This window comes from Sesamum indicum, linkage group LG8 (genome assembly GCF_026168435.1).
Source record: "Sesamum indicum cultivar Baizhima isolate 11 linkage group LG8, ASM2616843v1, whole genome shotgun sequence".
Lineage (NCBI taxonomy): Eukaryota > Viridiplantae > Streptophyta > Magnoliopsida > Lamiales > Pedaliaceae > Sesamum > Sesamum indicum.
The window spans coordinates 24,937,533-25,007,577 of record NC_142664.1 but is presented as its reverse complement, the minus strand read 5'-3'; the positions used below and the strand labels follow the sequence as shown (position 1 = coordinate 25,007,577).

The 70,045-nt window shown below is 57.6% G+C and overlaps 2 protein-coding genes across 3 annotated transcripts; both read right to left on the bottom strand.

Moving 5' to 3' along the window:
* Positions 1-59,345: 59,345 nt before the first annotated feature.
* On the bottom strand, positions 59,346-62,377 carry LOC105168831 (Protein kinase superfamily protein). The gene has a single exon (XM_011088987.3). The coding sequence runs from the start codon at positions 62,170-62,172 to the stop codon at positions 59,545-59,547; it is 2,628 nt and encodes an 875-aa protein (XP_011087289.1). The 5' UTR covers positions 62,173-62,377; the 3' UTR covers positions 59,346-59,544.
* Positions 62,378-64,418: 2,041 nt separating this feature from the next.
* Positions 64,419-67,855, bottom strand: LOC105168810 (putative xyloglucan 6-xylosyltransferase 5). Of its 2 annotated transcripts, none has more exons than XM_011088966.3 (2): positions 66,178-67,855; positions 64,419-64,905 (listed from the first exon to the last, which is right to left on the bottom strand). In XM_011088966.3, the coding sequence occupies exon 1, from the start codon at positions 67,575-67,577 to the stop codon at positions 66,216-66,218; it is 1,362 nt and encodes a 453-aa protein (XP_011087268.1). In that variant the 5' UTR covers positions 67,578-67,855; the 3' UTR covers positions 64,419-64,905; positions 66,178-66,215. The 2 variants fall into 2 exon arrangements, with proteins under 2 accessions (XP_011087268.1, XP_011087267.1); XM_011088965.3 differs by having other exon boundaries at positions 66,182-67,854.
* Positions 67,856-70,045: the final 2,190 nt, after the last annotated feature.

The window sequence follows — 70,045 nt, the reverse complement described above, 5'->3', positions numbered from 1 at the left end:
CGGCGTCCGCGCAAGCGTTTTTTTTTTTTTTTTTTTTAATAATTAAAATAATTAAATAAAAATTTTCATAACTCAAAAATAAATTATTTCAACAAAAATGAATTAATCATGTGATTTTGAGGTGACGCGACGCCGGAGGCGCGCGCGCGCGCACGTCGGCAGTGCCCGCACAGGCGCGCGTGCGGCCGTCGGCACTGTCCGTACAGGCGCGCGCGCGCACGTCGGCAGTGGCTGCCTGCGCGCGGCCGTCGGCAGTGGCTGCTGAGCGCGCACGTCGGCATTGGCTGCCTGCGCGCGCACGTCGGCAGTGTCCGCGCGAACGTGAACTCTCCAGTTTTTTTCTCAATTATTTTTCAAACATTTGGGACGCACAATATAACTGAATATAATAAAATAAATATTTCGCGATACAAATACGATGCGTAAAAAATTAAAATATTATTCTATTGTGTCTTCATATTTTTCCCATTTTTTTCCTTTTATTTATTATTTTTTTAATAATTAAAATAATTAAATAAAAATTTTCACACCTCAAAAATTAATTATTTCAACAAAAATGAATTAATCATGTCATTTTGAGGTGACGTGCAAATTTTCATGCAGTGGTCGGCCAAGGCGCGCGCGCGCGCGCGTCGGCACGGGCTGCCTGCGCGCGCGCGCAGGCCGGTACTGGCCGCGCAGGCGCGCGCGCGCATGCCGGCACGGGCCGCGCAGGCGCGCGCGCGCAGGCCAACACAGGCCGCGCAGGCGCGCGCGCGCATGCCGGCACAGGCCGCGCAGGCGCGCGGGGACAGGCCGGCGCAGGCCGCACAGGCCGCGCAGGCGCGCGCGCGCAGGCCGGCACAGGCCGCGCAGGCGCGCGCGCGCAGGCCGGCACAGGCCGCGCAGGCGCGCGCGCGCAGGCCGGCACAGGCCGCGCAGGCGCGCGCGCGCAGGCCGGCACAGGCCGCGCAGGCGCGCGCGCGCATGCCGGCACAGGCCGCGCAGGCGCGCGCGCGCATGCCGGCACAGGCCGCGCAGGCGCGCGCGCGCAGGCCGGCACAGGCCGCGCAGGCGCGCGCGGGCAGGCCGGCACACGCCGCGCGCGCGCCTGCGCGCCCGCCCGGCTGTGCCCGCGCAGGCGCGCCCGGGCCCGCCCGGCAGTGCCCGCGCAGGCGCGCGCGCGCCCGCCCGGCAGTGCCCGCGCAGGCGCGCGCGCGCCCGCCCGGCAGTGCCCGCGCAGGCGCGCGCGCGCCCGCCCTGCAGTGCCCGCGCAGGCGCGCGCGGCCCCGCCCGGCAGTGCCCGCGCAGGCGCGCGCGCGCCCGCCCGGCAGTGCCCACCTGCGCGCGCGCCGGCAGCGTCCGCGCAAGAGTTTTTTTTTTTTGTTTTTAATAATTAAAATAATTAAATAAAAATTTTCATAACTCAAAAATAAATTATTTCAACAAAAATGAATTAATCATGTGATTTTGAGGTGACGCGAAAATTTTCATGCAGTGGACGCCCGAGGCCCGGCGTCCGCGCAAGCGCTTTTTTTTTTTTTTTTTTTAATAATTAAAATAATTAAATAAAAATTTTCATAACTCAAAAGTAAATTATTTCTACAAAAATGAATTAATCATGTGATTTTGAGGTGACGCGACGCCCGAGGCGCGCGTGCGCGCACGTCGGCACGGGCTGCCTGCGCGCGCACGTCGGCAGTGCCCGCACAGGCGCGCGCGCGGCCGTCGGCACTGTCCGTACAGGCGCGCGCGCGCACGTCGGCAGTGGCTGCCTGCGCGCGGCCGTCGGCAGTGGCTGCTGCGCGTGCCCGCCCGGCAGTGCCCGCCTGCACGCGCGCGCCGGCAGCGTCCGCGCAAGCGTTTTTTTTTTTTTTTAATAATTAAAATAATTAAATAAAAATTTTCATAACTCAAAAATAAATTATTTCAACAAAAATGAATTAATCATGTGATTTTGAGGTGACGCGAAAATTTTCATGCAGTGGACGCCCGAGGCCCGGCGTTCGCGCAAGCATTTTTTTTTTTTTTTTTTTAATAATTAAAATAATAAAATAAAAATTTTCATAACTCAAAAATAAATTATTTCAACAAAAATGAATTAATCATGTGATTTTGAGGTGACGCGACGCCCGAGGCGCGCGCGCGCGCACGTCGGCAGTGCCCGCACAGGCGCGCGCGCGGCCGTCGGCACTGTCCGTACAGGCGCGTGCGCGCACGTCGGCAGTGGCTGCCTGCGCGCGGCCGTCGGCAGTGGCTGCTGCGCGCGCACGTCGGCAGTGTCCGCGCGAACGTGAACTCTCCAGTTTTTTTCTCAATTATTTTTCAAACATTTGGGACGCACAATATAGCTGAATATAATAAAATAAATATTTCGCGATACAAATACGATCCGTAAAAAATTAAAATATTATTCTATTGTGTCTTCATATTTTTCCCATTTTTTTCCTTTTATTTATTATTTTTTTAATAATTAAAATAATTAAATAAAAATTTTCATAACTCAAAAATAAATTATTTCAACAAAAATGAATTAATCATGTGATTTTGAGGTGACGCGAAAATTTTCATGCGGTGGACGCCCGAGGCCCGGCGTCCGCGCAAGCGTTTTTTTTTTTTTTTTTTTTAATAATTAAAATAATTAAATAAAAATTTTCATAACTCAAAAATAAATTATTTCAACAAAAATGAATTAATCATGTGATTTTGAGGTGACGCGAAAATTTTCATGCAGTGGACGCCCGAGGCCCGGCGTCCGCGCAAGCGTTTTTTTTTTTTTTTTTAATAATTAAAATAATTAAATAAAAATTTTCATAACTCAAAAGTAAATTATTTCAACAAAAATGAATTAATCATGTGATTTTGAGGTGACGCGACGCCCGAGGCGCGCGCGCGCGCACGCCGGCACGGGCTGCCTGCGCGCGCACGTCGGCAGTGCCCGCACAGGCGCCCGCGCGGCCGTCGGCACTGTCCGTACAGGCGCGCGCGTGCAGGTCGGCAGTGGCTGCCTGCGCGCAGCCGTCGGCAGTGGCTGCTGCGCGCGCCCGCCCGGCAGTGCCCGCCTGCGCGCGCGCGCCCGCCCGGCAGTGCCCGCCTGCGCGCGGGCGCCGGCAGCGTCCGCGCAAGCGTTTTTTTTTTTTTTAATAATTAAAATAATTAAATAAAAATTTTCATAACTCAAAAATAAATTATTTCAACAAAAATGAATTAATCATGTGATTTTGAGGTGTCGCGACGCCCGAGGCGCGCGCGCGCACGTCGGCACGGGCTGCCTGCGCGCGCGCGCACGTCGGCAGTGCCCGCACAGGCGCGCGCGCGGCCGTCGGCACTGTCCGTACTGGCGCGCGCGCGCACGTCGGCAGTGGCTGCCTGCGCGCGGCCGTCGGCAGTGGCTGCTGCGCGCGGCCGTCGGCAGTGGCTGCTGCGCGCGCACGTCGGCAGTGGCTGCCTGCGCGCGCACGTCGGCAGTGTCCGCGCGAACGTGAACTCTCCAGTTTTTTTCTCAATTATTTTTCAAACATTTGGGACGCACAATATAACTGAATATAATAAAATAAATATTTCGCGATACAAATACGATGCGTAAAAAATTAAAATATAATTCTATTGTGTCTTCATATTTTTCCCATTTTTTTCCTTTTATTTATTATTTTTTTAATAATTAAAATAATTAAATAAAAATTTTCACACCTCAAAAATTAATTATTTCAACAAAAATGAATTAATCATGTCATTTTGAGGTGACGTGCAAATTTTCATGCAGTGGTCGGCCAAGGCGCGCGCGCCCGCGCGTCGGCACGGGCTGCCTGCGCGCGCGCGCAGGCCGGCACTGGCCGCGCAGGCGCGTGCGCGCATGCCGGCACGGGCCGCTCAGGAGCGCGCGCGCAGGCCGGCACGGTCCGCGCAGGCCAACACAGGCCGCGCAGGCGCGCGGGGACAGGCCGGCGCAGGCCGCACAGGCCGCGCAGGTGCGCGCGCGCAGGCCGGCACAGACCGCGAAGGCGCGCGCGCGCAGGCCGGCACAGGCCGCGCAGGCGCGCGCGCGCATGCCGGCACAGGCCGCGCAGGCGCGCGCGGGCAGGCCGGCGCAGTCCGCGCAGGCGCGCGCGCGCAGGCCGGCACAGGCCGCGCAGGCGCGCGCGGGCAGGCCGGCACACGCCGCGCAGGCCGCGCAGGCATGCCGGCACAGGACGCGCTGGCGCGCGCGGGCAGGCCGGCACACGCCGCGCAGGGCGCGCAGGCATGCCGGCACAGGCCGCGCAGGCGCGCGCGGGCAGGCCGGCGCAGGCCGCACAGGCCGCGCAGGCGGGCGCGCGCAGGCCGGCACAGGCCGCGCAGGCGGGCGCGCGCAGGCCGGCACAGGCCGCGCAGGCGGGCGCGCGCAGGCCGGCACAGGCCGCGCAGGCGCGCGCGGGCAGGCCGGCACACGCCGCGCAGGCCGCGCAGGCGCCCGCGCAGGCGCGCGCGCGCAGGCCGGCACAGTCCGCGCAGGCGCGCGCGCGCCCGCCCGAGTGCCCGCGCGGCCCCGCCCGGCCCCGCCCGGCAGTGCCCGCGCAGGCGCGCCCGGCCCCGCCCGGCTGTGCCCGCGCAGGCGCGCCCGACGCCGCCCGGCAGTGCCCGCGCAGGCGCGCGCGCGCCCGACCTGCAGTGCCCGAGCGGGCGCGCGCGGCCCCGCCCGGCAGTGCCCGCGCAGGCGCGCGCGCGCCCGCCCGGCAGTGCCCGCCTGCGCGCGCGCGCCGGCAGCGTCCGCGCAAGCGTTTTTTTTTTTTTTTTTAATAATTAAAATAATTAAATAAAAATTTTCATAACTCAAAAATAAATTATTTCAACAAAAATGAATTAATCATGTGATTTTGAGGTGACGCGAAAATTTTCATGCAGTGGACGCCCGAGGCCCGGCGTCCGCGCAAGCGTTTTTTTTTTTTTTTTTAATAATTAAAATAATTAAATAAAAATTTTCATAACTCAAAAGTAAATTATTTCAACAAAAATGAATTAATCATGTGATTTTTAGGTGACGCGACGCCCGAGGCGCGCGCGCGCGCACGTCGGCACGGGCTGCCTGCGCGCGCACGACGGCAGTGCCCGCACAGGCGCGCGCGCGGCCGTCGGCACTGTCCGTACAGGCGCGCGCGCGCACGTCGGCAGTGGCTGCCTGCGCGCGGCCGTCGGCAGTGGCTGCTGCGCGCGCCCGCCCGGCAGTGCCCGCCTGCGCGCGCGCGCTGGCAGCGTCCGCGCAAGCGTTTTTTTTTTTTTTTTTTTTAATAATTAAAATAATTAAATAAAAATTTTCATAACTCAAAAATAAATTATTTCAACAAAAATGAATTAATCATGTGATTTTGAGGTGATGCGAAAATTTTCATGCAGTGGACGCCCGAGGCCCGGCGTCCGCGCAAGCGTTTTTTTTTTTTTTTTTTTTAATAATTAAAATAATTAAATAAAAATTTTCATAACTCAAAAATAAATTATTTCAACAAAAATGAATTAATCATGTGATTTTGAGGTGACGCGACGCCCGAGGCGCGCGCGCGCGCACGTCGGCACGGGCTGCCTGCGCGCGCGCACGCACTTCGGCAGTGCCCGCACAGGCGCGCGCGCGGCCGTCGGCACTGTCCGTACAGGCGCGCGCGCGCACGTCGGCAGTGGCTGCTGCGCGCGGCCGTCGGCAGTGGCTGCTGCGCGCGCACGTCGGCAGTGTCCGCGCGAACGTGAACTCTCCAGTTTTTTTCTCAATTATTTTTCAAACATTTGGGACGCACAATATAACTGAATATAATAAAATAAATATTTCGCGATACAAATACGATGCGCAAAAAATTAAACTATTATTCTATTGTGTCTTCATATTTTTCCCATTTTTTTCCTTTTATTTATTATTTTTTTATTAATTAAAATAATTAAATAAAAATTTTCACACCTCAAAAATTAATTATTTCAACAAAAATGAATTAATCATGTCATTTTGAGGTGACGTGCAAATTTTCATGCAGTGGTCGGCCAAGGCGCGCGCGCGCGCGCGTCGGCACAGGCTGCCTGCGCGCGCGCGTAGGCCGGCACTGGCCGCGCAGGCGCGCGCGCAGGCCGGCACGGGCCGCGCAGGCGCGCGCGCGCATGCCGGCACGGGCCGCGCAGGCCGCACAGGCCGCGCAGGCGCGCGCGCGCAGGCCGGCACGGTCCGCGCAGGCCAACACAGGCCGCGCAGGCGCGCGGGGACAGGCCGGCGCAGGCCGCACAGGCCGCGCAGGCGCGCGCGGCCAGGCCGGCACACGCCGCGCAGGCCGCGCAGGCGCCCGCGCGCCCGGCAGTGCCCGCGCAGGCGCGCGCGCGCAGGCCGGCACAGTCCGCGCAGGCGCGCGCGCGCCCGCCCGAGTGCCCGCGCGGCCCCGCCCGGTAGTGCCCGCGCAGGCGCGCGCGGCCCCGCCCGGCAGTGCCCGCGCAGGCGCGCGCGGCCCCGCCCGGCAGTGCCCGCGCAGGCGCGCGCGGCCCCGCCCGGCAGTGCCCGCGCAGGCGCGCGCGGCCCCGCCCGGCAGTGCCCGCGCAGGCGCGCGCGGCCCCGCCCGGCAGTGCCCGCGCAGGCGCGCCCGGCCCCGCCCGGCAGTGCCCGCGCAGGCGCGCGCGCGCCCGCCCGGCAGTGCCCGCGCAGGTGCGCGCGGTCCCGCCCGGCAGTGCCCGCGCGGGCGCGCGCGCGCCCGCCCGGCAGTGCCCGCGCAGGCGCGCGCGCGCCCGCCCGGCAGTGCCCGCGCAGGCGCGCGCGCGCCCGCCCTGCAGTGCCCGCGCAGGCGCGCGCGGCCCCGCCCGGCAGTGCCCGCGCAGGCGCGCGCGCGCCCGCCCGGCAGTGCCCGCCTGCGCGCGCGCGCCGGCAGCGTCCGCGCAAGCGTTTTTTTTTTTTTTTTTTTTAATAATTAAAATAATTAAATAAAAATTTTCATAACTCAAAAATAAATTATTTCAACAAAAATGAATTAATCATGTGATTTTGAGGTGACGCGAAAATTTTCATGCAGTGGACGCCCGAGGCCCGGCGTCCGCGCAAGCGTTTTTTTTTTTTTTTTTTTAATAATTAAAATAATTAAATAAAAATTTTCATAACTCAAAAGTAAATTATTTCAACAAAAATGAATTAATCATGTGATTTTGAGGTGACGCGATGACCGAGGCGCGCGCGCGCGCACGTCGGCACGGGCTGCCTGCGCGCGCACGTCGGCAGTGCCCGCACAGGCGCGCGCGCGGCCGTCGGCACTGTCCGTCCAGGCGCGCGCGCGCACGTCGGCAGTGGCTGCTGCGCGCGCCCGCCCGGCAGTGCCCGCCTGCGCGCGCGCCCGCGCAAGCGTTTTTTTTTTTTTTTTTTTAATAATTAAAATAATTAAATAAAAATTTTCATAACTCAAAAATAAATTATTTCAACAAAAATAAATTAATCATGTGATTTTGAGGTGACGCGAAAATTTTCATGCAGTGGACGCCCGAGGCCCGGCGTCCGCGCAAGCGTTTTTTTTTTTTTTTTTAATAATTAAAATAATTAAATAAAAATTTTCATAACTCAAAAATAAATTATTTCAACAAAAATGAATTAATCATGTGATTTTAAGGTGACGCGACGCCCGAGGCGCGCGCGCGCACGTCGGCACGGGCTGCCTGCGCGCGCGCGCGCACGTCGGCAGTGCCCGCACAGGCGCGCGCGCGGCCGTCGGCACTGTCCGTACAGGCGCGCGCGCGCACGTCGGCAGTGGCTGCCTGCGCGCGGCCGTCGGCAGTAACTGCTGCGCGCGGCCGTCGGCAGTGGCTGCTGCGCGCGCACGTCGGCAGTGGCTGCCTGCGCGCGCACGTCGGCAGTGTCCGCGCGAACGTGAACTCTCCAGTTTTTTTCTCAATTATTTTTCAAACATTTGGGACGCACAATATAACTGAATATAATAAAATAAATATTTCGCGATACAAATACGATGCGTAAAAAATTAAAATATAATTCTATTGTGTCTTCATATTTTTCCCATTTTTTTCCTTTTATTTATTATTTTTTTAATAATTAAAATAATTAAATAAAAATTTTCACACCTCAAAAATTAATTATTTCAACAAAAATGAATTAATCATGTCATTTTGAGGTGACGTGCAAATTTTCATGCAGTGGTCGGCCAAGGCGCGCGCGCCCGCGCGTCGGCACGGGCTGCCTGCGCGCGCGCGCAGGCCGGCACTGGCCGCGCAGGCGCGTGCGCGCATGCCGGCACGGGCCGCTCAGGAGCGCGCGCGCAGGCCGGCACGGTCCGCGCAGGCCAACACAGGCCGCGCAGGCGCGCGCGCGCATGCCGGCACAGGCCGCGCAGGCGCGCGGGGACAGGCCGGCGCAGGCCGCACAGGCCGCGCAGGTGCGCGCGCGCAGGCCGGCACAGACCGCGAAGGCGCGCGCGCGCAGGCCGGCACAGGCCGCGCAGGCGCGCGCGCGCATGCCGGCACAGGCCGCGCAGGCGCGCGCGGGCAGGCCGGCGCAGTCCGCGCAGGCGCGCGCGCGCAGGCCGGCACAGGCCGCGCAGGCGCGCGCGGGCAGGCCGGCACACGCCGCGCAGGCCGCGCAGGCATGCCGGCACAGGACGCGCTGGCGCGCGCGGGCAGGCCGGCACACGCCGCGCAGGGCGCGCAGGCATGCCGGCACAGGCCGCGCAGGCGCGCGCGGGCAGGCCGGCGCAGGCCGCACAGGCCGCGCAGGCGGGCGCGCGCAGGCCGGCACAGGCCGCGCAGGCGGGCGCGCGCAGGCCGGCACAGGCCGCGCAGGCGCGCGCGGGCAGGCCGGCACACGCCGCGCAGGCCGCGCAGGCGCCCGCGCAGGCGCGCGCGCGCAGGCCGGCACAGTCCGCGCAGGCGCGCGCGCGCCCGCCCGAGTGCCCGCGCGGCCCCGCCCGGCAGTGCCCGCGCAGGCGCGCCCGGCCCCGCCCGGCAGTGCCCGCGCAGGCGCGCCCGGCCCCGCCCGGCTGTGCCCGCGCAGGCGCGCCCGACGCCGCCCGGCAGTGCCCGCGCAGGCGCGCGCGCGCCCGACCTGCAGTGCCCGAGCAGGCGCGCGCGGCCCCGCCCGGCAGTGCCCGCGCAGGCGCGCGCGCGCCCGCCCGGCAGTGCCCGCCTGCGCGCGCACGCCGGCAGCGTCCGCGCAAGCGTTTTTTTTTTTTTTTTTTTTTTTTAATAATTAAAATAATTAAATAAAAATTTTCATAACTCAAAAATAAATTATTTCAACAAAAATGAATTAATCATGTGATTTTGAGGTGACGCGAAAATTTTCATGCAGTGGACGCCCGAGGCCCGGCGTCCGCGCAAGCGTTTTTTTTTTTAATAATTAAAATAATTAAATAAAAATTTTCATAACTCAAAAGTAAATTATTTCAACAAAAATGAATTAATCATGTGATTTTGAGGTGACGCGACGCCCGAGGCGCGCGCGCGCGCACGTCGGCACGGGCTGCCTGCGCGCGCACGTCGGCAGTGCCCGCACAGGCGCGCGCGCGGCCGTCGGCACTGTCCGTACAGGCGCGCGCGCGCACGTCGGCAGTGGCTGCCTGCGCGCGGCCGTCGGCAGTGGCTGCTGCGCGTGCCCGCCCGGCAGTGCCCGCCTGCGCGCGCGCGCCGGCAGCGTCCGCGCAAGCGTTTTTTTTTTTTTTTTTAATAATTAAAATAATTAAATAAAAATTTTCATAACTCAAAAATAAATTATTTCAACAAAAATGAATTAATCATGTGATTTTGAGGTGACGCGAAAATTTTCATGCAGTGGACGCCCGAGGCCCGGCGTCCGCGCAAGCGTTTTTTTTTTTTTTTAATAATTAAAATAATAAAATAAAAATTTTCATAACTCAAAAATAAATTATTTCAACAAAAATGAATTAATCATGTGATTTTGAGGTGACGCGAAAATTTTCATGCAGTGGACGCCCGAGGCCCGGCGTCCGCGCAAGCGTTTTTTTTTTTTTTTTTTTTTAATAATTAAAATAATTAAATAAAAATTTTCATAACTCAAAAATAAATTATTTCAACAAAAATGAATTAATCATGTGATTTTGAGGTCACGCGACGCCCGAGGCGCGCGCGCGCGCACGTCGGCACGGGCTGCCTGCGCGCGCGCGCGCACGTCGGCAGTGCCCGCACAGGCGCGCGCGCGGCCGTCGGCACTGTCCGTACAGGCGCGCGCGCGCACGTCGGCAGTGGCTGCCTGCGCGCGGCCGTCGGCAGTGGCTGCTGCGCGCGCACGTCGGCAGTGGCTGCCTGCCCGCGCACGTCGGCAGTGTCCGCGCGAACGTGAACTCTCCAGTTTTTTTCTCAATTATTTTTCAAACATTTGGGACGCACAATATAACTGAATATAATAAAATAAATATTTCGCGATACAAATACGATGCGTAAAAAATTAAAATATTATTCTATTGTGTCTTCATATTTTTCCCATTTTTTTCCTTTTATTTATTATTTTTTTAATAATTAAAATAATTAAATAAAAATTTTCACACCTCAAAAATTAATTATTTCAACAAAAATGAATTAATCATGTCATTTTGAGGTGACGTGCAAATTTTCATGCAGTGGTCGGCCAAGGCGCGCGCGCGCGCGCGTCGGCACGGGCTGCCTGCGCGCGCGCGCAGGCCGGCACTGGCCGCGCAGGCGCGTGCGCGCATGCCGGCACGGGCCGCGCAGGCCGCTCAGGAGCGCGCGCGCAGGCCGGCACGGTCCGCGCAGGCCAACACAGGCCGCGCAGGCGCGCGCGCGCATGCCGGCACAGGCCGCGCAGGCGCGCGGGGACAGGCCGGCGCAGGCCGCACAGGCCGCGCAGGCCGGCACAGACCGCGAAGGCGCGCGCGCGCAGGCCGGCACCGGCCGCGCAGGCGCGCGCGCGCATGCCGGCACAGGCCGCGCAGGCGCGCGCGGGCAGGCCGGCGCAGTCCGCGCAGGCGCGCGCGCGCAGGCCGGCGCAGTCCGCGCAGGCGCGCGCGCGCAGGCCGGCACAGGCCGCGCAGGCGCGCGCGGGCAGGCCGGCACACGCCGCGCAGGCCGCGCAGGCATGCCGGCACAGGACGCGCTGGCGCGCGCGGGCAGGCCGGCACACGCCGCGCAGGGCGCGCAGGCATGCCGGCACAGGCCGCGCAGGCGCGCGCGGGCAGGCCGGCGCAGGCCGCACAGGCCGCGCAGGCGGGCGCGCGCAGGCGCGCGCGGGCAGGCCGGCACACGCCGCGCAGGCCGCGCAGGCGCGCGCGCGCAGGCCGGCACAGTCCGCGCAGGCGCGCGCGCGCCCGCCCGGCAGTGCCCGCGCAGGCGCGCGCGGCCCCGCCCGGCAGTGCCCGCGCAGGCGCGCTCGGCCCCGCCCGGCAGTGCCCGCGCAGGCGCGCGCGCGCCCGCCCTGCAGTGCCCGCGCAGGCGCGCGCGGCCCCGCCCGGCAGTGCCCGCCTGCGCGCGCGCGCCGGCAGCGTCCGCGCAAGCGTTTTTTTTTTTTTTTTTTTTAATAATTAAAATAATTAAATAAAAATTTTCATAACTCAAAAATAAATTATTTCAACAAAAATGAATTAATCATGTGATTTTGAGGTGACGCGAAAATTTTCATGCAGTGGACGCCCGAGGCCCGGCGTCCGCGCAAGCGTTTTTTTTTTTTTTTTAATAATTAAAATAATTAAATAAAAATTTTCATAACTCAAAAGTAAATTATTTCAACAAAAATGAATTAATCATGTGATTTTGAGGTGACGCGACGCCCGAGGCGCGCGTGCGCGCACGTCGGCACGGGCTGCCTGCGCGCGCACGTCGGCAGTGCCCGCACAGGCGCGCGCGCGGCCGTCGGCATAGTCCGTACAGGCGCGCGCGCGCACGTCGGCAGTGGCTGCCTGCGCGCGGCCGTCGGCAGTGGCTGCTGCGCGCGCCCGCCCGGCAGTGCCCGCCTGCGCGCGCGCGCCGGCAGCGTCCGCGCAAGCGTTTTTTTTTTTTTTTTTAATAATTAAAATAATTAAATAAAAATTTTCATAACTCAAAAATAAATTATTTCAAAAAAAATGAATTAATCATGTGATTTTGAGGTGACGCGAAAATTTTCATGCAGTGGACGCCCGAGGCCCGGCGTCCGCACAAGCGTTTTTTTTTTTTTTTTTTTTTAATAATTAAAATAATTAAATAAAAATTTTCATAACTCAAAAATAAATTATTTCAACAAAAATGAATTAATCATGTGATTTTGAGGTGACGCGACGCCCGAGGCGCGCGCGCGCGCACGTCGGCAGTGGCTGCCTGCGCGCGGCCGTCGGCAGTGGCTGCTGCGCGCACACGTCGGCAGTGGCTGCTTGCGCGCGCACGTCGGCAGTGGCTGCTTGCGCGCGCACGTCGGCAGTGTCCCCGCGAACGTGAACTCTCCAGTTTTTTTCTCAATTATTTTTCAAACATTTGGGACGCACAATATAACTGAATATAATAAAATAAATATTTCGCGATACAAATACGATGCGTAAAAAATTAAAATATTATTCTATTGTGTCTTCATATTTTTCCCATTTTTTTCCTTTTATTTATTATTTTTTTAATAATTAAAATAATTAAATAAAAATTTTCACACCTCAAAAATTAATTATTTCAACAAAAATGAATTAATCATGTCATTTTGAGGTGACGTGCAAATTTTCATGCAGTGGTCGGCCAAGGCGCGCGCGCGCGCGCGTCGGCACGGGCTGCCTACGCGCGCGCGCAGGCCGGCACTGGCCGCGCAGGCGCGCGCGCGCTTGCCGGCACGGGCCGCGCAGGCCGGCACGGTCCGCGCAGGCCAACACAGGCCGCGCAGGCGCGCGCGCGCATGCCGGCATAGGCCGCGCAGGCGCGCGGGGACAGGCCGGCGCAGGCCGCACAGGCCGCGCAGGTGCGCGCGCGCAGGCCGGCACAGGCCGCGCAGGCGCGCGCGCGCAGGCCGGCACAGGCCGCGCAGGCGCGCGCGCGCATGCCGGCACAGGCCGCGCAGGCGCGCGCGGGCAGGCCGGCGCAGGCCGCGCAGGCGCGCGCGCGCAGGCCGGTACAGTCCGCGCAGGCGCGCGCGCAGGCCGGCACAGGCCGCGCAGGCGCGCGCGGGCAGGCCGGCACACGCCGCGCAGGCCGCGCAGGCGCGCGCGCGCAGGCCGGCACAGTCCGCGCAGGCGCGCGCGCGCCCGCCCGAGTGCCCGCGCGGCCCCGCCCAGCAGTGCCCGCGCAGGCGCGCCCGGCTGTGCCCGCGCAGGGGCGCCCGGCCCCGCCCGGCAGTGCCCGCGCAGGCGCGCGCGCGCCCGCCCGGCAGTGCCCGCGCAGGCGCGCGCGCGCCCGCCCGGCAGTGCCCGCGCAGGCGCGCGCGCGCCCGCCCGGCAGTGCCCGCGCAGGCGCGCGCGGCCCCGCCCGGCAGTGCCCGCGCCCGCCCGGCAGTGCCCGCGCTGGCGCGCGCGCGCCCGCCCGGCAGTGCCCGCGCAGGCGCACGCGGCCCCGCCCGGCAGTGCCCGCGCAGGCGCGCGCGGCCCCGCCCGGCAGTGCCCGCCTGCGCGCGCGCGCCGGCAGCGTCCGCGCAAGCGTTTTTTTTTTTTTTTTTTTAATAATGAAAATAATTAAATAAAAATTTTCATAACTCAAAAATAAATTATTTCAACAAAAATGAATTAATCATGTGATTTTGAGGTGACGCGAAAATTTTCATGCAGTGGACGCCCGAGGCCCGGCGTCCGCGAAAGCGTTTTTTTTTTTTTTTTTTTTTAACAATTAAAATAATTAAATAAAAATTTTCATAACTCAAAAATAAATTATTTTAACAAAAATGAATTAATCGTGTTATTTTGAGGTGACGCGAAAATTTTCATGCAGTGGTCGCCCGAGGCGCGCGCGCGCATGTCGGCACGGGCTGCCTGCGCGCGCACGTCGGCAGTGCCCGCACAGGCGCGCGCGCGGCCGTCGGCACTGTCCGTACAGGCGCGCGCGCGCACGTCGGCAGTGGCTACCTGCGCGAGGCCGTCGGCAGTGGCTGCTGCGCGCGCACGTCGGCAGTGTCCGCGCGAACGTGAACTCTCCAGTTTTTTTTCCAATTATTTTTCAAAAATTTGGGACGCACAATATAACTGAATATAATAAAATAAATATTTCGCGATACAAATACGATGCGTAAAAAATTAAAATATTATTCTATTGTGTCTTCATATTTTTCCCATTCTTTTCCTTTTATTTATTATTTTTTTAATAATTAAAATAATTAAATAAAAATTTTCACACCTCAAAAACTAATTATTTCAACAAAAATGAATTAATCATGTCATTTTGAGGTGACGTGCAAATTTTCATGCAGTGGTCGGCCAAGGCGCGCACGCAGGCAAGCACGGTCTGCGCAGGCCGGCACGGGCCGCGCGGGCACTGCCGACGGGCGCCCGCGCCTGCGCGGGCACAGGCAGGGCGGTCGGGCGCCCGCGCCTGCGCGGGCACAGGCAGGGCGGTCGGGCGCCCGCGCCTGCGCCCGCTCGGGCACTGCCGACGGGCGCCCCCGCGCGCGCGCCCGCGCGGGCACTGCCGACGGGCGCGCGCGCCTGCGCGGGCACAGGCATGGCCGACTGGCGCCCGCGCGCGCGCGCCTGCGCGGGCACAGGCAGGGCGGACGGGCGCCCGCGCGCGCGCGCCTGCGCGGGCACAGGCAGGGCGGACGGGCGCCCGCGCGCGCGCGCCTGCGCGGGAACAGGCAGGGCGGTCGGGCGCCCGCGCCTGCGCCCTCTCGGGCACTGCCGACGGGCGCCCCCGCGCGCGCGCCCGCGCGGGCACTGCCGACGGGCGCACGCGCCTGCGCGGGCACAGGCAGGGCGGTCGGGCGCCCGCGGCTGCGCGGGCACAGGCAGGGCGGTCGGGCGCCCGCGCCTGCGCCCGCTCGGGCACTGCCGACGGGCGCCCGCGCCTGCGCGGGCACAGGCAGGGCGGTCGGGCGCCCGCGCCTGCGCGGGCACAGGCAGTGCGGTCGGGCGCCCGCTCGGGCACTGCCGACGGGCGCCCCCGCGCGGGCACTGCCGACGGGCGCCCGCGCGCGCGCCTTCGCGGGCACTGCCGGCGTGCGCCCGCGCCTGCTCGGGCATTGCCGCCGTGCGCGCGCGCGCCTTGGGCGGCCGCAGCATTAAAATTTTCACGTCGCCTCAAAATCACACGATTAATTTAATTATTTTAATTAAAATAATTATTATTAATTATTAATTTAAAATATTTATTTAATTATTTTAATTATTAAAAAAATAATAAATAAATGGGAAAAAAGGGAAAAATATGAAGACAGATTAGAATAATATTTTAATTTTTTACGCGTCGTATTTGAATCGCGAAATATTTATTTTATTATATTATGTTATATTATGCGTCCCAGAAGATTGAAGAAGCATCGGAAAAAAACTGCCGACGGCGGCAGACGCCGCCTGCCCGACTACTGCCGACGTGCGCGCACGCAGGCCTGTCGGCAGCAGACGGGCGCCCGTGTAGGAAGCCGCTGCCGACGTGCGCGCGCGCGCCTGTGCGGACGCTGCCGGCGCGTGTGCGGAAAAGGCCCCGCCTGCGCGAGCGCGCCGGTGCGGAAACAGCCCCGCGTGCGCGCGCGCGGCTTTGCGGAAACAGCCCCGCCGGCGCGAGCGCCGTTGCGGAAACAGCCCCGCGTGCGCGCGCGCGCCTTTGCGGACGCTGCCGACGTGCGCGCGCTGCCGAAAATTTGCACGTCACCGCAAAATCACATGACTAATTAATTTTTGTCGAAATAATTTATTTTTGAGTTATGAAAATATTTATTTAATTATTTTAATTATTAAAAAAATAATAAATAAAAGGGAAAAATATGAAGTCACATTAGAATAATTTTTTGATTTTTTACGCATCGTATTTGTATCGCGAAATATTTATTTTATTATATTCAGTTATATTATGCGTCGCAAAAGTTTGAAAAAAATTTGGGAAAAAACCGCCGCCGGCCGGCGGCCGCCGCCGGCCGGCAGACCCCGCCGGCCGCCGACGCCGCCGGCGGACCCCGCCGGCCGCCGACGCCGCCGGCCGGCAGACCTTGCCGGCCGCCGCCGCCGCCGGCCGGCAGCGGTGGCGGCCGCGCGCGAGCGCCTGCGCGGGCACAGGCATGGCCGACTGGCGCCCGCGCGCGCGCGCCTGCGCGGGCACAGGCAGGGCGGACGGGCGCCCGCGCGCGCGCGCCTGCGCGGGCACAGTGTCACTGGCCGCTCCTTGGGCAAGACGGCCGGCAGTGACTTGCGGAGTACGTGCGGGCGGCTAGGGGAGGCCGGCCGGCACGCAGGTGCGCAAACGGCCTACGAGCAGAGACTCTTACCGATTGGGGATTGCAAAACTGTTCGTATGGGAACTTCCTTGATGTGTAGGGATGCTATCCGCCAAGTATGAAGTCATTCCGAGGACGTTTGGGCAAGGAGATATAAGGGCGACGATCAGGCGCCACCCTGCGCGCGAGCAGGAGAGAAATGCGTGAAGCAGAGTGCTTTATCTTTCGAGATTTGCAAAACTGTTTCTATGGCGAGATCCTTGGAGTGTTGGGAACATCTCCAAGATGTTTCAGAGGTAGACGGTTCCGTTTGGGTAGGAAACGACGATGATCTTCAGAGTCTGCCAGTGCAGTGGCGAGACTGTAATTTCAGAATATTGCGTGGGCAATTCCTCAGCGATGGATGATCGGATGGGGCTGAAATTCAAGAGTTATGATGTAGAAGTCGTAGGCTACGCTACGGTTCAAGCGGCACGTGATTTGGACGTCGGTTGAGGGAGATACGAAAAAGGTGCGCTCCTCAACCCCTTTCAATGTCTACTGCTGGAAATAAGAAAAACTTTCTTAAGCCTATTATAAGGGGGGTATGATGCGGTGAGCTCCAGCCGGCCCTCCCCGTGCACGACGGCAGTGGCGGTAGGCAACGTCGGCACTAAATGAGCATCTCTTGGGGGCATGTTGGGGGCCTCCAAGGGCCGGCTCTAGGCATCTCAAAGGAGTGTTTAGAGTCCCCGAAAGGCATGGGAACCGGACGGGCAGCGTAGGGCCAGGACGGCCTACGTTGGGCACAAATGCGGCCGAGAGGTTCCGTGTGACGTGCAAGGTTGCTCCGCGGGCTGCGAGATATTTGGGGCAACACCTCTTGTGCGAATGGGTGATCGAGGCAAGCACTCCAAGACCTCGTGATCCAACTCATGGCATGCGCTATCGGGTTCTAGCCGTCCATGGGGGTCCGTTGGCCAAGATGAGCGGTCGTGGGGCGACGCCGCACTGTGGGCAAATTATGTAGCCACGTCGAAAGGCAAGAAGGCATGTCGGGCATGCCATGCGGGATCAAAGCAAGATGGCGGCATATCATGTGGGCCTCGGACTTAAGATGCGGTCCTACTCGGGCGAGGCATAGAAGACGGCCACGACGAAGGCGTGCGCCAAGGATGCCCCGAGTGTGCATTGGACATGAGACGGGCGTTGCGGGCGCATGCGGAGCGCCGTAATGCCGAGGCAGAGCGAGGATGCTCCTTGCCATCGAGGGATGCGTCGGCGGGTTCCGAGATTGTGGGCGAGACGCATGGCGGCAGACTAGCTAGTCGGGGCCGGCCGCTAAGAGACGCTAAGGCGTGCGTGCCGAGAGCCTCGGCGAACATGGGCATTTTGGATAGGCGAGCGCAAAGGCACGCGGTGCCGCGCAGGGATGCGTTCAGATGTCGTGCTAGCGAGCTTCAGTGTCGAAGACACGCGACGAACAGTCGGTAAACTCTGAGATGTGCGAAGGCTGGTCGAAGGTTGGGTGAAACCTGAGACGCCGCACGGGCGAAAAATATATTCCGCTGCGTGACAAGAGAGTCCGCCCGTGACACACAGGTAGGGCGGTCGGGCGCCCGCGCGCGCGCGCCTGCGCGGGAACAGGCAGGGCGGTCGGGCGCCCGCGCCTGCGCCCGCTCGGGCACTGCCGACGGGCGCCCCCGCGCGCGCGCCCGCGCGGGCACTGCCGACGGGCGCACGCGCCTGCGCGTTCACAGGCAGGGCGGTCGGGCGCCCGCGGCTGCGCGGGCACAGGCAGGGCGGTCGGGCGCCCGCGCCTGCGCGGGCACAGGCAGGGCGGTCGGGCGCCCGCGCCTGCGCCCGCTCGGGCACTGCCGACGGGCGCCCCCGCGCGCGCGCGTGCGCGGGCACTGCCGACGGGCGCCCGCGCCTGCGCGGGCACAGGCAGGGCGGTCGGGCGCCCGCGCCTGCGCGGGCACAGGCAGGGCGGTCGGGCGCCCGCGCCTGCGCCCGCTCGGGCACTGCCGACGGGCGCCCCCGCGCGGGCACTGCCGACGGGCGCCCGCGCGCGCGCCAGCGCGGGCACTGCCGGCGTGCGCCCGCGCCTGCTCGGGCACTGCCGCCGTGCGCGCGCGCGCCTTGGGCAGCCGCAGCATTAAAATTTTCACGTCGCCTCAAAATCACACGATTAATTTAATTATTTTAATTAAAATAATTATTATTAATTATTAATTTAAAATATTTTTTTAATTATTTTAATTATTAAAAAAATAATAAATAAATGGGAAAAAAGGGAAAAATATGAAGACAGATTAGAATAATATTTTAATTTTTTACGCATCGTATTTGAATCGCGAAATATTTATTTTATTATATTATGTTATATTATGCGTCCCAGAAGATTGAAGAAGCATCGGGAAAAAACTGCCGACGGCGGCAGACGCCGCCTGCCCGACTACTGCCGACGTGCGCGCGCGCAGGCCTGTCGGCAGCAGACGGGCGCCCGTGTAGGAAGCCACTGCCGACGTGCGCGCGCGCGCCTGTGCGGACGCTGCCGGCGCGTGTGCGGAAACAGCCCCGCCTGCGCGAGCGCGCCGGTGCGGAAACAGCCCCGCGTGCGCGCGCGCGGCTTTGCCGAAACAGCCCCGCCGGCGCGAGCGCGCCGGTGTGGAAACAGCCCCGCGTGCGCGCGCGCGCCTTTGCGGAAACAGCCCCGCCGGCGCGAGCGCGCTGGTGCGGAAACAGCCCCGCGTGCGCGCGCTCGCCTTTGCGGACGCTGCCGAAAATTTGCACGTCACCGCAAAATCACATGACTAATTAATTTTTGTCGAAATAATTTATTTTTGAGTTATGAAAATATCTATTTAATTATTTTAATTATTAAAAAAATAATAAATAAAAGGGAAAAATATGAAGTCACATTAGAATAATTTTTTAATTTTTTACGCATCGTATTTGTATCGCGAAATATTTATTTTATTATATTCAGTTATATTATGCGTCGCAAAAGTTTGAAAAAAATTTGGGAATAAACCGCCGCCGGCCGGAGGACGCCGCCGGCCGGCAGACCCCGCCGGCCGCCGAAGCCGCCGGCCGGCAGACCTTGCCGGCCGCCGCCGCCGCCGGCTGGCAGCGGTGGCGGCCGCGCGCGCGCGCCTGCGCGGGCACAGGCATGGCCGACTGGCGCCCGCCCGCGCGCGCCTGCGCGGGCACAGGCAGGGCGGACGGGCGCCCGCGCGCGCGCGGCGCGGGAACAAGCAGGGCGGTCGGGCGCCCGCGCCTGCGCCCGCTCGGGCACTGCCGACGGGCGCCCCCGCGCGCGCGCCCGCGCGGGCACTGCCGACGGGCGCACGCGCCTGCGCGGGCACAGGCAGGGCGGTCGGGCGCCCGCGGCTGCGCGGGCACAGTGTCAAGGGCCGCCCGCGCACTCGGCACCCTTGACGCACATTCGGCACATTTCGGCCACCCAACCGCTCTACTCGGCCGACCAGCAACCTTCGCCCAGACGCTAGGCTTCCGCAGTCTTAGAGTTTTTAGGCGTTGGTCTTTTGTCTTGTACTTGATGTACGTTGTAAATACTTTTGTTTGCTCAGGGGGACGTTAAGCCTCCTGAGGTGCGATGTTCAGCTTTTTCAATGTTTACTGCTGTCAATAGGAAAAACTTTTTTAAGCCTATTATAGGGGGGAATGAGTTCTCGAAGCTTGGTGTAGTCTACGTGCTAGTGTCCCCCTCAAGGCGATCCCCTTGCGCTAGCATCGTTGTACAATGTATATGCAATCGTTCAATGCAATGAAATCTATTTTCTGAACCGCGTGCTCAATTTACTGCTTTCGTACTGCACCTTGCTTACTGTTGCTTACTGTTGCTTGCTGCTGTTGCTTGCTGTTGCTATTCCTGTCGGTGTGCTGTGCTAGTGCCCGTCGGGTTTTCGGTGGTGTGTTGCTATTGGCGGAAGTAGTCGGCGGACTGCTAGCCACACGGTGCCCCTTTCCCCGCATTGCGGAAGGCGCCTCGTGAGAAGTGGTATCAGAGCCTCGGTACCTCATGGGGCCGAGGCGGGTTGCTGTGACCCAAGCTAATTCTGCTGCGAGAATGTCGGGGCAAGATGCTGAGAGCCCGCGATGAGCAGCGTCGCCTAGCGAGCGAGCTGCGAACCTGGAGGATGAAAACTCCCGGTTGACGGAAATGGTGATGAATTTGGAAGAGAAGGTCTCTTCCCTCGAAACGGAAGTGTCGGTGCTGAGTGCCGAACTCGACGAATGTCGGCAGGTGGTCCAAGAGATGGGCAGTGCTTTTGGAGGTGGCGGTATTGCCGATATGCGGCGTGACATGGAACAGATGTCGATTCAGATCGGTCTGCTCCAACGTGCAGTGAGTAACGCCCCTGTTGTTGCTCAGGATCATGGTGCTAGGCTTCGGATTCCTGAACCGAAGGCCTACGGCGGTGCTCGGGATGCGAAGGAGGTCGAGAACTTCCTTTTTGATATAGAACAATACTTCCTTGCGGCAAATGTGGAAGACGAGGCAAGGAAGGTGTCGACGACGACAATGTATCTAACGGGTGATGCCAAGCTGTGGTGGCGCACCAAATATGCGGAGATACAAGCCAATCAGTTGCGGCTTGATACCTGGGCTCTTCTTCGGGAAGCGATTCGAGAGCAGTTCTTCCCGGAGAACGTCGAGTACAATGCCAGGCGGGCATTGCGAAAGTTGGAGCACACAGGCTCCGTGCGGGAGTATGTGAAATCGTTCTCGGCACTGATGCTGGACATTCGGGATATGTCGGAGAAGGACAAGCTCTTCACATTCATGGAGGGCCTGAAACCGTGGGCGCGTCTTGAGCTGCAGCGCCAACGGGTGACTGATTTGGGGTCGGCTATGGCAGCGGCCGAACGCTTGACAGATTTCAACCCAGAGGGCCGGAGGGACAGGCAGACGACGCCTGGTCCTGTACAGAATAAGCCGGGCGGGGCGAAATCATTCAAGAGTAACTCCAACAGAGGTGGGGGAGATCGGAAGCCCCACGCTCAGAGTAGTTCAATGGGCAGTTCGGGCAAGAACAGGCCCCAGGAGACAAAGCAGGGGGCGCCGCAGAAGAACAGTGGATGCTTCCTATGCGACGGCCCGCATAGATATCGGGACTGCCCGAAGAAACAACTGTTGAACGCGCTGGCGACCTTTACTGACAAGGCGTCGCCCGCAAAGACTATGGAGCCACAAGCATCTGCGAGTGGCGGGCATGATTCGGAAGAAGAGGAGGACAACTTGGGCGCCATCTCCCAATGGTGCAACACGCTGTCCCAAGTGGCGGCAAAGAAGTTGGTGCCACCACATGCAAGAAAGACTGCCCCGGCTCTTACTGCGAGCCAGCCGGAAGAGGAAGCACAGCCCCGGAATCCTCGGAAGAAAGGGCTGATGTTTGTGGATGTGAAGATTCATGGCAAGCCCATCCGTGCCATGATCGATACTGGAGCTACGCACAACTACCTTGCGAGCGCCGAAGTAGAGAGACTTGGGCTCGTGCTGGAGAAGGGAGTTGGGCGAGTAAAGGCGATAAACTCGGCCGCACAACCCATTGCTGGTGTGGCCAAATCTGTGCTGATTAAGGTTGGTTCTTTTGAGGGCACTGCCGGCGTGCGCCCGCGCCTGCTCGGGCACTGCCGCCGTGCGCGCGCGCGCCTTGCGCAGCCGCAGCATTAAAATTTTCACGTCGCCTCAAAATCACACGATTAATTTAATTATTTTAATTAAAATAATTATTATTAATTATTAATTTAAAATATTTTTTTAATTATTTTAATTATTAAAAAAATAATAAATAAATGGGAAAAAGGGAAAAATATGAAGACAGATTAGAATAATATTTTAATTTTTTACGCATCGTATTTGAATCGCGAAATATTTATTTTATTATATTATGTTATATTATGCGTCCCAGAAGATTGAAGAAGCATCGGGAAAAAACTGCCGACGGCGGCAGACGCCGCCTGCCCGACTACTGCCGACGTGCGCGCGTGCAGGCCTGTCGGCAGCAGACGGGCGCCCGTGTAGGAAGCCACTGCCGACGTGCGCGCGCGCGCCTGTGCGGACGCTGCCGGCGCGTGTGCGGAAACAGCCCCGCCTGCGCGAGCGCGCCGGTGCGGAAACAGCCCCGCGTGCGCGCGCGCGGCTTTGCGGAAACAGCCCCGCCGGCGCGAGCGCGCCGGTGCGGAAACAGCCCCGCGTGCGCGCGCGCGCCTTTGCGGAAACAGCCCCGCGTGCGCGCGCGCGCCTTTGCGGACGCTGCCGACGTGCGCCCGCGCGCCTTTGCGGACGCTGCCGAAAATTTGCACGTCACCGCAAAATCACATGACTAATTAATTATTGTCGAAATAATTTATTTTTGAGTTATGAAAATATTTATTTAATTATTTTAATTATTAAAAAAATAATAAATAAAAGGGAAAAATATGAAGTCACATTAGAATAATTTTTTAATTTTTTACGCATCGTATTTGTATCGCGAAATATTTATTTTATTATATTCAGTTATATTATGCGTCGCAAAAGTTTGAAAAAAATTTGGGAAAAAACCGCCGCCGGCCGGAAGACGCCGCCGGCCGGCAGACCCCGCCGGCCGGCGGCCGCGCGCGCGCGCCTGCGCGGGCACAGGCAGGGCGGACGGGCGCCCGCGCGCGCGCGCCTGCGCGGGCACAGGCAGGGCGGACGGGCGCCCGCGCGCGCGCGCCTTCGCGGGCACAGGCAGGGCGGTCGGGCGCCCGCGCGCGCGCGCCTGCGCGGGCACAGGCAGGGCGGTCGGGCGCCCGCGCGCGCGTGGGCACAGGCAGGGCGGCGGGGCGCCCGCGCGCGCGCGCCTGCGCGGGCACAGGCAGGGCGGTCGGGCGCCCGCGCCTGCGCGGGCCCAGGCAGGGCGGTCGGGCGCCCGCGCCTGCGCGGGCCCAGGCAGGGCGGTCGGGCGCCCGCGCCTGCGCCCGCTCGGGCACTGCCGACGGGCGCCCCCGCGCGCGCGCCCGCGCGGGCACTGCCGACGGGCGCCCGCGCCTGCGCGGGCACAGGCAGGGCGGTCGGGCGCCCGCGCCTGCGCCCGCTCGGGCACTGCCGACGGGCGCCCCCGCGCGGGCACAAAAAAGGGAAAAATATGAAGACAGATTAGAATAATATTTTAATTTTTTACGCATCGTACTTGAATCGCGAAATATTTATTTTATTATATTATGTTATATTATGCGTCCCAGAAGATTGAAGAAGCATCGGGAAAAAACTGCCGACGGCGGCAGACGCCGCCTGCCCGACTACTGCCGACGTGCGCGCGCGCAGGCCTGTCGGCAGCAGACGGGCGCCCGTGTAGGAAGCCACTACCGACGTGCGCGCGCGCGCCTGTGCGGACGCTGCCGGCGCGTGTGCGGAAACAGCCCCGCCTGCGCGAGCGCGCCGGTGCGGAAACAGCCCCGCGTGCGCGCGCGCGGCTTTGCGGAAACAGCCCCGCCGGCGCGAGCGCGCCTGTGCGGAAACAGCCCCGGCGTGCAGTGCCCGCGCAGGCGCGCGCGCGCCCGCCCGGCAGTGCCCGCGCTGGCGCGCGCACGCCCGCCCGGCAGTGCCCGCGCAGGCTCGCGCGGCCCCGCCCCGCAGTGCCCGCGCAGGCGCGAGCGCGCCCGCCCGGCAGTGCCCGCCTGCGCGCGCGCGCCGGCAGCGTCCGCGCAAATGTTTTTTTTTTTTAATAATTAAAATAATTAAATAAAAATTTTCATAACTCAAAAATAAATTATTTCAACAAAAATGAATTAATCATGAGATTTTGAGGTGACGCGAAAATTTTCATGCAGTTGACGCCCGAGGCGCGCGCGCGCACGTCGGCACGGGCTGCCTGCGCGCGCACGTCGGCAGTGCCCGCACAGGCGCGCGCGCGGCCGTCGGCACTGTCCGCACAGGCGCGCGCGCGGCCGTCGGCAGTGGCTGCTGCGCGCGCACGTCGGCAGTGGCTGCCTGCGCGCGCACGTCGGCAGTGTTCGCGCGAACGTGAACTCTCCAGTTTTTTTTCCAATTATTTTTCAAAAATTTGGGACGCACAATATAACTGAATATAATAAAATAAATATTTCGCGATACAAATACAATGCGTAAAAAATTAAAATATTATTCTATTGTGTCTTCATATTTTTCCCATTTTTTTCCATTTATTTATTATTTTTTTAATAATTAAAATAATTAAATAAAAATTTTCACACCTCAAAAATTAATTATTTCAACAAAAATGAATTAATCATGTCATTTTGAGGTGACATGCAAATTTTCATGCAGTGGTCGGCCAAGGCGCGCGCGCGCGCATGCCGGCGCGGGCCGCGCAGGCGCGCGCGCAGGCCGGCATGGTCCGCGCAGGCGCGCGCGCGAATGCCGGCACAGGCCGCGCAGGCGCGCGCGCGCAGGCCGGCACAGTCCGCGCAGGCGCGCGAGCGCAGGCCGGCACAGGCCGCGCAGGCGCGCGCGGGCTGGCCGGCACAGGCCGCGCAGGCGCGCGCGGGCAGGCCGGCACGAGCCGCGCAGGCGCGCGCGCGCATGCCGGCACAGGCCGCGCAGGCGTGCGCGGGCAGGCCGGCGCAGGCCGCACAGGCCGCGCAGGCGCGCGCGCGCAGGCCGGTACAGTCCGCGCAGGCGGGCGCGCGCAGGCCGGCACAGTCCGCGCAGGCGCCCGCGCGCCCGGCAGTGCCTGCACTGGCGGCCGCGCGCAGGCCGGCACAGTCCGCGCAGGCGCGCGCGCGGCCCCGCCCGGCAGTGCCCGCGCAGGCGCGCGCGGCCCCGCCCGGCAGTGCCCGCGCCGGCGCGCGCGCGCCCGCCCGACAGTGCCCGCGCAGGCCCGCGCGCGCCCGCCCGGCAGTGCCCGCGCAGGCGCGCGCGGCCCCGCCCGCAGTGCCCGCGCAGGCGCGCGCGCGCCAGCCCGGCAGTGCCCGCGCAGGCGCGCGCGGCCCCGCCCGGCAGTGCCCGCGCAGGCGCGCGCGGCCCCGCCCGGCAGTGCCCGGGCAGGCGCGCGCGCTCCCGCCCGGCAGTGCCCGCGCATGCGCGCGCGGCCCCGCCCGGCAGTGCCCGCGCATGCGCGCGCGGCCCCGCCCGGCAGTGCCCGCGCAGGCGCGCGCGCGCCCGCCCGGCAGTGCCCGCGCAGGCGCGCGCGGCCACGCCCGGCACTGCCCGCGCAGGCGCGCGCGACCCCGCCCGGCACTGACCGCGCAGGCGCGCGCGCGCCCGCCCGGCGGTGCCCGCGCAGGCGCGCGCGCGCCCGCCCGGCAGTGCCCGCGCAGGCGCGCGCGCGCGCTCGCCCGGCAGTGCCCGCCTGCGCGCGCGCGCCGGCAACGTCCGCGCAAGCGTTTTTTTTTTTTTTTAATAATTAAAATAATTAAATAAAAATTTTCATAACTCAAAAATAAATTATTTCAACAAAAATGAATTAATCATGTGATTTTGAGGTGACGCGAAAATTTTCATGCAGTGGACGCCCGAGGCGCGCGCGTGCACGTCGGCACGGGCTGCCTGCGCGCGCACGTCGGCAGTGCCCGCACAGGCGCGCGCGCGGCCGTCGGCAGTGGGTGCCTGCGCGCGCGGCCGTCGGCAGTGGGTGCCTGCGCGCGGCCGTCGGCAGTTTCTGCTGCGCGCGCCCGCCCGGCAGTGCCCGCCTGCGCGCGCGCGCCGGCAGCGTCCGCGCCAGCGTTTTTTTTTTTTTTTTTAATAATTAAATAAAAATTTTCATAACTCAAAAATAAATTATTTTAACAAAAATGAATTAATCATGTGATTTTGAGGTGACGCGAAAATTTTCATGCATTGGTCGCCCGAGGCGCGCGCGCGCCCACGTCGGCACGGGCTGTCTGCGCGCGCACGTCGGCAGTGCCCGCACAGGCGCGCGCGCGGCCGTCGGCACTGTCCGTACAGGCGCGCGCGCGCACGTCGGCAGTAGCTGCCTGCGCGCGGCCGTCGGCAGTGGCTGCTGCGCGCGCACGTCGGCAGTGGCTGCTGCGCGCGCACGTCGGCAGTGGCTGCCTGCGCGCGCACGTCGGCAGTGTTCGCGCGAACGTGAACTCTCCAGTTTTTTTTCCAATTATTTTTCAAAAATTTGGGACGCACAATATAACTGAATATAATAAAATAAATATTTCGCGATACAAATACAATGCGTAAAAAATTAAAATATTATTCTATTGTGTCTTCATATTTTTCCCATTTTTTTCCTTTTATTTATTATTTTTTTAATAATTAAAATAATTAAATAAAAATTTTCACACCTCAAAAATTAATTATTTCAACAAAAATGAATTAATCATGTCATTTTGAGGTGACATGCAAATTTTCATGCAGTGGTCGGCCAAGGCGCGCGCGCGCGCGCATGCCGGCGCGGGCCGCGCAGGCGCGCGCGCAGGCCGGCATGGTCCGCGCAGGCGCGCGCGCGAATGCCGGCACAGGCCGCGCAGGCGCGCGCGCGCAGGCCGGCACAGTCCGCGCAGGCGCGCGAGCGCAGGCCGGCACAGGCCGCGCAGGCGCGCGCGGGCTGGCCGGCACAGGCCGCGCAGGCGCGCGCGGGCAGGCCGGCACGAGCCGCGCAGGCGCGCGCGCGCATGCCGGCACAGGCCGCGCAGGCGTGCGCGGGCAGGCCGGCGCAGGCCGCACAGGCCGCGCAGGCGCGCGCGCGCAGGCCGGTACAGTCCGCGCAGGCGGGCGCGCGCAGGCCGGCACAGTCCGCGCAGGCGCCCGCGCGCGCCCGCCCGGCAGTGCCCGCGCAGGCGCGCGCGGCCCCGCCCGCAGTGCCCGCGCAGGCGCGCGCGCGCCAGCCCGGCAGTGCCCGCGCAGGCGCGCGCGGCCCCGCCCGGCAGTGCCCGCGCAGGCGCGCGCGGCCCCGCCCGGCAGTGCCCGCGCAGGCGCGCGCGGCCCCGCCCGGCAGTGCCCGCGCAGGCGCGCGCGCTCCCGCCCGGCAGTGCCCGCGCATGCGCGCGCGGCCCCGCCCGGCAGTGCCCGCGCAGTCGCGCGGCCCCGCCCGGCAGTGCCCGCGCAGGCGCGCGCGCGCCCGCCCGGCAGTGCACGCCGGCACGGGCTGCCTGCGCGCGCACGTCGGCAGTGCCCGCACAGGCGCGCGCGCGGCCGTCGGCACTATCCGCACAGGCGCGCGCGCGGCCGTCGGCAGTGGCTGCCTGCGCGCGGCCGTCGGCAGTGGCTGCTGCGCGCGCCCGCCCGGCAGTGCCCGCCTGTGCGCGCGCGCCGGCAGCGTCCGCGCAAGCGTTTTTTTTTTTTTTTTTAATAATTAAAATAATTAAATAAAAATTTTCATAACTCAAAAATAAATTATTTCAACAAAAATGAATTAATTATGTGATTTTGAGGTGATGCGAAAATTTTCATGCAGTGGACGCCCGAGGCGCGCGCGCGCACGTCGGCACGGGCTGCCTGCGCGCGCACGTCGGAAGTGCCCGCACAGGCGCGCGCGCGGCCGTCGGCACTGTCCGCACAGGCGCGCGCGCGGCCGTCGGCAGTGGCTGCTGCGCGCGCCCGCCCGGCAGTGCCCGCCTGCGCGCGCGCGCCGGTAGCGTCCGCGCCAGCGTTTTTGTTTTTTTTTAATAATTAAAATAATTAATAAAAATTTTCATAACTCAAAAATAAATTATTTTAACAAAAATGAATTAATCATGTGATTTTGAGGTGACGCGAAAATTTTCATGCAGTGGTCGCCCGAGGCGCGCGCGCGCCCACGTCGGCACGGGCTGCCTGCGCGCACGTCGGCAGTGCCCGCACAGGCGCGCGCGCGGCCGTCGGCACTGTCCGTACAGGCGCGCGCGCGCACGTCGGCAGTGGCTGCCTGCGCGCGGCCGTCGGCAGTGGCTGCTGCGCGTGCCCGCCCGGCAGTGCCCGCCTGCGCGCGCGCGCCGGCAGCGTCCGCGCAAGCGTTTTTTTTTTTTTTTTTTAATAATTAAAATAATTAAATAAAAATTTTCATAACTCAAAAATAAATTATTTCAACAAAAATGAATTAATCATGTGATTTTGAGGTGACGCGAAAATTTTCATGCAGTGGACGCCCGAGGCCCGGCGTCCGCGCAAGCGTTTTTTTTTTTTTTTTTTAATAATTAAAATAATAAAATAAAAATTTTCATAACTCAAAAATAAATTATTTCAACAAAAATGAATTAATCATGTGATTTTGAGGTGACGCGAAAATTTTCATGCAGTGGACGCCCGAGGCCGGGCGTCCGCGCAAGCGTTTTTTTTTTTTTTTTTTTTTAATAATTAAATAATTAAATAAAAATTTTCATAACTCAAAAATAAATTATTTCAACAAAAATGAATTAATCATGTGATTTTGAGGTCACGCGACGCCCGAGGCGCGCGCGCGCACGTCGGCACGGGCTGCCTGCGCGCGCGCGCGCACGTCGGCAGTGCCCGCACAGGCGCGCGCGCGGCCGTCGGCACTGTCCGTACAGGCGCGCGCGCGCACGTCGGCAGTGGCTGCCTGCGCGCGGCCGTCGGCAGTGGCTGCTGCGCGCGCACGTCGGCAGTGGCTGCCTGCCCGCGCACGTCGGCAGTGTCCGCGCGAACGTGAACTCTCCAGTTTTTTTCTCAATTATTTTTCAAACATTTGGGACGCACAATATAACTGAATATAATAAAATAAATATTTCGCGATACAAATACGATGCGTAAAAAATTAAAATATTATTCTATTGTGTCTTCATATTTTTCCCATTTTTTTCCTTTTATTTATTATTTTTTTAATAATTAAAATAATTAAATAAAAATTTTCACACCTCAAAAATTAATTATTTCAACAAAAATGAATTAATCATGTCATTTTGAGGTGACGTGCAAATTTTCATGCAGTGGTCGGCCAAGGCGCGCGCGCGCGCGCGTCGGCACGGGCTGCCTGCGCGCGCGCGCAGGCCGGCACTGGCCGCGCAGGCGCGTGCGCGCATGCCGGCACGGGCCGCGCAGGCCGCTCAGGAGCGCGCGCGCAGGCCGGCACGGTCCGCGCAGGCCAACACAGGCCGCGCAGGCGCGCGCGCGCATGCCGGCACAGGCCGCGCAGGCGCGCGGGGACAGGCCGGCGCAGGCCGCACAAGCCGCGCAGGCCGGCACAGACCGCGAAGGCGCGCGCGCGCAGGCCGGCACAGGCCGCGCAGGCGCGCGCGCGCATGCCGGCACAGGCCGCGCAGGCGCGCGCGCGCATGCCGGCACAGGCCGCGCAGGCGCGCGCGGGCAGGCCGCGCAGGCATGCCGGCACAGGACGCGCTGGCGCGCGCGGGCAGGCCGGCACACGCCGCGCAGGGCGCGCAGGCATGCCGGCACAGGCCGCGCAGGCGCGCGCGGGCAGGCCGGCGCAGGCCGCACAGGCCGCGCAGGCGGGCGCGCGCAGGCCGGCACAGGCCGCGCAGGCGCGCGCGGGCAGGCCGGCACACGCCGCGCAGGCCGCGCAGGCGCGCGCGCGCAGGCCGGCACAGTCCGCGCAGGCGCGCGCGCGCAGGCCGGCACAGTCCGCGCAGGCGCGCGCGCGCCCGCCCGAGTGCCCGCGCGGCCCCGCCCGGCAGTGCCCGCGCAGGCGCGCGCGGCCCCGCCCGGCAGTGCCCGCGCAGGCGCGCTCGGCCCCGCCCGGCAGTGCCCGCGCAGGCGCGCGCGCGCCCGCCCTGCAGTGCCCGCGCAGGCGCGCGCGGCCCCGCCCGGCAGTGCCCGCCTGCGCGCGCGCGCCGGCAGCGTCCGCGCAAGCGTTTTTTTTTTTTTTTTTTTTAATAATTAAAATAATTAAATAAAAATTTTCATAACTCAAAAATAAATTATTTCAACAAAAATGAATTAATTATGTGATTTTGAGGTGACGCGAAAATTTTCATGCAGTGGACGCCCGAGGCGCGCGCGCGCACGTCGGCACGGGCTGCCTGCGCGCGCACGTCAGCAGTGTCAAGGGCCGCCCGCGCACTCGGCACCCTTGACGCACATTCGGCACATTTCGGCCACCCAACCGCTCTACTCGGCCGACCAGCAACCTTCGCCCAGACGCTAGGCTTCCGCAGTCTTAGAGTTTTTAGGCGTTGGTCTTTTGTCTTGTACTTGATGTACGTTGTAAATACTTTTGTTTGCTCAGGGGGACGTTAAGCCTCCTGAGGTGCGATGTTCAGCTTTTTCAATGTTTACTGCTGTCAATAGGAAAAACTTTTTTAAGCCTATTATAGGGGGGAATGAGTTCTCGAAGCTTGGTGTAGTCTACGTGCTAGTGTCCCCCTCAAGGCGATCCCCTTGCGCTAGCATCGTTGTACAATGTATATGCAATCGTTCAATGCAATGAAATCTATTTTCTGAACCGCGTGCTCAATTTACTGCTTTCGTACTGCACCTTGCTTACTGTTGCTTACTGTTGCTTGCTGCTGTTGCTTGCTGTTGCTATTCCTGTCGGTGTGCTGTGCTAGTGCCCGTCGGGTTTTCGGTGGTGTGTTGCTATTGGCGGAAGTAGTCGGCGGACTGCTAGCCACACGGTGCCCCTTTCCCCGCATTGCGGAAGGCGCCTCGTGAGAAGTGGTATCAGAGCCTCGGTACCTCATGGGGCCGAGGCGGGTTGCTGTGACCCAAGCTAATTCTGCTGCGAGAATGTCGGGGCAAGATGCTGAGAGCCCGCGATGAGCAGCGTCGCCTAGCGAGCGAGCTGCGAACCTGGAGGATGAAAACTCCCGGTTGACGGAAATGGTGATGAATTTGGAAGAGAAGGTCTCTTCCCTCGAAACGGAAGTGTCGGTGCTGAGTGCCGAACTCGACGAATGTCGGCAGGTGGTCCAAGAGATGGGCAGTGCTTTTGGAGGTGGCGGTATTGCCGATATGCGGCGTGACATGGAACAGATGTCGATTCAGATCGGTCTGCTCCAACGTGCAGTGAGTAACGCCCCTGTTGTTGCTCAGGATCATGGTGCTAGGCTTCGGATTCCTGAACCGAAGGCCTACGGCGGTGCTCGGGATGCGAAGGAGGTCGAGAACTTCCTTTTTGATATAGAACAATACTTCCTTGCGGCAAATGTGGAAGACGAGGCAAGGAAGGTGTCGACGACGACAATGTATCTAACGGGTGATGCCAAGCTGTGGTGGCGCACCAAATATGCGGAGATACAAGCCAATCAGTTGCGGCTTGATACCTGGGCTCTTCTTCGGGAAGCGATTCGAGAGCAGTTCTTCCCGGAGAACGTCGAGTACAATGCCAGGCGGGCATTGCGAAAGTTGGAGCACACAGGCTCCGTGCGGGAGTATGTGAAATCGTTCTCGGCACTGATGCTGGACATTCGGGATATGTCGGAGAAGGACAAGCTCTTCACATTCATGGAGGGCCTGAAACCGTGGGCGCGTCTTGAGCTGCAGCGCCAACGGGTGACTGATTTGGGGTCGGCTATGGCAGCGGCCGAACGCTTGACAGATTTCAACCCAGAGGGCCGGAGGGACAGGCAGACGACGCCTGGTCCTGTACAGAATAAGCCGGGCGGGGCGAAATCATTCAAGAGTAACTCCAACAGAGGTGGGGGAGATCGGAAGCCCCACGCTCAGAGTAGTTCAATGGGCAGTTCGGGCAAGAACAGGCCCCAGGAGACAAAGCAGGGGGCGCCGCAGAAGAACAGTGGATGCTTCCTATGCGACGGCCCGCATAGATATCGGGACTGCCCGAAGAAACAACTGTTGAACGCGCTGGCGACCTTTACTGACAAGGCGTCGCCCGCAAAGACTATGGAGCCACAAGCATCTGCGAGTGGCGGGCATGATTCGGAAGAAGAGGAGGACAACTTGGGCGCCATCTCCCAATGGTGCAACACGCTGTCCCAAGTGGCGGCAAAGAAGTTGGTGCCACCACATGCAAGAAAGACTGCCCCGGCTCTTACTGCGAGCCAGCCGGAAGAGGAAGCACAGCCCCGGAATCCTCGGAAGAAAGGGCTGATGTTTGTGGATGTGAAGATTCATGGCAAGCCCATCCGTGCCATGATCGATACTGGAGCTACGCACAACTACCTTGCGAGCGCCGAAGTAGAGAGACTTGGGCTCGTGCTGGAGAAGGGAGTTGGGCGAGTAAAGGCGATAAACTCGGCCGCACAACCCATTGCTGGTGTGGCCAAATCTGTGCTGATTAAGGTTGGTTCTTTTGAGGGCAAGACCAACCTTTCTGTCGTAGTAATGGACGACTTCAAGCTCATCCTCGGGCTTGAATTTTTGCGGGATACACGTACAGCGGTTTTGCCGCATGTTGATTCGTTGATGATGTTGGGGGCCAAACCTTGTATTATCCCCACATTGGCCGGGCGTACAGGAGAGAAAAATCTGTCGGCCATGCAGTTTGAGAAGGGGCGCAAGCGGAACGAACCATCCTACTTGTGCACCCTTCGTTTTGACGAAATTGAGGAGACGTCAGGGCCCATCCCTGGCGAAATAAAGAAGTTGCTGAAAGAGTTCGAGGACGTGATGCCGGACGAGCTGCCTCGGAAGCTTCCGCCGAAGAGGGCAGTGGATCACGAAATCGAGTTGGTGCCAGGCACGAAGCCGCCCGCCAGGGCACCATACAGGATGTCGCAGCCTGAGCTGGTGGAGCTTAGGAAACAACTGAAGGACATGTTGGAGAGCGGAATAATCAAACCCGCTAAGTCGCCGTATGGGGCGCCGGTCCTATTTCAGAAGAAGGCCGACGGCTCCCTACGTATGTGTTGTGACTATCGGGCGTTGAACAAGATCACGGTGAAGAATAAGTACCCGATACCGTTGGTGGCGGATTGCTTTGACCGTCTTAGCCGGGCGAAATATTTCACCAAGATAGACTTGAGGTCGGGCTACTGGCAGGTCCGAATCAAGGAGGGCGATGAGGCGAAGACGACAGTAGTCACACGGTACGGAGCTTTTGAATTCCTTGTCATGCCTTTCGGCCTGACGAACGCTCCCGCAACCTTCAGCACGCTAATGAACCAGGTACTCCATGGTTTTCTGGATGAATTTGTGGTGGTGTACCTGGACGACATCGTGATTTACAGCAGAACCTTGGCCGAGCATGTAGACCATCTGCGGCAGGTTCTGACGAGACTCCGCGAGCACGAGCTATATGCGAAGGTGTCGAAATGCTCGTTTGCTCAGGAGACAATCAGTTTCTTGGGGCACATTGTGGAGAGAGGTCGAATTCGAATGGACCCCAAGAAAGTTCAGGCTATTGAGGAGTGGCAGCTGCCGAAGGACGTTCATGACTTGCGCTCATTTCTTGGGTGAAGCTCTTGGATGTCGCTCAGTTGTGCTTCAATGCTCAAAAGAGCTCTTCGACCAACAAGAGCGCTTTTGAAATTGTCACTGGGCAGCAACCGCTCCTCCCTCACACTCTCGACTCCCCACAAAGTGTGAGATCCCCTCTCGCCCGAAGCTTCTCCCAGGAATGGAAGCAGAACGTTGACATCGCCAGAAGTTGCCTGGAGAAAGCTCAGAAGCGGATGAAAAAGTATGCTGATCAAAACCGCCGCTTCATCGAGTTCAATGCGGGAGACCTTGTGATGGTGAAGGTCCCAGACCCAAGATTATCGAAGTCATCAAGGGGGAGAGATCCTTGGTTGATGCAAAAATATGTTGGCCCTTTATCTATCATAAAGCGTATTGGAACGGTGGCCTACAAGGTAGAGTTGCCTTCCTGGTGGAAAATCCATAACGTCTTCCATGTGAGTCAGCTAAAGAAATATTCAGCAGACAAGGAGGACGATGCCCGCAATCAGCCCAGCCGCCCGCAACTTGAATTGACGAAGACTAAGGAGAAGGTGGCTGAAGCTATCCTAAATCACCGAGTTACGAGTACCGCAAAGCGCAACCACACGGAGTACTTGGTGAAATGGAGGGGATGCAGCAGCGAGGAGAACACTTGGGAGCGGGTGACGAACCTCAAGGCGTTTCTACCTCTTGTCGAAGCGTATCATGCTTCTCATGCGCCGAGGACGTCGCCATCTCAGGTGGGGGAGAATGTCAAGGGCCGCCCGCGCACTCGGCACCCTTGACGCACATTCGGCACATTTCGGCCACCCAACCGCTCTACTCGGCCGACCAGCAACCTTCGCCCAGACGCTAGGCTTCCGCAGTCTTAGAGTTTTTAGGCGTTGGTCTTTTGTCTTGTACTTGATGTACGTTGTAAATACTTTTGTTTGCTCAGGGGGACGTTAGGCCTCCTGAGGTGCGATGTTCAGCTTTTTCAATGTTTACTGCTGTCAATAGGAAAAACTTTTTTAAGCCTATTATAGGGGGGAATGAGTTCTCGAAGCTTGGTGTAGTCTACGTGCTAGTGTCCCCCTCAAGGCGATCCCCTTGCGCTAGCATCGTTGTACAATGTATATGCACTCGTTCAATGCAATGAAATCTATTTTCTGAACCGCGTGCTCAATTTACTGCTTTCGTACTGCACCTTGCTTACTGTTGCTTACTGTTGCTTGCTGCTGTTGCTTGCTGTTGCTATTCCTGTCGGTGTGCTGTGCTAGTGCCCGTCGGGTTTTCGGTGGTGTGTTGCTATTGGCGGAAGTAGTCGGCGGACTGCTAGCCACACGGTGCCCCTTTCCCCGCATTGCGGAAGGCGCCTCGTGAGACACAGGCAGGGCGGTCGGGCGCCCGCGCCTGCGCGGGCACAGGCAGGGCGGTCGGGCGCCCGCGCCTGCGCCCGATCGGGCACTGCCGACCGGCGCCCCCGCGCGCGCGCGTGCGCGGGCACTGCCGACGGGCGCCCGCGCCTGCGCGGGCACAGGCAGGGCGGTCGGGCGCCCGCGCCTGCGCCCGCTCGGGCACTGCCGACGGGCGCCCGCGCGCGCGCCAGCGCGGGCACTGCCGGCGTGCGCCCGCGCCTGCTCGGGCACTGCCGCCGTGCGCGCGCGCGCCTTGCGCAGCCGCAGCATTAAAATTTTCACGTCGCCTCAAAATCACACGATTAATTTAATTATTTTAATTAAAATAATTATTATTAATTATTAATTTAAAATATTTTTTTAATTATTTTAATTATTAAAAAAATAATAAATAAATGGGAAAAAGGGAAAAATATGAAGACAGATTAGAATAATATTTTAATTTTTTACGCATCGTATTTGAATCGCGAAATATTTATTTTATTATATTATGTTATATTATGCGTCCCAGAAGATTGAAGAAGCATCGGGAAAAAACTGCCGACGGCGGCAGACGCCGCCTGCCCGACTACTGCCGACGTGCGCGCGTGCAGGCCTGTCGGCAGCAGACGGGCGCCCGTGTAGGAAGCCACTGCCGACGTGCGCGCGCGCGCCTGTGCGGACGCTGCCGGCGCGTGTGCGGAAACAGCCCCGCCTGCGCGAGCGCGCCGGTGCGGAAACAGCCCCGCGTGCGCGCACGCGGCTTTGCGGAAACAGCCCCGCCGGCGCGAGCGCGCCGGTGCGGAAACAGCCCCGCGTGCGCGCGCGCGCCTTTGCGGACGCTGCCGACGTGCGCCCGCGCGCCTTTGCGGACGCTGCCGAAAATTTGCACGTCACCGCAAAATCACATGACTAATTAATTATTGTCGAAATAATTTATTTTTGAGTTATGAAAATATTTATTTAATTATTTTAATTATTAAAAAAATAATAAATAAAAGGGAAAAATATGAAGTCACATTAGAATAATTTTTTAATTTTTTACGCATCGTATTTGTATCGCGAAATATTTATTTTATTATATTCAGTTATATTATGCGTCGCAAAAGTTTGAAAAAAATTTGGGAAAAAACCGCCGCCGGCCGGAAGACGCCGCCGGCCGGCAGACCCCGCCGGCCGGCGGCCGCGCGCGCACGGCCGACGGGCGCCCGCGCGCGCGCGCCTGCGCGGGCACAGGCATGGCCGACTGGCGCCCGCGCGCGCGCGCCTGCGCGGGCACAGGCAGGGCGGACGGGCGCCCGCGCGCGCGCGCCTTCGCGGGCACAGGCAGGGCGGTCGGGCGCCCGCGCGCGCGCGCCTGCGCGGGCACAGGCAGGGCGGTCGGGCGCCCGCGCGCGCGTGGGCACAGGCAGGGCGGCGGGGCGCCCGCGCGCGCGCGCCTGCGCGGGCACAGGCAGGGCGGTCGGGCGCCCGCGCCTGCGCGGGCCCAGGCAGGGCGGTCGGGCGCCCGCGCCTGCGCCCGCTCGGGCACTGCCGACGGGCGCCCCCGCGCGCGCGCCCGCGCGGGCACTGCCGACGGGCGCCCGCGCCTGCGCGGGCACAGGCAGGGCGGTCGGGCGCCCGCGCCTGCGCCCGCTCGGGCACTGCCGACGGGCGCCCCCGCGCGGGCACAAAAAAGGGAAAAATATGAAGACAGATTAGAATAATATTTTAATTTTTTACGCATCGTATTTGAATCGCGAAATATTTATTTTATTATATTATGTTATATTATGCGTCCCAGAAGATTGAAGAAGCATCGGGAAAAAACTGCCGACGGCGGCAGACGCCGCCTGCCCGACTACTGCCGACGTGCGCGCGCGCAGGCCTGTCGGCAGCAGACGGGCGCCCGTGTAGGAAGCCACTACCGACGTGCGCGCGCGCGCCTGTGCGGATGCTGCCGGCGCGTGTGCGGAAACAGCCCCGCGTGCGCGCGCGCGGCTTTGCGGAAACAGCCCCGCCGGCGCGAGCGCGCCTGTGCGGAAACAGCCCCGGCGTGCAGTGCCCGCGCAGGCGCGCGCGCGCCCGCCCGGCAGTGCCCGCGCTGGCGCGCGCACGCCCGCCCGGCAGTGCCCGCGCAGGCTCGCGCGGCCCCGCCCCGCAGTGCCCGCGCAGGCGCGAGCGCGCCCGCCCGGCAGTGCCCGCCTGCGCGCGCGCGCCGGCAGCGTCCGCGCAAATGTTTTTTTTTTTTAATAATTAAAATAATTAAATAAAAATTTTCATAACTCAAAAATAAATTATTTCAACAAAAATGAATTAATCATGAGATTTTGAGGTGACGCGAAAATTTTCATGCAGTTGACGCCCGAGGCGCGCGCGCGCACGTCGGCACGGGCTGCCTGCGCGCGCACGTCGGCAGTGCCCGCACAGGCGCGCGCGCGGCCGTCGGCACTGTCCGCACAGGCGCGCGCGCGGCCGTCGGCAGTGGCTGCTGCGCGCGCCCGCCCGGCAGTGCCCGCCTGTGCGCGCGCGCCGGCAGTGTCCGCGCAAGCGTTTTTTTTTTTTTTTTTTAATAATTAAAATAATTAAATAAAAATTTTCATAACTCAAAAATAAATTATTTCAACAAAAATGAATTAATTATGTGATTTTGAGGTGACGCGAAAATTTTCATGCAGTGGACGCCCGAGGCGCGCGCGCGCACGTCGGCACGGGCTGCCTGCGCGCGCACGTCAGCAGTGCCCGCACAGGCGCGCGCGCGGCCGTCGGCAGTGGGTGCCTGCGCGCGGCCGTCGGCAGTTTCTGCTGCGCGCGCCCGCCCGGCAGTGCCCGCCTGCGCGCGCGCGCCGGCAGCGTCCGCGCCAGCGTTTTTTTTTTTTTTTTTAATAATTAAATAAAAATTTTCATAACTCAAAAATAAATTATTTTAACAAAAATGAATTAATCATGTGATTTTGAGGTGACGCGAAAATTTTCATGCATTGGTCGCCCGAGGCGCGCGCGCGCCCACGTCGGCACGGGCTGTCTGCGCGCGCACGTCGGCAGTGCCCGCACAGGCGCGCGCGCGGCCGTCGGCACTGTCCGTACAGGCGCGCGCGCGCACGTCGGCAGTAGCTGCCTGCGCGCGGCCGTCGGCAGTGGCTGCTGCGCGCGCACGTCGGCAGTGGCTGCCTGCGCGCGCACGTCGGCAGTGTTCGCGCGAACGTGAACTCTCCAGTTTTTTTTCCAATTATTTTTCAAAAATTTGGGACGCACAATATAACTGAATATAATAAAATAAATATTTCGCGATACAAATACAATGCGTAAAAAATTAAAATATTATTCTATTGTGTCTTCATATTTTTCCCATTTTTTTCCTTTTATTTATTATTTTTTTAATAATTAAAATAATTAAATAAAAATTTTCACACCTCAAAAATTAATTATTTCAACAAAAATGAATTAATCATGTCATTTTGAGGTGACATGCAAATTTTCATGCAGTGGTCGGCCAAGGCGCGCGCGCGCGCGCATGCCGGCGCGGGCCGCGCAGGCGCGCGCGCGCATGCCGGCGCGGGCCGCGCAGGCGCGCGCGCAGGCCGGCATGGTCCGCGCAGGCGCGCGCGCGAATGCCGGCACAGGCCGCGCAGGCGCGCGCGCGCAGGCCGGCACAGTCCGCGCAGGCGCGCGAGCGCAGGCCGGCACAGGCCGCGCAGGCGCGCGCGGGCTGGCCGGCACAGGCCGCGCAGGCGCGCGCGGGCTGGCCGGCACAGGCCGCGCAGGCGCGCGCGGGCAGGCCGGCACGAGCCGCGCAGGCGCGCGCGCGCATGCCGGCACAGGCGGCGCAGGCGTGCGCGGGCAGGCCGGCGCAGGCCGCACAGGCCGCGCAGGCCGGTACAGTCCGCGCAGGCGGGCGCGCGCAGGCCGGCACAGTCCGCGCAGGCGCCCGCGCGCCCGGCAGTGCCTGCACTGGTGGCCGCGCGCAGGCGCGCGCGGCCCCGCCCGGCAGTGCCCGCGCCGGCGCGCGCGCGCCCGCCCGACAGTGCCCGCGCAGGCCCGCGCGCGCCCGCCCGGCAGTGCCCGCGCAGGCGCGCGCGGCCCCGCCCGCAGTGCCCGCGCAGGCGCGCGCGCGCCAGCCCGGCAGTGCCCGCGCAGGCGCGCGCGGCCCCGCCCGGCAGTGCCCGCGCAGGCGCGCGCGCTCCCGCCCGGCAGTGCCCGCGCATGCGCGCGCGGCCCCGCCCGGCAGTGCCCGCGCAGGCGCGCGCGCGCCCGCCCGGCACTGCCCGCGCAGGCGCGCGCGGCCACGCCCGGCACTGCCCGCGCAGGCGCGCGCGACCCCGCCCGGCACTGACCGCGCAGGCGCGCGCGCGCCCGCCCGGCGGTGCCCGCGCAGGCGCGCGCGCGCCCGCCCGGCAGTGCCCGCGCAGGCGCGCGCGCGCTCGCCCGGCAGTGCCCGCCTGCGCGCGCGCGCCGGCAACGTCCGCGCAAGCGTTTTTTTTTTTTTTAATAATTAAAATAATTAAATAAAAATTTTCATAACTCAAAAATAAATTATTTCAACAAAAATGAATTAATCATGTGATTTTGAGGTGACGCGAAAATTTTCATGCAGTGGACGCCCGAGGCGCGCGCGTGCACGTCGGCACGGGCTGCCTGCGCGCGCACGTCGGCAGTGCCCGCACAGGCGCGCGCGCGGCCGTCGGCACTGTCCGCACAGGCGCGCGCGCGGCCGTCGGCAGTGGGTGCCTGCGCGCGGCCGTCGGCAGTTTCTGCTGCGCGCGCCCGCCCGGCAGTGCCCGCCTGCGCGCGCGCGCCGGCAGCGTCCGCGCCAGCGTTTTTTTTTTTTTTTTTAATAATTAAATAAAAATTTTCATAACTCAAAAATAAATTATTTTAACAAAAATGAATTAATCATGTGATTTTGAGGTGACGCGAAAATTTTCATGCATTGGTCGCCCGAGGCGCGCGCGCGCCCACGTCGGCACGGGCTGTCTGCGCGCGCACGTCGGCAGTGCCCGCACAGGCGCGCGCGCGGCCGTCGGCACTGTCCGTACAGGCGCGCGCGCGCACGTCGGCAGTAGCTGCCTGCGCGCGGCCGTCGGCAGTGGCTGCTGCGCGCGCACGTCGGCAGTGGCTGCCTGCGCGCGCACGTCGGCAGTGTTCGCGCGAACGTGAACTCTCCAGTTTTTTTTCCAATTATTTTTCAAAAATTTGGGACGCACAATATAACTGAATATAATAAAATAAATATTTCGCGATACAAATACAATGCGTAAAAAATTAAAATATTATTCTATTGTGTCTTCATATTTTTCCCATTTTTTTCCTTTTATTTATTATTTTTTTAATAATTAAAATAATTAAATAAAAATTTTCACACCTCAAAAATTAATTATTTCAACAAAAATGAATTAATCATGTCATTTTGAGGTGACATGCAAATTTTCATGCAGTGGTCGGCCAAGGCGCGCGCGCGCGCATGCCGGCGCGGGCCGCGCAGGCGCGCGCGCGCATGCCGGCGCGGGCCGCGCAGGCGCGCGCGCAGGCCGGCATGGTCCGCGCAGGCGCGCGCGCGAATGCCGGCACAGGCCGCGCAGGCGCGCGCGCGCAGGCCGGCACAGTCCGCGCAGGCGCGCGAGCGCAGGCCGGCACAGGCCGCGCAGGCGCGCGCGGGCTGGCCGGCACAGGCCGCGCAGGCGCGCGCGGGCAGGCCGGCACGAGCCGCGCAGGCGCGCGCGCGCATGCCGGCACAGGCCGCGCAGGCGTGCGCGGGCAGGCCGGCGCAGGCCGCACAGGCCGCGCAGGCGCGCGCGCGCAGGCCGGTACAGTCCGCGCAGGCGGGCGCGCGCAGGCCGGCACAGTCCGCGCAGGCGCCCGCGCGCCCGGCAGTGCCTGCACTGGCGGCCGCGCGCAGGCCGGCACAGTCCGCGCAGGCGCGCGCGCGGCCCCGCCCGGCAGTGCCCGCGCAGGCGCGCGCGGCCCCGCCCGGCAGTGCCCGCGCCGGCGCGCGCGCGCCCGCCCGACAGTGCCCGCGCAGGCCCGCGCGCGCCCGCCCGGCAGTGCCCGCGCAGGCGCGCGCGGCCCCGCCCGCAGTGCCCGCGCAGGCGCGCGCGCGCCAGCCCGGCAGTGCCCGCGCAGGCGCGCGCGGCCCCGCCCGGCAGTGCCCGCGCAGGCGCGCGCGGCCCCGCCCGGCAGTGCCCGCGCATGCGCGCGCGGCCCCGCCCGGCAGTGCCCGCGCAGTCGCGCGGCCCCGCCCGGCAGTGCCCGCGCAGGCGCGCGCGGCCCCGCCCGGCAGTGCCCGCGCATGCGCGCGCGGCCCCGCCCGGCAGTGCCCGCGCAGTCGCGCGGCCCCGCCCGGCAGTGCCCGCGCAGGCGCGCGCGCGCCCGCCCGGCAGTGCCCGCGCAGGCGCGCGCGGCCACGCCCGGCACTGCCCGCGCAGGCGCGCGCGACCCCGCCCGGCACTGACCGCGCAGGCGCGCGCGCGCCTGCCCGGCAGTGCCCGCCTGCGCGCGCGCGCCGGCAACGTCCGCGCAAGCGTTTTTTTTTTTTTAATAATTAAAATAATTAAATAAAAATTTTCATAACTCAAAAATAAATTATTTCAACAAAAATGAATTAATCATGTGATTTTGAGGTGACGCGAAAATTTTCATGCAGTGGACGCCCGAGGCGCGCGCGTGCACGTCGGCACGGGCTGCCTGCGCGCGCACGTCGGCAGTGCCCGCACAGGCGCGCGCGCGGCCGTCGGCACTGTCCGCACAGGCGCGCGCGCGGCCGTCGGCAGTGGCTGCCTGCGCGCGGCCGTCGGCAGTGGCTGCTGCGCGCGCCCGCCCGGCAGTGCCCGCCTGTGCGCGCGCGCCGGCAGCGTCCGCGCAAGCGTTTTTTTTTTTTTTTTAATAATTAAAATAATTAAATAAAAATTTTCATAACTCAAAAATAAATTATTTCAACAAAAATGAATTAATTATGTGATTTTGAGGTGACGCGAAAATTTTCATGCAGTGGACGCCCGAGGCGCGCGCGCGCACGTCGGCACGGGCTGCCTGCGCGCGCACGTCGGAAGTGCCCGCACAGGCGCGCGCGCGGCCGTCGGCACTGTCCGCACAGGCGCGCGCGCGGCCGTCGGCAGTGGCTGCTGCGCGCGCCCGCCCGGCAGTGCCCGCCTGCGCGCGCGCGCCGGCAGCGTCCGCGCCAGCGTTTTTTTTTTTTTTTAATAATTAAAATAATTAATAAAAATTTTCATAACTCAAAAATAAATTATTTTAACAAAAATGAATTAATCATGTGATTTTGAGGTGACGCGAAAATTTTCATGCAGTGGTCGCCCGAGGCGCGCGCGCGCCCACGTCGGCACGGGCTGCCTGCGCGCACGTCGGCAGTGCCCGCACAGGCGCGCGCGCGGCCGTCGGCACTGTCCGTACAGGCGCGCGCGCGCACGTCGGCAGTGGCTGCCTGCGCGCGCACGTCGGCAGTGTTAGCGCGAACGTGAACTCTCCATTTTTTTTTCCAATTATTTTTCAAAAATTTGGGACGCACAATATAACTGAATATAATAAAATAAATATTTCGCGATACAAATACGATGCGTAAAAAATTAAAATATTATTCTATTGTGTCTTCATATTTTTCCCATTTTTTTCCTTTTATTTATTATTTATTTAATAATTAAAATAATTAAATAAAAATATTCACACCTCAAAAACTAATTATTTCAACAAAAATGAATTAATCATGTCATTTTGAGGTGACGTGCAAATTTTCATGCAGTGGTCGGCGAAGGCGCGCGCGCGCGCGTCGGCACGGGCTGCCTGCTCGCGTGCGCAGGCCGGCGCGGGCCGCGCAGGCGCGCGCGCTCATGCCGGCGCGGGCCGCGCAGTCGCGCGCGGGCAGGCCGGCGCAGGCCGCACAGTCCGCGCAGGCGCGCGCGCGCAGGCCGGCACAGGCCGCGCAGGCGCGCGCGGGCTGGCCGTCACAGGCCGCGCAGGCGCGCGCGCGCATGCCGGCACAGGCCGCGCAGGCGTGTGCGGGCAGGCCGGCGCAGGCCGCACAGGCCGTGCAGGCGCGCGCGCGCCCGGCAGTGCCCGCACTGGCGCCCGCGCGCAGGCCGGCACAGTCCGCGCAGGCGCGCGCGCGCCCGCCCGAGTGCCCGCGCAGGCGAGCGCGGCCCCGCCCGGCAGTGCCCGCGCAGGCGCGCGCGGCCCCGCCCGGCAGTGCCCGCGCAGGCGCGCGCGGCCCCGCCCGGCAGTGCCCGCGCAGGCGCGCGCGCGCCCGCCCGGCAGTGCCCGCTCAGGCGCGCGCGCGCCCGCCCGCCCGGCAGTGCCCGCTCAGGCGCGCGCGCGCCCGCCCGGCAGTGCCCGCTCAGGCGCGCGCGGCCCCGCCCGGCAGTGCCAGCGCAGGCGCGCGCGCGCCCGCCCGGCAGTGCCCGCGCAGGCGCGCGCGGCCCCGCCCGGCAGTGCCCGCGCATGCGCGCGCGGCCCCGCCCGGCAGTGCCCGCGCAGGCGCGCGCGCGCCCGCCCGGCAGTGCCCGCGCAGGCGCGCGCGCGCCCGCCCGGCAGTGCCCCCGCAGGAGCGCGCGCGCCAGCCCGGCAGTGCCCGCGCAGGCGCGCGCGGCCCCGCCCGGCAGTGCCCGCCTGCGCGCGCGCGCCGGCAGCGTCCGCGCAAGCGTTTTTTTTTTTTTTTTTTTTTAATAATTAAAATAATTAAATAAAAATTTTCATAACTCAAAAATAAATTATTTCAACAAAAATGAATTAATCATGTGATTTTGAGGTGACGCGAAAATTTTCATGCAGTGGACGCCCGAGGCGCGCGCGCGCACGTCGGCACGGGCTGCCTGCGCGCGGACGTCGGCAGTGCCCGCACAGGCGCGCGCGCGGCCGTCGGCACTGTCCGCACAGGCGCGCGCGCGGCCGTCGGCAGTGGCTGCTGCGCGCGCCCGCCCGGCAGTGCCCGCCTGCGCGCGCGCGCCGGCAGCGTCCGCGCCAGCGTTTTTTTTTTTTTTTTTTAATAATTAAAATAATTAAATAAAAATTTTCATAACTCAAAAATAAATTATTTTAACAAAAATGAATTAATCATGTGATTTTGAGGTGACGCGAAAATTTTCATGCAGTGGTCGCCCGAGGCGCGCGCGCGCCCACGTCGGCACGGGCTGCCTGCTCGCGCACGTCGGCAGTGGCTGCCTGCGCGCGGCCGTCGGCAGTGGCTGCTGCGCGCGCACGTCGGCAGTGGCTGCCTGCGCGCGCACGTTGGCAGTGTCCGCGCGAACGTGAACTCTCCAGTTTTTTTTCCAATTATTTTTCAAAAATTTGGGACGCACAGTATAACTGAATATAATAAAATAAATATTTCGCGATACAAATACGATGCGTAAAAAATTAAAATATTATTCTATTGTGTCTTCATATTTTTCCCATTTTTTTCCTTTTATTTATTATTTTTTTAATAATTAAAATAATTAAATAAAAATTTTCACACCTCAAAAATTAATTATTTCAACAAAAATGAATTAATCATGTCATTTTGAGGTGACGTGCAAATTTTCATGCAGTGGTCGGCCAAGGCGCGCGCGCGCAGGCCAGCACGGTCCGCGCAGGCGCGCGCGCGCATGCCGGCGCAGGCCGCGCAGGCGCGCGCGGGCATGCCGGCGCAGGCCGCACAGGCCGCGCAGGCGCGCGAGCAGGCCGGCATGGTCCGAGCAGGCGCGCGCGCGCAGGCCGGCACATGCCGCGCAGGCGCGCGCGCGCAGGCCGGCACAGGCCGCGCAGGCGTGCGCGGGCAGGCCGGCCCAGGCCGCACAGGCCGCGCAGGCGCGCGCGCGCAGGCCGGTACAGTCCGCGCAGGCGCGCGCGCGCAGGCCGGCACAGTCCGCGCAGGCGCCCGCGCGCCCGGCAGTGCCCGCACTGGCGCCCGCGCGCAGGCCGGCACAGTCCGCGCAGGCGCGCGCGCGCCCGCCCGAGTTCCCGCGCAGGCGCGCGCGGCCCCGCCCGGCAGTGCCCGCGCAGGCCCGCGCGGCGCCGCCCGGCAGTGCCCGCGCAGGCCCGCGCGGCAGTGCCCGCGCAGGCGCGCGCGCGCCCGCCCGGCAGTGCCCGCGCATGCGCGCGCGGCCCCGCCCGGCAGTGCCCGCGCAGGCGCGCACGTCCCCGCCCGGCAGTGCCCGCGCAGGCGCGCGCGCGACCACCCGGCAGTGCCCGCGCAGGCGCGCGCGGCCCCGCCCGGCAGTGCCCGCGCCGGCGCGCGCCCGCCCGCCCGGCACTGCCCGCGCAGGCGCGCGCGGCCGCGCCCGGCAGTGCCCGCGCAGGCGCGCGCGGCCCCGCCCGGCACTGACCGCGCAGGCGCGCGCGCGCCCGCCCGCCAGTGCCCGCGCAGGCGCGCGCGCGCCCGCCCGGCAGTGCCCGCCTGCGCGCACGCGCCGGCAGCGTCCGCGCAAGCGTTTTTTTTTTTTTTTGTTAATAATTAAATAAAAATTTTCATAACTCAAAAATAAATTATTTCAACAAAAATGAATTAATCATGTGATTTTGAGGTGACGCGAAAATTTTCATGCAGTGGACGCCCGAGGCGCGCGCACGCACGTCGGCACGGGCTGCCTGCGCGCGCACGTCGGCAGTGCCCGCACAGGCGCGCGCGCGGCCGTCGGCACTGTCCGCACAGGCGCGCGTGCGGCCGTCGGCAGTGGCTGCCTGCGCGCGGCCGTCGGCAGTGGCTGCTGCGCGCGCCCGCCCGGCAGTGCCCGCCTGCGCGCGCGCGCCCGCCCGGCAGTGCCCGCCTGCGCGCGCGCGCCGGCAGCGTCCGCGCAAGCGTTTTTTTTTTTTTTTTTTTTTAAATAATTAAAATAATTAAATAAAAATTTTCATAACTCAAAAATAAATTATTTCAACAAAAATGAATTAATCATGTGATTTTGAGGTGACGCGAAAATTTTCATGCAGTGGACGCCTGAGGCGCGCGCGCGCACGTCGGCACGGGCTGCCTGCGCGCGCACGTCGGCAGTGCCCGCACAGGCGCGCAGGCGCGCGGGCGCTAGTCGGCCATGCCTGTGCCCGCGCATGCGCGCGCGCGCGGGCGCCCGTCTGCCGTGCGCGCGCGGCCGCCGGCGCCGGCGCCCGGCGGGGTCTGCCGGCCGGCGGCGGTTTTTTCCCAAATTTTTTTCAAACTTTTGCGACGCATAATATAACTGAATATAATAAAATAAATATTTCGCGATACAAATACGATGCGTAAAAAATTAAAAAATTATTCTAATGTGACTTCATATTTTTCCCTTTTTTCCCTTTTTTCCCTTTTATTTATTATTTTTTTAATAATTAAAATAATTAAATAAATATTTTCATAAATCAAAAATAAATTATTTCGACAAAAATTAATTAGTCATGTGATTTTGCGGTGACGTGCAAATTTTCGGCAGCGTCCGCAAAGGCGCGCGTGCGCACGCGGGGCTGTTTCCGCACCGGCGCGCTCGCGCCGGCGGGGCTGTTTCCGCAAAGCCGCGCGCGCGCTCGCGGGGTTGTTTCTGCACCGTCGCACTCGCGCCGGCGGGGCTGTTTCCGCAAAGCCGCGCGCGCGCACGCCGGGCAGTTTCCGAACATGCGCCGGCAGCGTCCGCACAGGCGCGCGCGCGCACGTCGGCAGTGGCTTCCTACACGGGCGCCCGTCTGCTGCCGACAGGCATGCGCGCGCGCACGTCGGCAGTAGTCGGGCAGGCGGCGTCTGCCGCCGTCGGCAGTTTTTTCCCGATGCTTCTTCAATCTTCTGGAACGCATAATATAACATAATATAATAAAATAAATATTTCGCGATTCAAATACGATGCGTAAAAAATTAAAATATTATTCTAATCTGTCTTCATATTTTTCCCTTTTTTCCCATTTATTTATTATTTTTTTTAATAATTAAAATAATTAAATAAATATTTTAAATTAATAATTAATAATAATTATTTTAATTAAAATAATTAAATTAATCGTGTGATTTTGAGGCGACGTGAAAATTTTTATGCTGCGGCCGCCCAAGGCGCGCGCGCGCACGGCGGCAGTGGCCGAGCAGGCGCGGGCGCACACCGGCAGTGCCCGCGCTGGCGCGCGCGCGGGCGCCCGTCGGCAGTGCCCGCGCGGGCGCGCGCGCGGGGGCGCCCGTCGGCAGTGCCCGCGCGGGCGCGCGCGCGGGGGCGCCCGTCGGCAGTGCCCGAGCGGGCGCCCGACCGCCCTGCCTGTGCCCGCGCAGGCGCGCGCGCGAGGGCGCCCGTCCGCCCTGCCTGTGCCCGCGCAGGCGCGCGCGCGCGGGCGCCCCGCCGCCCTACCTGTGCCCGCGCAGGCGCGGAGCCCGTCCGCCCTGCCTGTGCCCGCGCAGGCGCGCGCGCGCGGGCGCCCGACCGCCCTGCCTGTGCCCGCGCAGGCGCGCGCGCGCGGGCGCCCGACCGCCCTGCCTGTGCCCGCGCAGGCGCGCGCGCGGGCGCCCGTCCGCTCTGCCTGTGCCCGCGCAGGCGCGGGCGCCAGTCGGCCCTGCCTGTGCCCGCGCAGGCGCGCGCGCGCGGGCGCCAGTCGGCCATGCCTTTGCCCGCGCAGGCGCGCGCGCGCGGGCGCCAGTCGGCCCTGCCTGTGCCCGCGCAGGCGCGCGCGCGCGGGCGCCAGTCGGCCGTGCCTGTGCCCGCGCAGGCGCGCGCGGGCGGGCGCCCGTCTGCCGTGCGCGCGCGGCTGCCGGCCGGCGGGGTCTGCCGACCGGCGGCGGCCGGCGGGGTCTTCCGGCCGGCAGCGGCGGCGGCCGGCAGGGTCTGCCGGCCGGCGGCGGTTTTTTCCCAAATTTTTTTCAAACTTTTGCGACGCATAATATAACTGAATATAATAAAATAAATATTTCGCGATACAAATACGATGCGTAAAAAATTAAAAAATTATTCTAATGTGACTTCATATTTTTCCCTTTTTTCCCTTTTATTTATTATTTTTTTAATAATTAAAATAATTAAATAAAAATTTTCATAACTCAAAAATAAATTATTTCGACAAAAATTAATTAGTCATGTGATTTTGCGGTGACGTGCAAATTTTCGGCAGCGTCCGCAAAGGCGCGCGCGCGCACGCGGGGCTGTTTCCGCACCGGCGCGCTCGCGCCGGCGGGGCTGTTTCCGCAAAGCCGCGCGCGCGCACGCGGGGCTGTTTCCGTACACGCGCCGGCAGCGTCCGCACAGGCGCGCGCTCGCACGTCGGCAGTGGCTTCCTACACGGGCGCCCGTCTGCTGCCGACAGGCCTGCGCGCGCACACGTCGGCAGTAGTCGGGCAGGCGGAGTCTGCCGCCGTCGGCAGTTTTTTCCCGATTCTTCTTCAATCTTCTGGGACGCATAATATAACATAATATAATAAAATTATTATTTCGCGATTCAAATACGATGCGTAAAAAATTAAAATATTATGGTAATCTGTCTTCATATTTTTCCCTTTTTTCCCATTTATTTATTATTTTTTTTAATAATTAAAATAATTAAATAAATATTTTAAATTAATAATTAATAATAATTATTTTAATTAAAATAATTAAATTAATCGTATGATTTTGAGGCGACGTGAAAATTTTTATGCTGCGGCCGCCCAAGACGCGCGCGCGCACGGCGGCAGTGCCCGAGCAGGCGCGGGCGCACGCCGACAGTGCCCGCGCGGGCGCGCGCGCGGGGGCGCCCGTCGGCAGTGCCCGAGCGGGCGCAGGCGCGGGCGCCCGACCGCCCTGCCTGTGCCCGCGCAGGCGCGCGCGCCCGGGCGCCCGACCGCCCTGCCTGTGCCCGCGCAGGCGCGCCCGCGCGGGCGCCCGTCCGCTCTGCCTGTGCCCGCGCAGGCGCGCGCGCGCGGGCGCCCGTCCGCCCTGCCTGTGCCCGCGCAGGCGCGCCCGCACGGGCGCCCGTCCGCCCTGCCTGTGCCCGCGCAGGCGCGCGCGCGCGGGCGCCCGTCGGCCCTGCCTGTGCCCGCGCAGGCGCGCGCGCGCGGGCGCCAGTCGGCCATGCCTGTGCCCGCGCAGCCGCCGGCCGGCGGCGGCGGCAGGCGGCGTATGCCGGCCGGCGGGGTCTGCCGTCCGGCGGCGGCGGCGGCCGGCGGAATATTCCGGCCGGCGGCGTCTTCCGGAGCGGCGGCGGCGGCCGGCGGCGTCTGCCGGCCGGCGGCGTCTTCCGGCCGGCGGCGGTTTTTTCCCAAATTTTTTTCAAACTTTTGCGACGCATAATATAACTGAATATAATAAAATAAATATTTCGCGATACAAATACGATGCGTAAAAAATTAAAAAATTATTCTAATGTGACTTCATATTTTTCCCTTTTTTCCCTTTTATTTATTATCTTTTTAATAATTAAAATAATTAAATAAATATTTTCATAACTCAAAAATAAATTATTTCGACAAAAATTAATTAGTCATGTGATTTTGCGGTGACGTGCAAATTTTCGGCAGCGTCCGCAAAGGCGCGCGCGCGCACGTCGGCAGCGTCCGCAAAGGCGCGCGCGCGCACGCGGGGCTGTTTCCGCACCGGCGCGCTCGCGTCGGCGGGGCTGTTTCCGCAAAGCCGCGCGCGCGCACGCAGGGCTGTTTCCGCACCGGCGCGCTCGCGCCGGCGGGGCTGTTTCCGCAAAGCCGCGCGCGCGCACGCGGGGCTGTTTCCGCACACGCGCCGGCAGCGTCCGCACAGGCGCGCGCGCGCACGTCGGCAGTGGCTTCCTACACGGGCGCCCGTCTGCTGCCGACGTGCAAATTTTCGGCAGCGTCCGCAAAGGCGCGCGCGCACGCGGTGCTGTTTCCGCAAAGGCGCGCGCGCGCACGCGGGGCTGTTTCCGCACCGGCGCGCTCGCGCCGGCGGGGCTGTTTCCGCAGAGGCGCGCGAGCGCGCCGGTGCGGAAAGGGCTGTTTCCGCAAAGCCGCGCGCGCGCACGCGGGGCTGTTTCCGCACACGCGCCGGCAGCGTCCGCACAGGCGCGCGCGCGCACGTCGGCAGTGGCTTCCTACACAGGCGCCCGTCTGCTGCCGACAGGCCTGCGCGCGCGCACGTCGGCAGTAGTCGGGCAGGCGGCGTCTGCCGCCGTCGGCAGTTTTTTCCAGATGCTTCTTCAATCTTCTGGGACGCATAATATAACATAATATAATAAAATAAATATTTCGCGATACAAATACGATGCGTAAAAAATTAAAATATTATTCTAATCTGTCTTCATATTTTTCCCTTTTTTCCCATTTATTTATTATTTTTTTTAATAATTAAAATAATTAAATAAATATTTTAAATTAATAATTAATAATAATTATATTAATTAAAATAATTAAATTAATCGTGTGATTTTGAGGCGACGTGAAAATTTTTATGCTGCGGCCGCCCAAGGCGCGCGCGCGCACGGCGGCAGTGCCCGAGCAGGCGCGGGCGCACGCGGGGGCGCCCGTCGGCAGTGCCCGCGCGGGCGCGCGCGCGGGGGCGCCCGTCGGCAGTGCCCGAGCGGGCGCAGGCGCGGGCGCCCGACCGCCCTGCCTGTGCCCGCGCAGGCGCGCGCGCGCGGGCGCCCGTCCGCCCTGCCTGTGCCCGCGCAGGCGCGCGCGCGCGGGCGCCCGACCGCCCTGCCTGTGCCCGCGCAGGCGCGCGCGCGCGGGCGCCCCGCCGCCCTGCCTGTGCCCGCGCAGGCGCGCGCGCGCGGGCGCCCGACCGCCATGCCTGTGCCCGCGCAGGCGCGCGCGCGCGGGCGCCCGTCCGCCCTGCCTGTGCCCGCGCAGGCGCGCGCGCGCGGGCGCCCGACCGCCCTGCCTGTGCCCGCGCAGGCGCGCGCGCGCGGGCGCTCGACCGCCCTGCCTGTGCCCGCGCAGGCGCGCGCGCGCGGGCGCCCGACCGCCCTGCCTGTGCCCGCGCAAAAGCGCGCGCGCGGGCGCCCGTCCGCCCTGCCTGTGCCCGCGCAGGCGCGGGCGCCTGTCCGCCCTGGCTGTGCCCGCGCAGGCGCGCGCGCGCGGGCGCCCGTCCGCCCTGCCTGTGCCCGCGCAGGCGCGCGCGCCCGTCGGCCCTGCCTGTGCCCGCGCAGGCGCGCGCGCGCGGGCGCCAGTCGGCCATGCCTGTGCCCGCGCAGGCGCACGCGCGCGGGCGCCCGACTGCCGTGCGCGCGCGGCTGCTGGCCGGCGGCGGCGGCCGGCGGCGTCTGCCGGACGGCGTGGTCTGCCGGCCGGCGGTGGCGGCGGACGGCGGGGTCTGCCGGCCGGCAGCGGTTTTTTCCCAAATTTTTTTCAAACTTTTGCGACGCATAATATAACTGAATATAATAAAATAAATATTTCGCGATACAAAACGATGCGTAAAAAATTAAAAAATTATTCTAATGTGACTTCATATTTTTCCCTTTTTTCCCTTTTATTTATTATTTTTTTAATAATTAAAATAATTAAATAAATATTTTCATAACTAAAAAATAAATTATTTCGACAAAAATTAATTAGCCATGTGATTTTGCGGTGACGTGCAAATTTTCGGCAGCGTCCGCAAAGGCGCGCGCGCGCACGTCGGCAGCGTCCGCAAAGGCGCGCGCGCGCACGCGGGGCTGTTTCCGCAAAGCCGCGCGCGCGCACGCGGGGCTGTTTCCGCACCGGCGCGCTCGCGCCGGCGGTGCTGTTTTCGCAAAGTCGCGCGCGCGCACGCGGGGCTGTTTCCGCACCGGCGCGCTCGCGCCGGCGGGGCTGTTTCCGCAAAGCCGCGCGCGCGCACGCGGGGCTGTTTCCGCACACGCCCCGGCAGCGTCCGCACAGGCGCGGGCGCGCACGTCGGCAGTGGCTTCCTACACGGGCGCCCGTCTGCTGCCGACAGGCCTGCGCGCGCGCACGTCGGCAGTAGTCGGGCAGGCGGCGTCTGCCGCCGTCGGCAGTTTTTTCCCGATGCTTCTTCAATCTTCTGGGACGCATAATATAACATAATATAATAAAATAAATATTTCGCGATTCAAATACGATACGTAAAAAATTAAAATATTATTCTAATCTGTCTTCATATTTTTCCCTTTTTTCCCATTTATTTATTATTTTTTTTAATAATTAAAATAATTAAATAAATATTTTAAATTAATAATTAATAATAATTATTTTAATTAAAATAATTAAATTAATCGTGTGATTTTGAGGCGACGTGAAAATTTTTATGCTGCGGCCGCCCAAGGCGCGCGCGCGCACGGCGGCAGTGCCCGAGCAGGCGCGGGCGCACGCCGGCAGTGCCCGCGCTGGCGCGCGCACGGGCGCCCGTCGGCCGTGCCCGCGCGGGCGCGCGCGCGGGGGCGCCCGTCGGCAGTGCCCGAGCGGGCGCCCGACCGCCCTGCCTGTGCCCGCGCAGGCGCGGGCGCCCGACTGCCCTGCCTGTTCCCGCGCAGGCGCGCGCGCGCGGGCACCCTGCCTGTGCCCGCGCAGGCGTGCGCGCGCGGGCGCCCGCGCGCCCTGCCTGTGCCCGCGCAGGCGCGAGCGCCCGTGCCCGCGCAGGCGCGCGCGCGCGGGCGCCCGTCCGCTCTGCCTGTGCCCGCGCAGGCGCGCGCGCGCGGGCGCCAGTCGGCCATGCCTGTGACCGCGCAGGCGCACGCGCGCGGGCGCCCGTCGGCCCTGCCTGTGCCCGCGCAGGCGCGCAAGCGCGGGCGCGCGCGCCAGTCAGCCATGCCTGTGCCCGCGCAGGCGCGCGCGCGCGGGCGCCCGTCTGCCGTGCGCGCGCGGGTGCCCGTCTGCCGTGCGCGCGCGGCCGGCGGCCGGCGGGGTCTTCCGGCTGGCGGCGTCTTCCGGCGGCGGCGGCGTCTTCCGGCCGGCGGTGGTTTTTTCCCAAATTTTTTTCAAACTTTTGCGACGCATAATATAACTGAATATAATAAAATAAATATTTCGCGATACAAATACGATGCGTAAAAAATTAAAAAATTATTCAAATGTGACTTCATATTTTTCCCTTTTTTCCCTTTTATTTATTATTTTTTTAATAATTAAAATAATTAAATAAATATTTTCATAACTCAAAAATAAATTATTTCGACAAAAATTAATTAGTCATGTGATTTTGCGGTGACGTGCAAATTTTCGGCAGCGTCCGAAAGGCGCGCGCGCGCACGCGGGGCTGTTTCCGCAAAGGCACGCGCGCGCACGAGGGGCTGTTTCCGCACCGGCGCGCTCGCGCCGGCGGGGCTGTTTCCGCAAAGCCGCGCGCGCGCGCACGCGGGGCTGTTTCCGCACCGGCGCGCTCGCGCCGGCGGGGCTGTTTCCGCAAAGCCGCGCGCGCACGCGGGGCTGTTTCCGCACCGGCGCGCTCGCGCAGGCGGGGCTGTTTCCGCACATGCGCCGGCAGCGTCCGCACAGGCGCGCGCGCGCACGTCGGCAGTGGCTTCCTACACGGGCGCCCGTCTGCTGCCGACAGGCCTGCGCGCGCGCACGTCGGCAGTAGTCGGGCAGGCGGCGTCTGCCGCCGTCGGCAGTTTTTTCCCGATGCTTCTTCAATCTTCTGGGACACATAATATAACATAATATAATAAAATAAATATTTCGCGATTCAAATACGATGGTAAAAAATTAAAATATTATTCTAATCTGTCTTCATATTTTTCCCTTTTTTCCCATTTATTTATTATTTTTTTTAATAATTAAAATAATTAAATAAATATTTTAAATTAATAATTAATAATAATTATTTTAATTAAAATAATTAAATTAATCGTGTGATTTTGAGGCGACGTGAAAATTTTTATGCTGCGGCCGCCCAAGGCGCGCGCGCGCACGGCGGCAGTGCCCGAGCAGGCGCGGGCGCACGCCGGCAGTGCCCGCGCTGGCGCGCGCACGGGCGCCCGTCGGCCGTGCCCGCGCGGGCGCGCGCGCGGGGGCGCCCGTCGGCAGTGCCCGAGCGGGCGCCCGACCGCCCTGCCTGTGCCCGCGCAGGCGCGGGCGCCCGACCGCCCTGCCTGTTCCCGCGCAGGCGCGCGCGCGCGGGCACCCTGCCTGTGCCCGCGCAGGCGTGCGCGAGCGCCCGTGCCCGCGCAGGCGCGCGCGCGCGGGCGCCCGTCCGCTCTGCCTGTGCCCGCGCAGGCGCGCGCGCGCGGGCGCCAGTCGGCCATGCCTGTGACCGCGCAGGCGCACGCGCGCGGGCGCCCGTCGGCCCTGCCTGTGCCCGCGCAGGCGCGCAAGCGCGGGCGCGCGCGCCAGTCAGCCATGCCTGTGCCCGCGCAGGCGCGCGCGCGCGGGCGCCCGTCTGCCGTGCGCGCGCGGGCGCCCGTCTGCCGTGCGCGCGCGGCCGGCGGCCGGCGGGGTCTTCCGGCTGGCGGCGTCTTCCGGCGGCGGCGGCGTCTTCCGGCCGGCGGCGGTTTTTTCCCAAATTTTTTTCAAACTTTTGCGACGCATAATATAACTGAATATAATAAAATAAATATTTCGCGATACAAATACGATGCGTAAAAAATTAAAAAATTATTCAAATGTGACTTCATATTTTTCCCTTTTTTCCCTTTTATTTATTATTTTTTTAATAATTAAAATAATTAAATAAATATTTTCATAACTCAAAAATAAATTATTTCGACAAAAATTAATTAGTCATGTGATTTTGCGGTGACGTGCAAATTTTCAGCAGCGTCCGAAAGGCGCGCGCGCGCACGCGGGGCTGTTTCCGCAAAGGCACGCGCGCGCACGAGGGGCTGTTTCCGCACCGGCGCGCTCGCGCCGGCGGGGCTGTTTCCGCAAAGCCGCGCGCGCGCACGCGGGGCTGTTTCCGCACCGGCGCGCTCGCGCCGGCGGGGCTGTTTCCGCAAAGCCGCGCGCGCACGCGGGGCTGTTTCCGCACCGGCGCGCTCGCGCAGGCGGGGCTGTTTCCGCACATGCGCCGGCAGCGTCCGCACAGCCGCGCGCGCGCACGTCGGCAGTGGCTTCCTACACGGGCGCCCGTCTGCTGCCGACAGGCCTGCGCGCGCGCACGTCGGCAGTAGTCGGGCAGGCGGCGTCTGCCGCCGTCGGCAGTTTTTTCCCGATGCTTCTTCAATCTTCTGGGACACATAATATAACATAATATAATAAAATAAATATTTCGCGATTCAAATACGATGGTAAAAAATTAAAATATTATTCTAATCTGTCTTCATATTTTTCCCTTTTTTCCCATTTATTTATTATTTTTTTTAATAATTAAAATAATTAAATAAATATTTTAAATTAATAATTAATAATAATTATTTTAATTAAAATAATTAATTAATCGTGTGATTTTGAGGCGACGTGAAAATTTTTATGCTGCGGCCGCCCAAGGCGCGCGCGCGCACGGCGGCAGTGCCCGAGCAGGCGCGGGCGCACGCCGGCAGTGCCCAAGCTGGCGCGCGCTCGGGCGCCCGTCGGCAGTGCCCGCGCGGGCGCGCGCGTGGGGTCGCCCGTCGGCAGTGCCCGCGCGGGAGCACGCGCGGGGGCGCCCGTCGGCAGTGCCCGAGCGGGCGCAGGCTCGGGCGCCCGCCCTGCCTGTGCCCGCGCAGGCGCGAGCGCGCGGGCGCCCGACCGCCCTGCCTGTGCCCGAGCAGGCGCGCGCGCGCGGGCGCCCCGCCGCCCTGCCTGTGCCCGCGCAGGCGCGGGCCTCCGACCGCCCTGCCTGTGCCCGCGCAGGCGCGCGCGCGCGGGCGCCCGTCCGCCCTGCCTGTGCCCGCGCAGGCGCGGGCGCCCGACCGCCCTGCCTGTGCCCGCGCAGGCGCGCGCGCGCGGGCGCCCGACCGCCCTGCCTGTGCCCGCGCAGGCGCGCGCGCGCGGGCGCCCGTCCGCCCTGCCTGTGCCCGCGCAGGCGCGCGCGCGCTGGCGGCCGTCCGCCCTGCCTGTGCCCGCGCAGGCGCGCGCGCGCGGGCGCCCGTCGGCCCTGCCTGTGCCCGCGCAGGCGCGCGCGCGCGGGCGCCGGTCGGCCCTGCCTGTGCCCGCGCAGCCGCGCGCGCGCGGGCGCCAGTCGGCCATGCCTGTGCCCGCGCAGGCGCGCGCGCGCGGGCGCCAGTCGGCCATGCCTGTGCCCGCGCAGGCGCGCGCGCGCGGGCGCCAGTCGGCCCTGCCTGTGCCCGCGCAGGCGCGCGCGCGCGGGCGCCAGTCGGCCATGCCTGTGCCCGCGCAGGCGCGCGCGCGCGGGCGCCCGTCTGCCGTGCGCGCGCGGCGGCCGGCCGGCGGCGGTTTTTTCCCAAATTTTTTTCAAACTTTTGCAACACATAATATAACTGAATATAATAAAATAAATATTTCGCGATACAAATACGATGCGTAAAAAATTAAAAAATTATTCTAGTGTGACTTCATATTTTTCCCTTTTATTTATTATTTTTTTAATAATTAAAATAATTAAATAAATATTTTCATTACTCAAAAATAAATTATTTCGACAAAAATTAATTAGTCATGTGATTTTGCGGTGACGTGCAAATTTTCGGCAGCGTCCGCAAAGGCGCGCGCGCGCACGCGGGGCTGTTTCCGCAAAGACGCGCGCGCGCACGCGGGGCTGTTTCCGCACCGGCGCGCTCGCGCCGGCGGGGCTGTTTCCGCACCGGCGCGCGCGCGCACGAGGGGATGTTTCCGCACACGCGTCGGCAGCGTCCGCACAGGCGCGCGCGCGCACGTCGGCAGTGGCTTCCTACACGGCCGCCCGTCTGCTGCCGACAGGCCTGCGCGGGCGCACGTCGGCAGTAGTCGGGCAGGCGGCGTCTGCTGCCGTCGGCAGTTTTTTCCCGATGCTTCTTCAATCTTCTGGGACGCATAATATAACATAATATAATAAAATAAATATTTTGCGATTCAAATACGATGCGTGAAAAATTAAAATATTATTCTAATCTGTCTTCATATTTTTCCCTTTTTTCCCATTTATTTATTATTTTTTTAATAATTAAAATAATTAAATAAATATTTTAAATTAATAATTAATAATAATTATTTTAATTAAAATAATTAAATTAATCGTTTGATTTTGAGGCGACGTGAAAATTTTCATGCTGCGGCCGCACAAGGCGCGCGCGCGCACGGCGGCAGAGCCCGAGCAGGCGCGGGCGCACGCCGGCAGTGCCCGCGCGGGGGCGCCCGTCGGCAGTGCCCGAGCGGGCGCAGGCGCGGGCGCCCGACCGCCCTGCCTGTGCCCGCGCAGGCGCGCGCGCGCGGGCGCCCGACCGCCCTGCCTGTGCCCGCGCAGGCGCGCGCGCGCGGGCGCCCGTCCGCCCTGCCTGTGCCCGCGCAGGCGCGCGCGCGCTGTGCCCGTCCGCCCTGCCTGTGCCCGCGCAGGCGCGCGCGCGCGGGCGCCCGTCGGCCCTGCCTGTGCCCGCGCAGGCGCGCGCGCGCGGGCGCCAGTCGGCCCTGCCTGTGCCCGCGCAGGCGCGCGCGCGCGGGCGCCAGTCGGCCATGCCTGTGCCCGCGCAGGCGCGCGCGCGCGGGCGCCAGTCGGCCCTGCCTGTGCCCGCGCAGGCGCGCGCGCGCGGGCGCCAGTCGGCCCTGCCTGTGTCGCGCGCCTGTCGGCCATGCCTGTGCCCGCGCAGGCGCGCGCGCGCGGGCGCCCGTCTGCCGTGCGCGCGCGCGGGCGCCCGTCTGCCGTGCGCGCGCGGCGGCGGCCGGCCGGCGGCGGTTTTTTCCCAAATTTTTTTCAAACTTTTGCAACACATAATATAACTGAATATAATAAAATAAATATTTCGCGATACAAATACGATGCGTAAAAAATTAAAAAATTATTCTAATGTGACTTCATATTTTTCCCTTTTATTTATTATTTTTTTAATAATTAAAATAATTAAATAAATATTTTCATAACTCAAAAATAAATTATTTCGACAAAAATTAATTAGTCATGTGATTTTGCGATGACGTGCAAATTTTCGGCAGCGTCCGCAAAGGCGCGCGCGAGCACGTCGGCAGCGTCCGCAAAGGCGCGCGCGCGCACGCGGGGCTGTTTCCGCACCGGCGCGCTCGCGCCGGCGGGGCTGTTTCCGCAAAGCCGCGCGCGCGCACGCTGGGCTGTTTCCGCACCGGCGCGCTCGCGCAGGCGGGGCTGTTTCCGCACACGCGCCGGCAGCGTCCGCACAGGCGCGCGCGCGCACGTCGGCAGTGGCTTCCTACACGGGCGCCCGTCTGCTGCCGACAGGCCTGCGCGCGCGCACGTCGGCAGTAGTCGGGCAGGCGGCGTCTGCCGCCGTCGGCAGTTTTTTCCCGATGCTTATTCAATCTTCTGGGACGCATAATATAACATAATATTATAAAATAAATATTTCGCGATTCAAATACGATGCGTAAAAATATAATTTTTTATTCTAATCTGTCTTCATATTTTTCCCTTTTTTCCCATTTATTTATTATTTTTTTAATAATTAAAATAATTAAATAAATATTTTAAATTAATAATTAATAATAATTATTTTAATTAAAATAATTAAATTAATCGTGTGATTTTGAGGCGACGTGAAAATTTTTATGCTGCAGCCGCCCAAGGCGCGCGCGCGCACGGCGGCAGTGCCCGAGCAGGCGCGGGCGCACGCCGGCAGTGCCCGCGCTGGCGCGCGCGGGGGCGCCCGTCGGCAGTGCCCGAGCGGGCCCTGGCGCGGGCGCCCGACCGCCCTGTCTGTGCCCGCGCAGGCGCGCGCGCGCGGGCTCCCGACCGCCCTGCCTGTGCCCGCGCAGGCGCGCGCGCGCGGGCGCCCGTCCGCCCTGCCTGTGCCCGCGCGCGCACGTCGGCAGCGTTCGCAAAGGCGCGCGCGCACGCGAATATATGCTCTATATGTTTACTTTTGTAGTAGTTTGTTTTTTTTCTTTATTTTATTTGAATGTATCGTTTGATTTAAAATTATCATATATTTGATTAATATTTAAATTTGAAGCATTGAACTATGCAATAACCTTATCTATAAATTTCAATTTATCAAGCTAAAGTGGAAGGAAAAAGAATATTAGTTGATTGATCAATATGTAGTACTAAATGAATAGTATTACAAGAAAGAAAAACTTAGGATGATTTCAGCACATAAAATAATTTGATGTGAGCAGTGAAATACCAATCTTATATCTTTTTATATTTTGAATTACGAACAAATTATTATTAATTGATGACAAGATAGATTTCGTTACTATTCATTTTATTCACTCATAATAAGATGGAGTCGTTCACATTCATATCTTTAAATTATGTTACGACTTTCTTTTCTATAATAGTTAATGTACGAGGCAAAAAAAAAAAAAAAAAAGTCAAGTACAACACTTATATGAAAACACGAACAGAAAAAAAAAACCCACAATAAAAAAAAAAGAAAAGTGGAATATGATCCTTGAACTTTAGAAAATAAAGGGCAGCACAACCCTTTACGGGGAGGTATTGAGTTTATTTTTCACAAGTTTATGAGGTGACATTTGAGAGATTTGACTCTTTGTTTTTGACTAATCAGTTTGTCATACTTAATATATGTGGCACAATTATTAAAAAATTTATAAAAAAGTAGTCACTTATTATTTCTACCTACATTTTTATTGTTGATATATTTATATTGAAATTCACATGACAGAATAAAAAATAGATGATAATAAGGTTATTATAATACAAAAGTTATTAAAACATACTCTACAATACTTTCCTTAAAAAGAATTTAAAAAGAAAAGAGGAGTAATCTCAGTAAGACAATCTAAAAGCAGTTGACAACATTGTAACAAGAACTTTATCTGCTTCAAACATTCTTGAGACAGCATTTCAGCTCCAAATACAAACACATAAAAATGAAAAGGCAACAAACGCCTTACTCATAGCAGCACAGACAGCCAACCTCTCTCTCTCTCTTCACCTTCCTTGAAAAGTTTCAAGAAACATAGGAGAAGCCACAACCACCCCAGAATCATCACTGACATCAACAACCATTTCATCCCTTGTCTCCTCAATACTCTTTCCAGCAGCCTCAATATCCCTTTTAATCTTCTTACCATCACTCTCATCATCATCCTCTCCAGCGTACTGATTGTCAGCTGAATTAGCTGCAGATGCTGTCCCTTGCAGCTGCAAAGCAGACTCCAAGTGCCATAAAACATCTCCCATTGAAGGCCTGTCCACCCCATACTCAGCCAAGCATTTCTCTGCAGCCTCAACATACTTCGTCAATGATTCTTGAGTTATAGTTCCAGCAATAATTGGATCAATGATCTTCTGTATGCACCCTTTCGCGTTCTGTTGCTTAGCGAACTCAGCCAGGTTCACTTGATCCCTTGGTAGTGCAGGATCAAGAGCCGGCCTAGCGCACAACACCTCAAAAAGCACGACTCCAAACGAGTAAACATCAGACTTCTCTGTCAGCTGCTGCCTCCTGAAGTACTCGGGATCAAGGTATCCGAAGCTGCCCTTAACTGCTGTGCTGACATGAGTCTGGTCGAGAGAGGCTGGTCCAGCCTTGGACAAGCCAAAATCGGATACTTTGGCTACAAAGTTTTCATCAAGAAGTATGTTTGTTGTTTTCACGTCCCGGTGGATTATCCCTTGTGTGGAACCAGTGTGGAGATAGTGCAACCCTCTTGCTGCTCCTATGCAGATTTCAAGCCTCTGCCTCCATGATAGTGGAGGCAGGGTCGAGCCGTATAGATGATCGCGGAGAGGGCCGTAGGCCATGTACTCGTAGACTAGGATCATTTCTGATTGTTCATCACAGTATCCAATGAGTGAAACCAGGTGTCTATGCCTTAGCTTTGACAGCAACTGGATTTCGGTTTGGAACTCATTGATCCCTTGTGATGAGGATGGATTGCCTCGTTTTATGGCCACTTTCGTTCCGTCTTCCAGCTCACCAAGGTACACTTTTCCGAACCCTCCAACCCCAACAACCGCCTTTTCATCAAAGTTCTTGGTTGCATCTCGAAGCTCGTTGAGGGTGAAGTACCTCCCAAGATTGAGCCCTGAATTGACAATGCTTGAAAAAGTAGTGCTCTTGCTCTTGCTTGACAAGAAGCTGCATTGGCTGGAATTGAGAGGGAGAAGCCATGATGAGAAGGTCTTCTGCTTCTCATAACCTTTAGGCCTCTTCTGCCATCTGAGTATCCCTATCAAGAGCAAAAGCAACGCCACTGCCCCCAATGCTAGGCCGATTCCAGCAGCAACTTTCATTGTGACGGTAGGCCCTGATTTTAGGCCCCTGTAAGTCCCATCAGAGGAGAACAATCCATCCAAACTCCCAGCTGAGTTGCTTAGCTTCATCACCTCCAAGCCATTCAGGATAGCATTCGGCAAACTCGACTGAACATTGGAAGTTGGACCGACTTGAATCACAACAGTTCCATTTGAAATAGCTGAGGCATTGAGCACAAAGTCTTTGTAGTAAGGGATGGCTAGGCCTGATGTGAGTGTCGACAGGTCAAGGCTCGATACGCCAGTTATCCCGTTGACATACACATTGAAGTAGAGCTCATTGAGCCCCTTGCTCACAATATCACAGAAGTGGAGCCTAATCAGATATGAAAAAGAAGGATCAACACTCATTTCCCATGTCAGGTTGAAATTTGGGTCAGCGGTTCCAGAGTCTGCCATCTGATCAGCTGTTGCATATACCCAATACGGAGCGATTAAAGGCGTGGCTCCACCTTTCGGGTATTGTATCATGTCGGTCGGGACAGCCACATTTTTAGCCCCTTCAGGGAAGACCATGAATTGGCCATCAGGAAGCCAAGTTCTAGACAATGTATCGTTCTTGGGAGTCACAATTGGCCCTCCGACGTTTAGCCGGTATGAGACTTCCAACGCGTAGTTATTCAACCCGTTGAAGTCGCCAACCGGTGAAACAGCTGAGGCCAAGTCGGATATGAGGTCGTCCGGGGCTGAAACGAGCTCAATTGCGTTGACAAACGCGACAGAGTTCTTCATAGGTGAGAACTTGAGGGTGAGCTTATCAGAAGTGATGTTGATGAGGTACTCCTTGAACACCATTTTAGTGCTGTCTTTGACTGAAAAGCCATGCAAGAGCACGATATCATCTGTGGTGATGGTAAATGTAGCTGAGCTCAGATTGTAGGAGAGGTGAGTGAGAGGATAGAAATGCAAACGAATCCAATGCCGGCCAGGCCTGATGATCGGAAACCTGTACATTGACTCGTGATGAAAGATTCTTGCAGTGAGGTATAAGGGAAGAACTGAAGAGGAAGCAGAAGAAGAAAGAGAGACATTGTTGGGAAAAGAAGTGATGGAAGTTAGAATATCTTCGTCAGTTGATAAGTAAGAAGCAAACTGAGGATCAGACTTGAAAGTCCTGCCGTCATCAACAACAGCATCATTAGGCGACCCGCAGTTGACCAGATAATTATCAGCAGGAGTGAACGAAGACGACGAACCCCCTAACACTACATCAACGAAACATGTCAAAAAAAGAAGGATAAAAACGACCAGCGAAAGTTGACGTTCAATCAGCCGCCTAGTCCTAGTCCCTCCTCCCATTCGGGTGGGGTTCGATGGCTGTCGTTCACGGTGAGGGTAAGGCGGAGGAGGAGGTGGTGGCTGTTGGTGGGGTGGACATAAGGAGAGTATGATGAGAAGAGTAGTATGTGTTTGACAAACATAGAAAGAGTGGTGGTAGTGTTTTTAGGGGAAGAGGAGTGGTTTGAAAGAGAGGAGATAGGCAAAAATGATGGTTGCATGCATGTTGGGGAGAACGTGCAGTGTTGTAATGCAAGAGGAAGAGATGACTTTATATTTTTTGTGTTTGAGAAAGTTAATGTTGTCTGAGAAGGGAATTTGATCAAACCGCGTTGCATACAGCTGGGAATAGCTAAGGGAAGGGAAGGTAGTTTGTGAATTGACGTTGTGGAGGATTTGAACTTAATTAGGATGTCATGATTTGTAGTTGACATGTCTGGATAGGGTGGACCTTTGTTTTTTTTATTTTTTTGGAGGGAATAGAGCCATGTTTAGTGCCGGGGATTGTGTTTTACTTCCTCCTAAAATATAATCATAATATGGGGATTAGGGAAATTGTTATACAAATCAGGTTTGATTAAAAATCTAATTTAACTGTATCTACGGCAAGTGTGGTATTTTTATCATGTAATGATGGTACAGTTGATGTAAAGTAATCGATTACATGATAAGTGTATTACTTCTGCTGTATGATTGGTTTGATTTGATTAAATTTGTGTAAAGATCTGTTTGATCTGCAATATGAATGTTTTATTTTATTTTTATTTATTCATATCAGCAAATTCCATAATTATTGACTAACAAAGGGATCTATTTACTAGACATAAACAAAAATCAAGAGTACTACATGTAATTTTTTGAACAATATAGAATTTTAAGTGTAAATTATATCAAATCTCAAAAAATAATAATATAGTTTATCCTTATTAATAATGTATTTAGGGGCTTTCACATATAGAAGCCCCTGGCTAATTATCTGAAAAAATAATTCCCTTATAATAGTGAGATGTGAATTAGATATTGGTTAATCATTAATTATATAATAAGTATAATAATTAATTTTAATTTAGATGAATTCATAATGGGCATCATTAAAATTGATTTTATAGATAATGAATGGAGTAGATTTATTAGATATATATGCTTTTAGGACAAATGATTGACAACTAACTATCACAAGTACTAAAGAAAAACTTGATATTAAAACATTAGAAAACCAAAAGGTGAGATGAATATAATTGCAGAGACGCCTGTGCTGACATTGTAGGGTTGGTAAGAATGACATGTGTTCTGATATACCATAATTCTTCCAAAAAAAACAAAAACAAAATGTAAATTATTGGTTATATCTACTTGCTAAAAAATTTGGAATAATTATAAATATCTCATTATTATTTAAAAAATTACAAATACACTTTTTATTTTAACATTCATCTAATAATGGGATCATTTTGTTAGTCTTTTTTAAATTTTTATTCAATTTCTGTAATAAACTATCCAAATGCCTTTTGCATTATGAATTATAATTTTATTTAATTTTTATATATTTTAAAATATTTTTTATAGAGTAATAAGCCTTATGAATTATTTATTTTACTCATTATATGATTTTGTTTTATATTTTTTATATGTTTTTTTTTTTCAGAAAGAAAATAATAACAAGGTGTAAAATAATAATTTTTAACTCACCATTTAGGAGCTAAAAATTATTTTCTATTTGAAAAATCTATTTATAATTTTTTAAATAATAAAATATTTATAATTATATCGTACCTGAAAACAACTGCAATTCGCCCAAAAAAAATAATAATAATGACAGAAGAAGTGGGCATATATATATGGCCTTAAGAGATATAATGTCAAACATGCATAAACTATTTTAGTATCTTGAATGCATATCAATATCAGTCATTATTCGATATTATTGGCTGATATGTAAAACATTTATCGATACTTATTATTTTTCGAGTATATATATATATATATGTATGCATATATAGTCTAATGGGAAATATTGCCTTATGATGTCATCGCTGATACCAAAATGTTTTTAAATTTTTAATATATTAAAATCATAAGTGAATAAAATTTTAGTGGATCCATTACAAACCCGATCCATTTTCATCCTTAGAGGCAGAAGCCCATCATCATGTCTTCCTGCTTCTACCTCTCCATGTTTAATTCCATTCAACACCTTGAAGGGCTACAGAGTGCTAGAGCCAGTAAAATTTTCAGAACCAAATACCAGAAATTTGCTATCAGAATACTGAAAGATAACAGCAAATTTCATTCACTGGAGCTGAAATACAACAGGAATTCATTTAACAGTAGCAAGAAAAGAAAAACAAATGTTGTCGTCCATGAATGTCTAAACTAGCAAATGATGCATGTGCTGGAGCTCCAAATTGTTCTTGAATATTTATCGTCTACTGAACATTTTGGAAATCACAACTATACATGTGTGTGCTTACGTTTTGCAGGCCCAAGTATGTCAAAACAGTAGCTGAGTTGCTGCAGAGCTCTAGGCAATCTTTGATCATTTCTTCCAGCAGGACTTTTTGAGGCTTCAGAGTAATGGCTGTCTTACTTTGAGCTCGTAGGGATCCTGAATGAATGAAAAGCTAAAATACTGCTACATCAAACAACCACAAGTAAAAATTACAACTTCTTTTTCCGTTGTCCAGGCTTGACAAAATCAGTAAAACAAGTACGACAGTTTCTTCAGCTTGCCCCTTTCCAAAAGAATCACACACACTGCAAGAAAGAGCAGAATCAATATGATCATGCAAATCTAGATATGGCAGGACTCATCAAGAATCAGGTAATACAGCAACAATTATCACAGAGATTAGTATTAGCTCAACAATTTAAATATCAATTTCTGATGACTTCAGATGATACCACCATAAAACAATGAATGCAATAACACAAGCAAAGGTGCAGGGACCTAAGTTTGTAGACCGTCCATATTTGATTTCTTGACAGACCCACATTTGACTTCCTTTTATATGTACAAATGGAAGAAACTAGATCAGAGAGATGACTTGAATTTAATCTCCTATTCTGAAACCATTCATCACTTGTGACCCTGTTTAGCTTAAAAACATTGAGACATTGCAAGCAAATCAAATTAGGCAGGTGCATTATTCAGCTCAGTTCAGCATTTTAAGGTTTATGAAAGAATTTATATCTGGTTTCCTGGCACTTGTCCAAGTGATTCATTAGAAGTAACTGTAACTGGCTTGAGCATCAGAGGTTAATTTTCAGGACCAATGTCTCTCAAATTCACGTATCCTACAATCTTCATGAGAAGATTGTTTTATAATAAAAATACATAGACCAAAAAGTAAAACTTAAAACAATTATTTAAATTCTGCTTCCAGCAATTGATTGACACACCAAGCAGAAGAATTTCAGAACTGTTAGATCTCCCTACAATTATTCTCAACCCAAAACTGGAGAAAGTTATCATACTTTTGCTTAATTCAGTGGACTTCCGATGTTCCTTTTTTCTTACACCTTTTACTAGTAATTGTATCATTACTTATTATCATTTTTTTCTTCCGCCTGTTCCTAAAATTATCCACTGATATCTAAGTAGACAAATAAAAGGCACATAGAATGAGAAACAAGGAAAGAGAAGTTTGGCTCCAAAACCAATTCACAGTTTCATGCTTTAACACATGAAAATTAGCATTTAGGTAGTCGGATTTCATTGTACTAGATATGATGCACAAAGTATGCCTTTATGTTGCGTGTTTTAGAAGAGCCGCCCCATGTTAGAGATAAATACAGCTACCATGATGAGCATTTGAAACAACATTTATAACACAAAACCGATATACTTTTGGATAAATGAGTTGAACAAGATCAAGCCACAATAACCAATCCGTTATTTTTCTATACTTCTGAAGAGTAAATAACTAATGCCACAAAGTTCAAGTTTACACTAAATTGATAGTAAATTCAACAATAGACTTAACGGCTGCAAACTGAAATCCAATATATAACTAAATTTCCAATTACCTACATAGTATTTGTTGCTCACAGGTATGGTATACTAGCTAGCTCCACTGATGCACCGAATGTCGAATATCGAACTGATCTACATTCACCAAAGGAGTAGCAGTCTCATTCCGTATCCTCTTAATATTTGGGCTCACCAATCCCCGATGCCTGAACCCATACAAGTTCAGTACTTGATTGTCAGCAAAGTTGAAAGCCCTCTCCATACTCTTCAAGCACCTCTCAACCGGGTAATCCCCATAACTCCCACAAGGTTTGCAACCCACAAAATGAGTCACAAACGGCCACCTCTCATCACCCAACCCTGGATGGTACTTCTCAATCATCTCCTCATAACGATCCACCAAACCTTCCCAAAACCCGTGCAAATAAAATGAGTTCTCAACAAAAACCTTGTCCATCCACTGATCCTTCTGCGAAATCAGCAAGTATATCAAGGCAGACTGATCGTCCGCCTCGAATGCCGGCCGACCCTTCAAATTAGCCGTCAAGATCTTCCCAGCCTCCTCACGAACTGGACCCTTGGGCCCCATTGGTGCCCAAACATCCAACAAATCCAATGACCACTGGCAATTTCGGAACAAGAAACTACCTGTGTTCAATGCAATCCATGACTTCTGATCAAACAACAAATCAGGATAACCATGAATAACCATATTATAATCCTTATACTTGGAAACAGGTAGCTCAAAGACCATATCAGTAAACAAAGCATCACTGTCCATCCACCAAATCCATTCCACTTCTGGATGCGACAACATCAACCGACGAATCAAGGGCAGTTTGGCCCAATAACCCGCCATCTCCTTATCCAAATGAGCCATATTATACACAATCTCAATCCCATGAATCCTACAATAGTCAATTTTATTCTTCACAGCCTTCAACAAGTAATGATCCCCAATAGCATTGTCACAGGGGTTCGGTGGAGAACCCGTAACAAGCAAAATCCTAGGTCTTCCATTAACATACTGTGGAAACTGCGGGTTCTTCTGAAGCCATACCTTTCTGTCTTCATCCCAGGTAGTGATTTTAGGACCTAACGAGAAAGTCATATTGGGATTGAAAAACTCCTCGGGCTGGTCATCCGGGTCGTTGGGGTCTTTGTCAGACCGGATCTCGGCAAGGATCCGATTCGTTTCTTCAACAAGATGCTGATTTTCAGCTTCTGCTTCAGAAGAAACCAGATTGCCAAGCCCAATAGTGCCTCGGAGTACAAGAATGGTGACGAAGCCACAGAGAATCGTGATCTTGATATTGTTGAAGGTTTTATGGATCTGCCGCCCCCGAGGCAGAAGAGAGGCGGCCCGGGCTCGTGCTCCGCCGTTCGCGGTGGCTCCAGTCGTCGGAAGCCCGCTGGAGCCTCGCTTCTGAGCTGAAAACGTGCTTTCCGAGCCCATCAGCTAAAACAAAAATCCCAAAAAAAAAAAAAAAGGAAGAAATAGGAACTGTTTGACTATGTGAATCTGAGTTCAGTCTCTGCTTCCTCTCTCTGCAAATATGCCTATACACACACACTCATCAAATTGTGTTTGTATGTGTGCCTGTGTGTGTATATAGATAGATCTCTGTAGTAGAAGCGGAACTAAACAAGAAACAGCAGCAGCAGCAGAGCACCGACTGCGATCCGGGTTTGGTTTTGGGTTGGATTTGTTTAATAATTTCGGTGGGTTTTGACGTGAAAATTGAATAATGTTTTGCTCAATGGGACAATCCCGCTGTCTACGTGCTGGAATTCAGCGCGTTTGCGTCAACCCCTGTTTTCGCGTTTCCATAGATTTTCACCTTTTTTCCTCATTATTTATTTGAGATTTTTAGCTGCCTTTGATTTTATTTTCATTCTTAATTTTTTTTAAAAATATTTACTATGATTAAAAAAATAGAGTAAATTTTAAATACTTACACTTATTTGATATATTGAGAAAAAAATTATTTTTTAATTTTTTACTGAATAACCCTTCTCGTTATTTTGTATTTGAAAATAAACAAATTACCATTATATTAATAGAATTTTAGTATATAAAAAATTTTAAAAATATTTATCGAATAAGAACAAGAATATTTTTATTAATAAAAATAATCATCGTTGACTTCGATGCAGTAATTTTATTATGTTTTCTCTAGCGATTATGTACAGTATTACCAGCGGGAAGAATAAAAAAATTGGAAGAAAATTAACATATATATGGACAATAAAGTAAATAAAATATAAGTTTTTTTTGTCCTTTTAGTCTTAACTTTTATTTCTCCGCTCAATTTTGGACAGAAATAAAATTGAACTCCGGAGCCATTTCATACATCTAATTTTTTTTTCACTCCATCTGTTCCCCTAACAAAATATTAAATTATCTTACTCCTATTTTTTACCCTAACCAAATATACACCGTTAGTATTTTTGTATATTTACATATAATTGCAATTTTTTTCAAGAAACAACTTAATAATATCTATAAAATAATAAAAAATATATTTATCTGATACCATAACACGTAAATTTCGTTTAGGGTTCCCTTTCATTTCCGTCCTAAATTCTTTAGTGCTCCAAACTAATACTGATGAGTACTCAAATATCATATCTGCAAAAGGACCGAAGCACCCCTCATTAAGGGCATTACAGTCATTTCGTGGTCAGGATCCGCGAATATTGTAACAGGCGGATCGCGTGGGACCCGACCCGGATCGCGTACACCGACCGGAAACCCGGACAATCACCACCGTTCGATCAGAACGCGCACCGACGAGATAAGGCCACGTGGCCCAGTACTTACCGTACAACTGTGTATTATAAATAGACCCCGACACGCCATAAATGAGGTAACTGATACGCATTAATTGAGACCGAACTCCTAGATCGAACCTATTTCATTCGACCAACCTAACTTGAGCGTCGGAGGGTCATTGTCGGGGACGTGCCCGACGAGCTCACAGTTCGTGTTTTCATTCTCAGGGAACCCAAAATCTGGTCTTGGACGAATTGGCGCTTCGAGTGGAGATCGAATCACGAGATCGCATATTTCGACCCGGATCAGTTGGCGCCGTCTGTGGGAAACATCTGAGAATTCCTTAGCATAATGGAAGGTTCGTCGAGGAGAAACGCCGGGGAAGAAGAAACACCAAGGAAAGGGGCGGGAGCAACCATCCAACTAACCCCTGATGAGTTACAGAAAATGATAGAGGAAGCTAGCCGGAAAGCAATCGTAGAATATGAAAGAAGAACTGCGACCCCCCTGGTCAAGGAAACAGCGAGGAGGCAGTTGTTCGAGAATGTGGAGCCGCTGCGAGAGTCGAGAATACAGGGCGGACAGGAGCATCGCAGTAAACGACCAGCGTCATCCGACGCTGGCTCTAGCATCCATAGTCGTGCGAAGAGAAGGGAACCGGTAATCTCGAGGGCGGAGGTAGAAAGTGTGGGAAGGTAGATAGAGAACCTCAACAGACAGATAGATGAACTCAAAAAACGAGGAGAAATAGTTGCGCACAACAAAAATTCACCCTTCAGCAACGACATCCTGGTCCAAGTGGTGGAACTAGGCTTCCGAGTACCCGATTTGCCAAGGTATGATGGAACTAAGGACCCCTACGAACATGTAGCGGCCTTCGATATGGTTATGAACTTATACGGGCAGCCAGGCCCGATCATGGCCAAATTGTTTGCGACCACGTTGACTGGAAAAGCATAAGAATGGTTCACCAACTTGCCTCGGGGAAGCATTGATTCACATGAACAAATGATCCAGAAATTCTCTTTCCACTTTGCAAGCCGAAGGAAGCAAAAGAGATCTGCCACCCACTTATTCACCATACGGCAGAGAGAGGACGAGACATTGAAGAGTTTCGTAGGGAGATTCAATAACGAAATGATAGAGAT

What these genes read in the sequence shown, in the direction of transcription:
- LOC105168831 (XM_011088987.3), bottom strand. Translation starts at nt 62,172, where the DNA reads ATGGGAGGAGGGACTAGGACTAGGCGGCTGATTGAACGTCAACTTTCG.
- LOC105168810 (XM_011088966.3), bottom strand. Translation starts at nt 67,577, where the DNA reads ATGGGCTCGGAAAGCACGTTTTCAGCTCAGAAGCGAGGCTCCAGCGGG.